The following is a 67,418-nucleotide window of genomic DNA, read 5'->3' as shown; positions in this document are numbered from 1 at the left end:
GTGGGCTGTCTCTTAGTTTTTTTGACTGTTTCCTTGGCTGTGCAGAAGCTCTTTATCCTGATAAAGTCCCATAAGTTCATTTTATCTTTTATTTCTCTTGCCTTTGGAGATGTGTCGTGAAAAAGGTTGCTCTGGCCGATGTCATAGAAGTTGTTGCCTATGTTCTCCTCTAGAATTTTGATGGATTCCTGTCTCACATTGAGGTCTTTCATCCATTTGGAGTTTATTTTTGTGTATGGTGTGAGAGAGTGGTCAAGTTTCATTCTTTTGCATGTAGCTGTCCAATTTTCCCAGCACCATTTATTGAAGAGACTGTCTTTTTTCCACCGGATGTTTTTTCCTGCTTTATCAAAGATTAGTTGCCCAAAGAGCCGAGGGTCCATTTCTGGGTTCTCTATTCTGTTCCATTGGTCTATGTGTCTGTTTTTGTGCCAGTACCATGCTGTCTTTGTGATCACAGCTTTGTAGTACAGCTCGAAATCTGGCATTGTGATGCCCCCAGCTTTGAATTTTTTGAGGAACCTGCATACTGTTTTCCACAGTGGCTGCACCAGTTTGCATTCCCTCCAACAGAGCACAAGGGTTCCTTTTCCTCCACATCCTTGCCAACACTTGTTTCTTGAATTATTTTAGCCATTCTGACAGGTATGAAGCGATATCTCCATGTGGCTTTGATTTGCATTTCATTGATGATGAGTGATATTGAGCATTTTTCATGTGTCTGCTGGCCAGATGTATGTCTTCTTTGGGTAAATGTCTGTTCATGTCNTCGATCCCATAACGCCAGGATCACGCCCTGAGCCGAAGGCAGATGCTCAACCGCTGTGCCACCCAGGCGCCCCTTTCTGCCCATTTTTAATTGGATTATTTGTTTTACTGGTGTTGTGTAAGTTCTTTATATATTTTGGATACTAACCCTTTATTGCATATGTCATTTGCAAATATCTTCTCCCATTCAATAGGTTGTCGATTGTTTCCTTCGTTGTGCAGAAGCTTTTTACTTTGATGTAGTCCCAACAGTTTTTTTTTGCTTTTGTTTCCTTTGCTTCAGGAGACGTATCTAGAAAAATGATGTTGTGGCCGATGTCAGAGAAATTACTGCCTGTGCTCTCTTCTAGGATTTTTATGGTTTCAGGTCTCACATTGAGGTCCTTAATCCATTTTATTTTTGTGTATGGTGTAAGCAAATGGTCTGGTTTCATTCTTTTGCATGTAAATGTCCAGTTTTCCAACCATTTGTTGAAGAGATTGTCTTTCTCCCATTGCATATTCCTGCCACCTTTGTCAAAGATTAATTGTGACTGGTCTTACCTTAAATTCATGACCATAATTCTTAGGCCCTTACCGCTGCCCAACATCATATTTTCCTAGTCATTTCCCTTTCCATTCTCCTAGATCAGAGCTCCACAAACTTTTTCTGTAAAGAGCCAGATAATAAGTATTTTAGGCTTTGCATGTCATGCAGTCTTTTTCACAACTAATCTACTCTGCCATTGTAGCAGAAAGTAGCCATAGGGAATATGTAAATGAGTTGAATTTGAATTTTATGTAATCTTTATGTGTCACAATATAGAATTCATCTTCATATTTTTCCCCTAGTATTTAAAAGTATAAAAATTATCCTTTGCTTGTAAGCTGTACAAAAACAGGATTTGGCCGCCAGCTGTAGTTTGCTGGGCCTTGTCCTACGTTATTTCATACCTTCTCTACTTCTCAAGTTTCTAACACTTCTTTCCCCATTCTCACTCTTAGATGATGATTTTGCTTTCAATTTCATTCATGAAATAATCGTAACACTTACCACCCCTACCATATCTACCCCTTATTGGAATCTATATGCATGTATTCAGCTTTCCCTTCTGTTACTGTGTTACGATAGCACAATACCTAACTACTGTATAATTTATCATGTTTGTTTATTGTCTTTCTCCCCCTCTAGAATCTTAGTTCCAAGAAGGTAGGGAGTTTTGTCTGTTCTATACACTGATATATATCCAGTACTGAGAACAGTGTTTAGCATGTAAGTATTCAGCAAATACTTGAATGAATGAACACTGGCTACCAGACCAGCAAGCAGTGTAGAGAATTTTTCTTCAGAGAAACTTACCTCTCCTTCCAAGAGAAAAGACTCACCTATTTTGATACTTGGAGATCTCTTTGAGGATACAAGTGGTAACTTAACAAACTTCTTTGAAAAAACACCCACAATAAGAAATCCCCATTTTATGGGATTGACTCAGTACTTAATATTGTATATATGATGTGTACATATATAAAACCAAAGTTTCACAAAATAATTCTCTTTTTGTATGTGATATATTCTGATATAATATTTCCCATTCTGTTCTGTCATTTGGGGCAGGTTGGAGGAGGACTGGTTGCAACTGACTTCATTTATTTCACAGACCACTAATGGGTTTGCAACCAGAATTTTGAAAAATACTGCAGGTGTCCTAATTACAAGCCCTGTCATGTACACAGAGCTTCCAATCAGCTCTCTTTCTTAGACCACACTCTTACATATGAATGGATAGCCAAGGATCTCCAGACATTTAAGAAAAGTTTCTAACACAAAAGACAGAAACAAGGACTGAAAAACTCAATGCAGACAATTCAAGAAATAAAACATTAGAAATATTCTCAGAGAAATAAGATATTGCATCCCCAGATGGAACAGAATGTTATATAAATGGTGGGGGGAAGGGTGGACAAGAAAGTACTCTAGTAAATGTAAGACAGGGTAATTAAAATGTAAAAATTCAAAAGAAGATTTGGAATATGGAAATCTTTCAGGAAAAAAGAAGTAGAAAAGAGAAGAAATGATAAATTATCCTAGGACAAAAACTGTGCAGCAGGCTTAGAGAACAACTAGTCTAGAATGAAGGACAATGAGAGACTCCTGGAGGGTTGTCTCCAGTTTAAAAAATAAACTGATAGGCTACCTGATGTGTTTGAGTGTATTGAGAGGAGAGTTTTGGATAAATTAATTATAGATAAACTTGAGTGCTAGCCATTTAAGAAAGCATGGAAAAAGAGGCAATGGCTAATTTCCATAAAAAACCCAAAATGTAATATTATGCTAATGGAATCAACTATGAATAATATGTACAGTCATAATATAATGAGGTTATTTACCTAAGGTGAAATAGATACATTAAAGGACAGAGAAATAATATATGTGCTTATGAGAGGGCATTAGAGTATATATGCATACTTTATTTCCTATAGGAAGAAGTAAAATAATAGGCCAAACTGAAAAATCAAGAACTAGGTATAAGCATTTTATCAATATGGAGATATATCCCAGAAGAGATAGCTAAAAGGTAAGAAAAAGGCTGTTCAATTTTTAAAAATATACTGTATTAGTAAAAATAAATACAAATAATGTATTTCATGTATTTGAAAATCTTAGTGATTAGAGAGGAGGGACTGTTTTCCTTAAGTGTTCCCTTACGACACTGGGAAACCAACAATACTGATTTAGCACTTCTCTGAAAGAAACTTTTAAAATTCTCCCTGCTTTGGTACTACACCTTGTGTTAATTTTAGGGACTCCAGTAACTTATCAGCAATAGGGGCACCCGCATCTCTAGGAATAGGCAATATTCTGGCCCTATACATTGTTGTTATCATGGTGGGGACCAGCAAGTGATGGGGCATGGCACATGTACATGGCTTTACAGGAAGTGGAAGACAGAAAATCTCACTAAAGGAGGTCAGGTAGGAGGAAGCATCCTGGCCAAACACATGGTAAAGGAGAAGGCTGTATAAGACATTCCTGGGTATGTTCAGAAATAACTGGAAGAAACTGTATGTGTGTGTCCTGCCATAACCACTAGAGGCATAATCCAAGGAAACCATCATCACTGATGCTGTGCATGACTCCATTTGTTCCGGACTGGCATACCCTGGGAAAGTGTTGATTAGATCAGGTAGGGTGGAGAAATAAAAAAGGGACATCCAGAAAGCTGTTTGATCACTGGAGGGCAAAGGGGGGTGAGGCGGCTGCAGACAGAGCTGGCAAAACCGTGGTCCCACATACATAAATTGTCACTTCTTCCTAACCTTCTAACTTCCACACTTAAATTCCCCACCAGGGAATTCTTCAGACCTCACAAAGAAGTGAGAGGGCCAGTCCAGGTGGGAGGGTGCCCCTGGACCTGTGTCACTCCTTAGAAAAAAATGAAGTAAGAACACCTGGTCAACAGGGAAGCAAGGGGGGGCGCCTGGGTGGCTCAGCTGTTAAATGTCTGCGTTTGGCTCAGGTCGTGATCCCAAGGTCCTAGGATCGAGCCCCTGCATCAGGCTCCCTGCTCGGCGGGAAGCCTGCATCTCCCTCTCACACTCCCCTTGCTTGTGTTCCCTCTCTTGCTGTCTCTCGCCATCAAATAAATAAAATCTTAAAAAAAAAAAAACCAAAAACCCAAACAAACAGGGAAGCAAGGAAAAGGGAGGGGAAGAGTGGGTACTAAGGGAAAAGACTGGGTGCTAAGTCCGTCTTGCCTGTAAAAAGAACTCTGATGTGGCCTAAAGGTCTGGAAGACCCCAGGTCAGAAATCTCTCTGCTCCTGCCTACTGTGGTGCCTCAGAACCCATTCCATCCATAGTTCTTTGGGCCCAGCATCGCCTTCTCATGGTCAGAAAGGAACCATGTAGGATTCAAGTAGGTACCTGGTTCTTTGACACAGACCCTAGGAGCCTCTCCCATTCATCTTTTCCCTTCTCTGGGTCCCCACACTGACTGGTTTTTATAATAACCCAGTTTCCAGGTACAAAGATAATAGGCAAGGCCCCTGCCCTCAAAAAGCTCACCATTTATGGGTGGAGGCTGGGAATATAGAGGCAGGAATGAAAACATAATTTTGCCATAATGGGGTTATGAAATATTTACACGAATACAGAAGGGAGTGCACTTAAGTCAGGTTAAGTCTTTCTAGCTTAGAAGACCCCTGACCTAAGGGGAAAGTGTTATTTAGGTGTGAACAGGGCAGAACAAGAGGAACTAACCTCTTTACTTGCTTCTTTTTTTAAAAACCTCTTTATTTCTATTGCATCACCTAAAATTACTTTCATTTTTTTGGTGGACATATACCTCCCCCAAAGCCTTAGCTCTAGCTGTGCCAGTTCCTCCCTGTCACTCGTCTCCTTACCCAAGCCTGAGTCTTCATTCAGTCTCCAGCCAGGCAACCATCTTTCAGTCATACTCCACTCATGGCAGCCACATTCTATATTCTAGGACAGTGATGCCTAATGTAAATATTACATTTTCTAGTAGCCACAGTTAAGTAAAAAGAAACAAGTGAAATTATTTTAATAATATATTTTATTTAAACAACTGTATCTGAAACATTTCAACCTTAAGATAAAAATATGGAGATATTTTGGGGTTTTTTGTACTAAGTCTTTGAAATCCAGTGTATATTTTACACTTGCTCAATTTCAAATGCTCAGTTACCAGGTGTGGCTAGTGGCTACTGTACTGGACAGTTTAACTCTAAAATTCTGCTTCCATGAGTGCACTCGGTACTTCTCCATTAAAAGGATAAGGCCCATCAGACAGAGGCATTACTATATATTTACTTTAAGCCTCTATACTCCCAATAAAGGCCCTAAAAACAATTTTGAAGAAAAGGCCAGTTTTAGCCAGAATGAGCACTCCCTTTAAATGCCAGACCTAGACAATTAACCCTAAATTGATCCTGAACTTGATTTTAGCAATCACAGATCCACAGTGCTTCAGTCAGACACATTTAACCCTAAGTGTCTCCAGGTTATTCTCTGGCCAGAACACCCACAACAAAGACTTGATATGTCACTAATGTGACAGTACCTTCACAGGGCAGCCCCTAGGGGCTTTGATGAAAGGTCATCTAGTCCTACCTCTCTGGTTCTGGTTGGGACTAGGCACCACTTGCCACTTGGGATTGAAAGGGGCTAAATATATTTGGCACATTATCAGACACCTGTGTTAGATTTTGGCATCAACAATAATCCCGTGGAAGGGCTACCTAACTGGCTCAGTCTTAGAGCATGCAACTCGAGATCTCAGGATCCCAAGTTCCAGCCCCGTGTTGGACGGGGAGCCTACATAAAAAAGGTAAAGGAAAAAGTCACACGGGAGAAAAATATTTTTTTAAAAATCCAATTAAAACATTTCACAAACTAGGAAAAGAACTACGTTTAAGTTTTATTTAAAGAAAAAAACATGGGTATTCCATGGGAGAATTTGAAACTCGCAGGTAAGAGTTCAATCTCACAGCGAACCAAGAGCCAGAGGCCCAAAAAAGGTAAGTGTATTGCCCAAGGTCATCCAGCAAATCTGTAGTGGTGAGCTCTGTATCCTTTCCACTATCCCGCTCCACACTATCTCCACTCACTAAAAAAAAATTTAATTGGAGACACTCTGCCATCTCCAGGGTTCTCCTAAATGACCTGCAGAGGATGACCTGCACTAGGAAGACCGGTCAGCGCTCCCCCAACTCTGACTGGGAGGCCAGTCGCCCTGGAGTAGGGTTGCAGCGCCGCAACGGCCCACCTTCTGGAGTCCTGGGCGGAGGAGGCTGCTAGGGCGGTTCTTCGGCCAACTCCACACCTTCCACCTCCGGCAGCCTGGCCCCGCCTGACGTGGCCCAGGTCCGGCAACAGGCTGGGCCTAGGCGGTCAGCCCCCCGCGGCAGGCAAGCGGGGGGACCCAAACAGAAGCCAGCCTGGAAAGCAGAGATCGTTAGAAACCCTGCGGGGAGCGGCGTCCGGGACGCGAGCGGGCGGCACGTTAGCACCCAAAGTGCCCGAGAGGACCCCACCCCCTGGCTGGGGGTAGGCTTGCGGCGACGGGATGGCTCGGCCACTCCACGCCCCCACCAGCCGCCCCCTCGAGCGATCCCAGGGCTTGGGCTCACCCAGCCTCAGGGGTCTGGCAACGAACGGCTCCGGCCTCGCAGGGGTCGCTGGAAGCTCCCGTCTGAGGTCCCCGGGGCGAGAGGACTTCCCACGGCACTGGCGGTCCACAGCCCCCGCTGCTTTTGCGCCCGGGACAGCCAGCTTCGCGCCTCAAAGCGCTGCCCGGCCGAGGCTGCCCCGCCCGAGGCGCCCCTTCGTTTTCCCCGCCGGCGTGTACGCCCAGCAGACGCGGCATCGCGCAGCCTCCGGGCCCTGCGCGCCGGGAAGCGTTTCCGGGGCGGATGCTTTTTGTAGCTGACCCGGCGCGGCCGGTGACGCCAAGGCCCAGACGGAAGTGCGGCCGGAGGAGCCGGAGCCGGATCCCGAGCCGGAGCCCCAGCCGGCAGCAGGTCTCGGGGGCTCCGGGCTGTGGGAACCGCCGCGCCTGGCAGCGATGGCGACCCTGTGGGGAGGCTTCCTTCGGCTCGGCTCCCTGCTTAGCCTGTCCTGCCTGGCGCTGTCGGTGCTGCTGCTCGTGCAGCTGTCAGACGCCGCCAAGGTGAGTCCGCCCAGCCTTCGCGCAGGACAGGAGCTCCTCCCTCCTCCGGCCTTGCGGAAACTGAGTCTGTCACCCTGCTCCCCGCCCCATTCCTCGCCCGGCCCTGCCGGCCCGACCCCTAGCTTCACAGCCCTTGCGACACCCCCAGCCGGCACGCTGCTGCCTCACAGCACTCCCGACACCAGTCCGACAGCCGCTTCCGCGCTCCCACCCGTAGTCCTGTCACTACTCCCCCTTTCCCGCCTGACACCCCGCCCGCGTCCCCAGCTCCACCTAGCCGTCACGGTGCCCGCAGCCCGGACGGCAGCTCCTCCACCCCTAGACATTTCCCTCCCCAGCCCGACAGCACCCACCTCACACTTTACAGCCTTTCCCGCTCTGAGAGCCTTTAACTTTCCACCCTTCAGCTCCTTAAGTCTCCCGCCGCCTTCCACCTGCCTCGCAGACCGCTCTCTTCCTGCCCCGCCCCCATTCCCTAAACCAAAGTTACGAGAAGCCCCCACCTCGCGGAAATCTTCGCGGTTAGGAGCTAACTCATTTCCACTTATCCCTGAACCGATTCCCTTCCCAGTGCAGGAACCTGCCTCTCCTGGCAGCCTTCCTTCCCAGGAGGACCTGGGAAGAGAGACAGAGTCTGGGGTGGGACAGTCTCACCAGCCTAATATTCTGACCTAACTCCCTCCAGGATCTCTTGGCCCCCCTTTTTTTTTTTTTTGCCTTCTTTCTTCCTGATAATTGAGTGGGGAAGGAAGGGTCCAAACTACAAGGGAGGTAAAGTTGTAGCCTTCTCCCGTGCGCCACTTCTTGGCTCTTCCAGCCTCCTCATGCTGCTCTTTAGTCCCCTTCATGCTGCTACCCTCCAGTCCTGCTCTGCCACCCTACACACTTCGGCTTCATCCTCGGTGAGCTAGCTCCTTACTGGAGAAAACGGAAAGAATTCACGTTAACGTGATGGGGAAACAGAATGAAATTTGCCTTTTTAAAAAATAGGAGTTTTAATCTAGAATATCTTTAAATACAGGGGATGGGAAAGACAGGTTAAATGCAGACAGATCAGGGGGTTTTGGTCGGGAGTTCTTTTTTAAATCTTTCCTACCTCCCACCAGAAATAGGGACAGCAGCAAGTCTCCTGTCTGTCCTCTGCATATCTCCTGTCATCACTTTAAGAGTGTATTGTAGTGATGTATTTATCTGTCAGTCTCCATTACTAGGGTGTGTCCTCATTACTGGCAGGAACCATGTCTTACACTTATCTGAATCCACTTCATTGAGCACAAGGTTCAGCACTGAGCAAATGCTAAGTGGTTGCTGAATGAATGCATTGTCAACAGCTCTGCCAGACATAGCACTACATATTGGAGCAGTGGGCCTTGTCCTTTGGGGACTAATGAGCCACTTGCCTTCTCAGATAAATTCCCCTTTGCTGATGAAACTTCTCCTATTCCCTGTACTCATATATTTAGTCCCCTCTTTTTCCACCTCTTGAAACTTGCTTTATCAGTAGTTATCCCCTCTGTCTACCAGTGATTAGAAGCAAAGTTTCCTGGGAAGAGTAGACCAAACTGATCTCAGCTAGACTCCAGCTACTTCCCTTGTGTACTTCCTTTCTAAATAAAGCTGAATGCCTCTAAAATTTCACCCCTGCTGTAGAGCTCTGGTCCACCCCTCTATATCAGTGCCATTCTACCAAAGGGTGGAAGGATGGTGGTTAGAAGAATTGTGACTTGTTTTGTGAGTAATTTTTAGTTTGATTCTTCCCCATCCTTCTGTAATCAGATTCTTATTTGCAGGCACAGCTATCTGTCTACTGTGTCGTTGTACTGGCACGTAGATGGTGATGACATTACCACAGTTTGACTGTCATGTGACCTATAGACGTGATTAATTACAGATCATGTACAGGTATTATTTCAAAATAATTTTATGTAATGTAAAATGGTTCGTTGGCATTACCAAAAAGAACCTGTGGCTTTTAAAACCTTCTGTCTCGCAAAATGACTAGTTTTAGAAAATTTGGCAGGGGATGCTTAGCAAAATGTATATGGTACAGTTTTAAAAATATTATTGCTAAACTGTTAACAGGCTATACTAAGTTTCCATTTTGGTTACAGAATTTCGAGGATGTCCGATGTAAATGTATCTGTCCTCCCTATAAAGATAATTCTGGGCATATTTATAATAAGAACATATCCCAAAAAGATTGGTAAGTATTCTAGATTACTGAATTACCTGTCAGATTTCTTTTTGTGGTTGTCACTGTTAGTCCAGAATGTTCATCCAATGTACTGTTTCCTTTTTAAATGCAGTTGACCCTTGAACAACGTAGGGCTTAGGTGTGCTGACCCCGGCACAGTCAAAAATTGCATATAACTTTTGACTCCCCCAAAACTTAACTGCTAATAGCCTACTGTTGACCAGAAGCTTTACCAATAAAACAGTTGATTAACGCATATTTTATATGTGTTCTATACTGTATTCTTACAATAAAGTAAACTAGAGAAAAGAAAATGTTATTAAGACAATCATAGGAAAGAGAAAATACATCTGCAGTACTGTGCTGTATCTGTTGAAAAAAATTTGCATACCAGTGGACCCATGCAGTTCAACCCATTGTTCAGGGGTCACCTGTATTTCTTTTTAAGTGTGTCAAATTCCACTTCTATTTGAAAAAGTGAGAATAAGGTCCTGAGTGCATGATGTAAACTTCAGGGAATATAGCCAAAAAACAAGCCCCAAGAGGGAGGATTTTATAAGGGACAGAGCTGAGTTTGTGGCACCTGAAGTGCCTGTAGACCTTCCTGTGCCCTCTTAAATTTTAGTCCTTCCCCTTGCTTTTCAGTGGAAGGTAAGCAAGCCTCATTTATCTGGGTTATCATTTTCACAACTTGTAGGTCTTGATGATATATTGCCACATGCAGGAGACTATGTTTAAAAGTGTCAAAAGGCTCAGGAAGGAATGGGAATGAGCCACGTACATCATCGCTTCCTGTGGGTGTGCTGTCGATCTAGGTGTATCAAGAGGTTGCTCCCTCAGCCCTCGGAGTATCAGGCAGGCTTGTGTGACTGGGATCTTGACTCACTAGCCACCAGCAGCCTTCTCTATTTATGGACCTTACAACTGATAGGTTTTCTGCATATAGCATAAAATGATTGGGAAGCAGTGGTTTTGTAGCAGGATGGATGGGCTCCTCATGGTATTGTGATGCGTTATGGTTTGTAAACGTGGTGGAATATTGCATAGGCATACAAGAAAAATAGCTCCAAATGCTAGGAAGTTTCACATGTACCCGATTTCACAGCTAAATAGTCAGCAAAACTTTGAAAGCAAAATTAAATTCATTTGGTTACAACATTTCAAGCTGACTTTGAAAAAGAAAAGGCAGGCTTTGAGCATGTTTCTTCCTCTTTCTTTCTTTCTTTCTTTCTTTCTTTCTTTCTTTCTTTCTTTCCTTCCTTCCTTCCTTCCTTCCTTCCATCCATCCATCTTTCTTTTCTTTTCTTTTTTTCCTTTCCTTTCCTTTCCTTTCCTTTCCTTTCCTTTCCTTTCCTTTCCTTTCCTTTCCTTTCCTTTCTTTCCTTTCCTTTCCTTTCTTTCGCGGGGGTGGGGGGCATGTTTCTTTTATTGATGCCATTGTCTCTTCTTCCCATAGTATACATTTAAGTTCAATCTGATATTCAATCTTGAAAACTCCTTTTTTTTTTTTAAAGATTTTATTTATTTATTTGACAGAGAGATAGCCAGCGAGAGAGGAAACACAAGCGGGGGAGTGGGAGAGGAAGAAGCAGGCTCCTAGCAGAGGAGCCTGATGGGGCTGGATCCCAGAACGCCGGGATCACGCCCTGAGCCAAAGGCAGACGCTTAACGACTGAGCCACCCAGGCGCCCCTCAATCTTGAAAACTTCTTATGAACTTCAGTGCTCCACTTTAAATTGTCTCATATTACAAAGTAATTTAGCTATATTCTTATAGATTTTATATCATCAAGTTACTTTTATGATACAAGAAAGCTCAAATAAGTTTTTAAGTTATTCTTATACATTTTCCAAAGACATTAAACACTTACAATTCATTTAATGTATTATCAGTAATAGAATGTGATGCCTATTATTTGAGTGGCAGGTGAACTCACTGTTCAAGTGTTTAGCACTGATCTTTTCACTGACTTTTTATAATTCCAGGTTCAGACAGAACCATATGCCATTCATTCTGGTTTTTGGTCAAAATGGGGAGCTTTGAAAAGAAACAGTTGAAAACAAGTCTTGTTTGTGATCTTTCTTCCCCCTCTCCCTTGCTTCCTTCCTGCAGCTCAGCCTTTTACTGGAGATAGGTTCTCAGCTGTTAACTGGTTTTAGAAGGGTAAGCAGGTTATGATTAATCAGGATGTTATGACTTTACAAAGCCTCCAATATTTGTTTGGTCCTAGATATAGTTTTACCGTCTGACTTCCATTTTGTCCCATTGTTAGCTTTAATTCTTTATTGACTTCCGCTGTCTGACTGAAGAAAAGTTTGAGGTCCTCTGGTTTGTTTGGGGTGTGATGTTAGCTGATAATATCCCTGTTTTGGCACTAGGGGGAGGTGTTGCCTCGTTCCCAGAGTGGTTGTGCTCTGTATCTGGGTTCTAGGTTTACAACTAGCCAGCCAGGACCAACCTTCCTCTCCCACCCTCCACAACTTTTGCACAGCACTCAGTATCTCCTTGTTATTAAACTGTATCTGTACTTAAAAAACAAACAAACAAACAAACCACTCAATCCTCAACACTTAGTTCCCCCAAGTAATTCCTAGGTTTTGTTATGAAGGCTTCTAAAGCTGAAATGGGAAACTAGGAGATAAGTCTTATTTTCCTGAGGTTCAGAGAGATACGGAGGAGCCAACCTAGGTGGTAGGAACCCAGGGTTCTAGTCCTTTTAGCTTCTAATCTACTCTGTGACCTTGTGCAGATGACCTCTGAAAGTGCTGGGCTGGGTGACCTCTGTGATTGAATGGGATTTAGCTTCCTCTGCTGTTTTATGCCTGCATCCAGCTGGATACATTCCTGGTTTTCTTATATGTTTGGAACAGATAACACAAATTTGTATGGTGTGAGTTGTGGGACCTTACCATACTACCAGTTGAGGCTTATTTTTTCATTAGTATCTTTGCTGAAATTAAATTACCTGTTAGGGATAACGGATTGAATTTTCATCATTTATGCCATTTGGAGTTTTCTCTCTTTATGACATGGCTCCGAAGGAATGGGGCACAAAAAAGTAGATTTTGCTGGACAAAGGGAAGGATGTAGCCTAGAGCATTGGGTACCTGCAAGAAAGATGGGTGGAATGAGACAGGATGCTATCATAGTTCTTCAGACAGCCAGAAGTATCTGAGGAAGAGATGACAAAAGAAAATTGCCCAGCAGTTGACAGGACAGGAGAGTTTTGCCTACTTTTGCTGAAGGTAAACAGAGTAGTAGGCTCTTAATAGTTGGGGAGAGTCATAATTTATTTCCTAGAATTGACAGATTTCTGGGGAAAGATTTTTTTGATGGAATTGCTTTTTTCATAAGCCATAAATAAGTGGCCTAGAAAATGGGAAAAAAGTAAAGAACATCTAACAACAAAAACATCTAGCCTTTTATTATTTTTTATATACTTCTTATGGGTAATCAGTTTTCATTTCAAATATTTTTGTTGTCCTAATCCTGTTTCTCCATATGTTTTCAATAGACTTTTGCTCATTAAGAAAAGTAGTTGTTTTTCTTTTTTCTTTTTTTTGAAAAGTAATTGTTTCTTACTGCACCTTTGAGAGCTCAGTTTCCAGAGTTTCAGAATTTCACCACTGTTCAGTGTGATCAGCCATTTATATACCACTCTGTGGCAGTTAAGTTTGATGTTAATTCAGAAAAGAGATAATCTCATATTTGAACAATGACCCAAGATACCTTAAATCATTTAAAGCAATTTTTTTCTTGGTAAATGGAAAAGTCTAAATATAACTTGATGTGCTAAGTAGTTTTTGATCCCATCTGAGATTTTTCAGGTGCATTTTTTTTTCGTCCTAACTCCTGAATGCTTTTATTTATTTTTTTTGTGCCATAATTTTTTTTTATTTTAATGTTTTTTTATTATTTTATGTTAGCCACCATACAGTACATCCCTGGGTTCCGATGTAAAGTTTGATGATTCATTAGTTGCATATAACACCCAGTGCACCATGCAACACGTGCCCTCCTTACTACCCATCACCAGTCTATCCCATTCCCCCACCCCCCTCCCCTCTGAGGCCCTCAGTTTGTTTCTCATAGTCCATAGTCTCTCATGCTTCATTCCCCCTTCTGATTACCCCCCCTTTCTTTATCCCTTTCTTCCCCTACCGATTTTCCTAGTTCTTATGTTCCATAGATGAGAGAAATCATATGATAATTGTCTTTCTCTGCTTGACTTATTTCATTTAGCATTATCTCCTCCAGTGCCATCCATGTTGCAGCAAATGTTGAGAATTCGTTCTTTCTGATAGCTGAGTAATATTCCATTGTATATATGGACCACAACTTCTTAATCCAGTCATCTGTTGAAGGGCATCTCGGCTCCTTCCATGATTTAGCTATTGTGGACAATGCAGCTATGAACATTGGGGTGCATATGGCCCTTCTCTTCACTACGTCTGTATCTTTGGGGTAAATACCCAGTAGTGCAATGGCTGGGTCATAAGGTAGTTCAATTTTTAACTTTTTAAGGGACCTCCACACTGTTTTCCAGAGTGGCTGTACCAACTTGCATTCCCACCAACAATGTAGGAGGGATCCCCTTTCTCCACATCCTCTCCAACAATTGTTGTTTCTTGCCTTGTCTATCTTTGCCATTCTAACTGGCGTAAGGTGGTATCTCAGTGTGGTTTTGATTTGAATTTCCCTGATGGCTAATGATTTTGAACATTTTTTCATGTGTCTGTTAGCCATTTGTATGTCTTCATTGGAAAAGTGTCTGTTCATATCTTCTGCCCATTTTATGATTTGTTTATTTGTTTCTCGTGTATTGAGTTTGAGAAGTTCTTTGTAGATCTTGGATACCAGTCTTTTATCCGTAGTGTCATTTGCAAATATCTTCTCCCATTCCGTGGGCTGCCTCTTAATTTTTCTGTTTCCTTGGCTGTGCAGAAGCTTTTTAACTTGATGAAGTCTGACAAGTTCATTTTTTATTTTGTTTCTCTTGCCTTTGGAGATGTGTCATGAAAAAGGTTGCTCTGGCCGATGTCATAGAAGTTGTTGCCTATGTTCTCCTCTAGAATTTTGATGGATTCCTGTCTCACATTGAGGTCTTTCATCCATTTGGAGTTTATTTTTGTGTATGGTGTGAGAGAGTGGTCAAGTTTCATTCTTTTGCATGTAGCTGTCCAATTTTCCCAGCACCATTTATTGAAGAGACTGTCTTTTTTCCACCGGATGTTTTTTCCTGCTTTATCAAAGATTAGTTGCCCAAAGAGCCGAGGGTCCATTTCTGGGTTCTCTATTCTGTTCCANATATAGATCCTTTACGTCTCTGGTTAAGTTAATTCCAAGGTAGCGTATGGTTTTTGGTGCTATTGTAAATGGGATGCATTCCCTAACTTCTCTTTCTTCAGTCTCGTTATTCGTGTATAGAAATGCAACTGATTTCTGGGCATTGATTTTGTATCCTGCCACCTTACTGAATTGTTCTATAACTTCTAATAGTTTGGGAGTGGATTCCTTTGGGTTTTCCATATAGAGTATCATGTCATCTGCAAAGAGAGACAGTTTGACTTCTTCTGCCGATTTGGATACCTTTTATCCCTTTATGTTGTCTGATTGCTGTTGCGAGGACTTCTAGTACTATGTTGAATAATAGTGGCGAGAGTGGGCATCCTTGTGTTTTCAGGTGCATTTTTAAACGTTAACAGCAGCACTTTTGAAAATAGCTACTATATATGTGTCTTTATGGTTCTTAAACTGTTAAATCTCACCAAATTGCTAATACTGAGAGAGCAAATGATTTCACTTCCCTCATTATTTGTTCCTTAAATTCTTAAGTTCAGTGATTATTCTGGATCTGAGGAAAGTTTTGATCAGTCTAAGTAGAAAATCCAGGTAGGCTGAAGCAATATTTTATCCTTGTTTTTTCAGTGATTGCCTTCACGTTGTGGATCCCATGCCCGTGCGCGGGCCCGACGTAGAAGCGTACTGTCTGCGCTGTGAGTGCAAATATGAGGAGAGAAGCTCTGTTACAATCAAGGTAAAAAAAAAATCATCTCTTCTGCTTCTGGAATCGTTTTTGATGGTATCTAGACAAGAAGAAAATTTTGGACATCTGAATTCTATTTCATTCACTCAACCCCTGTTCTTCCCTCCCTTCCCCACCATCCACTAACCCCTTCCTTCCTGTCCCCAGTACCAGCCCCAGAGGAGCCATGGGTCTGCTCTCTGCCTCACTGAGATGCTTTGTGGATTACTTAGGACACGTTACATAGGTGGGACAGTGTGAAATGGCACGAAAATGCCTGTGTGTAATTAGCATATCCTGAAAGATATCCCAGCTTTTCTGTGGGTCACATATGCCAGAAGTTAGTGAGAACACAGCATGACTAGGCCCTTTTCCTCCTGCCTTCCCAACCCTTAGGGGAAAAATGTATATATCGACTACTTTATTCTAGAAATACCACTTCTGGATTCTAAGATTTCCTTTCTTTGCTTCTTCTAGGAAACAGAACATAGATCACTCTGATCACCGTTTGGGCCTCTGATGAGTTCAGTTACTTTCCTACGGTGGCTTACAGTTCTCCCCAGTTTTCTTACGTGGAGCTTCCCATTCATTTCCCCTTAGAAAAGCCCTTATGGGGAATCTGGGGTGGTGAGCTGTAACAGTTACAAAGATTTCTGTAGGAGAGTTCCTGCTCCAGCAGGGTGCTGTCCTGTAGAGAAATCCTCACTGTACCTTTTTATTTTTCAGCTAAGTTTCTGATGTGTACTTTACAGACTCTAAAAGTCACTCATTGTAAGTGTACAATTGAATAAATTTTAGGAAATTTGAAACAATTTTTTTAAATTTAGTGTTAGAACATTCCATCACCCCAAAAAGATCCCTCGTGCCCATTTACAGTTAATCTCATTCCCACCCCTAGCCTTAGACAATCATTGTTCTGCTTTGTGTCTCTACAGATCTGAATATTTCATATAAATAGAGTCATACGGCATGTGGTCTTCTGTGACTAGTTTCTTTCAGTTAGCATGTTTTTGAGGGTTATCCATGTTGTAACACGTTATCAATATTTAATCCCTTTTTATTACTGAATATCATTTTATTATATGAATATAATCCATTTTCATTATCCATTCATCAGTTGATAAACATTTGGGTTACTTCCAGATTTTAACTATTATGAATAATGCTGTCATAAATATCCGTGCACATGTCTTTGTGTGGATATATGTTTTCCTGTCAGGTAGATTCCTTAGAGAGGTAAGTTTATTTTAACTTTTTAAGAAACTGATGGATTGTTTTCCAAAATGGTTGTCCCATTTTCCATTCCTACCTGCAATGTGTGAGGCTTCAGTTTTGCCACATCCTTGCTAACATTTGGTACAGTCTGTCTCTAATTATAGCCGTCCTAGAGGTGGGGGGAGAAGGGTGTCACACTGTACTTTTTGACAGCATACAGATTAAGAACTCAAGAAAACTCACTGGCCTGAAATGTATTTTTGTATATCTGAACTAATGTAAAAGAGTATTCTGTTGAAATTCATCTGAATTACATTTTTTGTTAGGGTTCCTTTAAGTTTTCTAAACACTGTGCTGCTGAATCTAGGACACTGTATTCAGGTGAAAAAAGAAAAGTGGTGTGTGAGCAGTGGTGACAAATGATTAGCAGTAGGTGAAAATGGAGTTTTGACGACTCATAATAAGATCCCAAAGACAAAATGCTTTCTTTTCTCTTTTTCTTTAAATAATATCTTGGTGACGAGTTAGTTTGTTTATGTTGGGATCTGGCTTGTATAGGAGCCTGTATGCTCAGCAGAAAAATCAGTATTCACTGTGGTGTCACTCTTATTACACAAAATTCTGATTTCTTGGCTTGAGTAGAGATGTAACTTAATTTCAACTTCCTTTAGGTTACCATTATAATTTATCTCTCCATTTTGGGCCTTCTACTTCTGTACATGGTGTACCTTACCCTGGTTGAGCCCATACTGAAGAGACGCCTGTTTGGACACTCACAATTGATACAGAGCGATGATGATGTTGGGGTAAGTACTTGGCACGCCCTCACTGTGCGTGGCCGGTCTCTGTCATCATCTCATATGAAGAGCAAGTGAAAAATAGTTGCATGTAGATGTCCATGTGCTGGAGCAGGTCCTCCGCTAGAGAAGCTAAGGACTGTTGTGATTTTAGTCCGTGTCTCTTCATGAGGAAATCGCTCTGGGTAGCCATCAATTTGGCGGTCTAAATTGATGATCCTTGGTGAGTGTGCTGTACAAGGCTTTGCCCTTTGGTATCAAGGGCACAATTCTCATTGCCTTTCCCTGTTTACACTGAGAAAACTTCTGAGATTCTGAGATAGACTTTTCCCCAAGCTCCTGCCTGAATACCATTCCTGTCAACATGACCAAATATATAGAAGGCAAAGAGGCTTTAGTGAAGGGAAGCATGAAGACAGTGTTCTTTTCTTAATGAAGTGCGGCTTGATAACCTGCCGATGTTTTATATTTCTTTTCTCCTCCCTCTTAAAAAATCTATGATCCTTAGAGAAAAATAAAATCATCATTCCAATTCCCTTCCTGTCTTAAAAAATGCATTTCTATTTATAACATATAGTTGGTATAATCAGCATATAAATTGTTTTGTGGTCCCCTTTTTGTATTAACATTACTTCATTCAGAAATGTCTGGTAATTAAAAAAAAAAAAAAAGTCTGGTAGTTGACATAGTCCACAACTTATTATTCAGTATAGCTTAGAGAATTATATTGTTTTGTCATTAATCTGTTCGGGCCTATTTTCAAATTTTCCACCATTTTATTATTCTATGTATAATTTTTTTAGAAATTACTTTTTATTTTGGATTACTTTATTGGCCTACGTTCCTTAAAACGGATAAAATTCAATAGAGTTTCAAGAACCAGTTCCAAAAGCTAAAGCCAGGGTGAACCCTTGCTAACTATAGTCAGAAGTCCTTTTATCCTGGAATGGCTTGTGGCCCTGTTGATAAAAGATGGGAAGAGGGAATCCTGACTGGATGGCTTGAATTATTACTACAAACAGAGCCTGCTTTTTGATCAATATGTTGTTATCATATGAATATCAATTATGAATACTCAACTTATTTGGGCAAGATTTCATTTATGTTTTGTCAAGAACTTTCATAGAAACACCTCTGTTTGCCTCTTTTTTCCTTGCTTCCTTATTAGTTCAACACATAATGGGTAACTTTTCTGTATCAGGTCCTCTGCTAGGTACTAGGACTAGAGAGATGAATAAAACAGAAACGGACATGTAAAAGAAATGACTAATTATAGTACATTTCCACCTCTTATTTTTAATTGTGTAAGAAATGCCTGTTCATTTTTTAAGAATTCCAGGAGGGGATTATTGATAGGCTGGGAGAAAGGCAAAGTAGAGAGATCTGATGTGGTCAAAAACTAGGCATATGGGGCCAGTGGGGAAAGAGAGCTAGAAGGACAGGTGGTTGTGTACCAGAAGCATTAGAGTGTCCAATACTGTTCCCATGTTACTTTTCATTCACATATGACAGATTTTTCTCAGCCTGAACGGCACTGACATTTTAGGTTGGATAAGTCTTTGTTGTGGGGGGTTTTCTGTTCATTGTAAGATATTTAGCAGTATCCCTGACCTCTACCCACTAGATGCTGGTAGCGCCTGGCATCCCAATCGTGGTAATCCGAAGTATCCACAGATATTGCCAAGTGTCCCTGGGGGACAAAATCACCCCCAGTTGAGAACTAACATGTGAAAATGTTATATATCAAAGGCCACATAAACTATTTCTTAATAGGCACATAGATAGAAAGTCTGACTTAAACTGTATCCTTTACAGTATTAAATATTTGGTTCCTGATTTTAGAAATAAACAATATTAGTGTAATACACATAGAACATAAAAGAACTGGATGCACAATTATGTAGATGAAAACATGTAGGAAAGGCATTTGATTAGTGGGGTCATGTGCTTAATAACCATTTTGTTCACCAGTGATTGATTCTGTGCATATATTAACTGAAAACATTATCTCTGAGAGTCCTGGCTGACTCTTGGATATCTGTTGATTTGATTCTGGGCAGAGAGAGGTTTTCTAAAGTCTAGCTGTGAATTTATGGTAACAACTATGTACAAAAAAGTTAAATTTAAATTCCTACAGTTGTTGCTTATCTTAACATGAGAATTATCTGCTTTTAAAAATGTTTTTGTTAAATTCTCAGTTACAGTCTTTCACTTTGTTTCATTTTTGTTCACTGTAGAGCATTTTAAATCAAGTGAGAGTTCGTACAAATAGTTAAGAAGCTCACTGCAAGTAGTCACAATATTTATCGTATCATATATCCATGACACATATTGCTATTATCAAAGCATTACATTAAAACATGTTTTGTGTTTATTGTAATTTTATCAGGTGTAAAAAGAACAAACATATGAAAAGGGTAAATCTCTGTTTGCATTCTTCTAGCATCCATGACCACGAACAGCTAGTTCATTCTTGTTCTGATAGGTGGAAAAGGGACCAAAAGGATTAACTGGTTTGTTTAGTCCTTTAAATGTGTTCCTTAGGAAAGTTTTTCTCCCCCTACCTTGAAGGGTAGATAACAGGACTATGAAATTGAGAACTGCTCTGCTGATAAAGTGCATCCTTCTCCCCAGTCTTGTTTATGTCAAAACAAACCAATGGTAATACTGTTTTATATACCAGTCCATTGAAGCACTGTATTCCCATCAGTCAGTTTAATCTACTTGAACAAAATCAGTGTGTCGAGATGATATGACACCAAGTCAAGGTGAGGTGAGCTAAGCCTTGTGTTCATTTGTTAGATGACCTCAGATCAGTTTATTTCCTTATGAGAAATCAAGTAATCCAACAACTTTAGACTTCCTCGTTCCTGACTTTTTTTCTTAAATCTTTGAAACATTTCGAACTTTATGGAATTGTTTTTATTATTTTCATTTGTAAGGTTAAAAATTTTAAAAAGGGGTCTTGCTGTCTGCCTCTCTTATAACAAGTTGTTACCTAAATTAAGCAAAAAGTTGAGGAAATTTCAGTAAAGAAGGCAGGGAAAGATTCCTTATAGAAAGCTGATGTCTTTGAAATGTAGACTTTGTGTCTAAGTGTCTTGCTGTAAAAAGAGACCGGGTGTTGCAGCTCCACGTAGTTAAAGCTATGTGTATCGGTATGTGGTTGTGTAGGGCTTTCTGTAGACGTGCTGCCCCCGCCTTGGATGTACAGTGGAGCTTTTGCAAACATGCACAGCAAAACAGTATTTCTTTCTTTGAGGCAAGGTTTAATGTATGAGGTACAACTTGTGACTTGGATCCTATGTTGGGACATTTAGAAGCTTTGCTAACACGGGGTTCAGGAAGAAGAGATCAAGGAAAGGGCAAACAAAAGCAATAAGTTAGCATTGAATGCTTTTTGTCATTTAGGCAGCTGTGTTTATATCTCATTCATAGATAGATTAGCGTGGTGGTTTCCTGTGTCATGACTACAAACATCAGTGGCATTGGTTTACTTTGACCAGGATAGGTTGGTTTTCTACACAGATACCTGGGTAACCCTTTAATAGCCTCTTTCTTAAGGCAGCAACTAACATGGAAGCCCCTGAGTGCTCAGCAGTGAAAGATTCAGGTGTTTATCTAATAAAAATGCTGAGCTAATAAATCCTTACTGTCCTTGGTAATAGAGGGTGATTGTAGCACTTGAGCTGTGTCTCTTCGTTACAGATTGGGGAGGGGGAAATGAAAAAGGATTTTGGAAACCAGTCCATTTAGTGTATGTGTTAAAGGTTCAGGGAAAGAGTAAAACCAGTCAAGATCCTGTCAGCTCCTTTCCCAAGGGTGAATGTGGCCCCAAACTGGCAAGTAACAATTCTAATATGACAGGAGTCAGGAAAGTAAAAGATAAGTCTTTCCCCTGCCAAATTAGCTATATAGTATTGAATACAGCAAGGAAAAGTTCTCTTTTCCATATCTGTAACATGTGGATATTAACACGAAAATAGATTTTCTTTCCCCTACTTGTCAGGGAAGGCTGGTCTTTAACATAAATGACCACTGTCTTTGTCTTGGTCTTTGCTTCTTATGGGAAATGTCTTTAGAAATGATGACTCATGGAAACATTTCACAAATACTTCCTCCTCACTCAAGCTACTAGAACCACCTGTTTCTGTAGTTCATCTTGCCCTTGGCACGTGAGTGCGTAGGACTTCTTGGCTCAAGAAATGGTGTTTGTAAAGTCCAGCTGCTCCCGTCTCTGTGGCTGGACGATTGCTGTTTCGTGTGTGTGCTGTACCCTGAGCGTGCCATCTGTGATGGTCTCCATTCCTGGACTTTCAGGATCACCAGCCTTTTGCAAACGCCCATGATGTGCTGGCCCGCTCCCGTAGTCGAGCCAATGTGCTGAATAAGGTAGAGTATGCCCAGCAGCGCTGGAAGCTTCAAGTGCAAGAGCAGCGGAAATCCGTCTTTGACCGTCATGTTGTCCTCAGCTAATTGGAAATCAAATCGAAGGTGATTAGAAAGAAATGAGGCAGACAACTGAAAAAAATTGACTGAGTTTTCCTGGGTTTTGTTTTAATACCCTATTGATTTCACCAACTGTTGCAGGGAAATTCAGAATTGGAAACAGAAATGTGCTTGGTATTTTCTTTTCTTGTTAACATATTAATACAGACATTTTTAAGAGCACACACCTCAAAGTCAGCCAATTAACCTTTTTCCTATTCGTGACTTTTACTAATAAAAATAAGTCTGCCTGTAAATTATCTTGAAGTCCTTTATCTGGAACAAGCACTCTCTTTTTCACCACACAGTTTTAACTTGGTTTTCAAGATAATTTTCAGGTGTTTTTTGGTTTTTTTTTTCTTTTTCTTTCTTTTTTTTTTTTTTCTTTCTGGCAGGGGAGGGGAGGGATGCGTGGGAAGTGGTTAACATAACTTTTCTCAAGTCACTTTACTAAACAAACTTTTGTAAATAGACTTAACATTCTATTTTGAAGTTTCATTTATATTTTGCAGTGTAGCCAGCCTCATCAAAGCCCCGACTTACCCATTTGAATTTTGCACTGACTATATTATCTAGGTATCTGGTTGGCCTGTGGCTGCACTTCATGGTAAAATGGATCTGAACTACCTGGTGGCTCTTCATAAAATGCAGATTTTCCTCATGTACTGTGATGTCTGATGCAATGCATCCTAGAACAAGCTAGCAATTTGCTAGTTTACTCTAATGACTAAACATAGTCTGGTGTGTGTGGTCTTTCTCATCTTCTAGTATCTTTAAGGATGAATCCTAAGAACTTGGACACTTGCAATAAAAGAATTTTCTTTTAACCTCAAGCGTCTCTGGATTGGTGACATACACACATTTGTCAACATTTCCGGTCAGGTGGAGAGGCAGCTGTTTGAGCTCTAGTGTGTACAGCTTTGAACTAAGACTGGAGTTCCTTTCTGGGTGCCTCCATCTGAAAGGTATAACAGTTATTGGATAACTGGCTTTTTTCCTCCTATGTCCTCTTTGGAATGTAACAATAAAAATAATTTTTAAAACACCAGTGTTTCTCTCCTCCTTCTTTTGCTGTATAATAAACTCGAAGATACAAAGACGTTTGGTGCCCTGTTATGAGACTACTGTTTTATAACAGTGTTTCATCATAAAATATTGGCACTAAATTATCTGTGTGCATGTATGTGTGGAGAAAAAGAGAGAAAAAAAAACATATGGTACTTAGATGGGGCTCTGAAAATATACAACTACTATTTTGACAAATTGAGAGATTAAAATTCATGAGGAGAAAAATAAAATGCATGAAGGAAATCTTGTTCAAAGAAATTCTTGGCAAAAATTATAATAAAATTACATTAAATTAGTAAGGTTGAGGTTTTAGGAATTTTTACAAGATAAAAGTAAGTTCAACTACAACCAAGTGGAATTTATCTCAGATATGCAAGGCTGATTGAATATTCAAAAATCAGTTAATGAAATCTATCACAGCAACAGGCTAAAGAAGAAAAACAACATGATCCTATTAATAGAAGCAGAAAAAGCATTTGACACAACCCAACACCCATTTATGATTTAAAAAAAAAACTCAGTAAACTAGGAATAGAGAAGAAATCCTTGAACTTTATAAAGAACATCTACAGAATCCTAAAGCTAACATCATACTTAATAGAAACAAGCTTTCGTGTCAAGATGAGGAGCAAGGCAAGGATACCCTCTCTCATCACTTCCTTTTCAACATCATACTGCAAATTTTAGCTAATGCAATAATAAGAAAAGGAAGTAAAAGGTATACAGACTGGGAAGGAAGAAATAAAACTCTTTGTTTACAGATGACATGATTGTCTATATAGAAAATCCAAAAGACAAAACAAAATCCTAAAACTCCTGTAACTAATAAGTGATTATACAAAGGTTGCAAGATGGAAGGTTAATATACATAGGTCAATTGCTTCCCTATATACTATCAATGAACAAGTGAAATTAAAAACACAATTCCTTTTACATTAGCACTCCCCAGAATTAAATAGGTATAAATCTAACAAAATATACATGAGGAAAACTACAAAAGTGATGAAAGAAATCAAAGAACTAAATAAATGGGGAGATATTTCATATCCATGGATAGGATGACTCAATATTAACAAGATATCAGTTCTTCCTAATGATCTATAGTTTCAACACAATCCCAGCCAAAATCTCAGCAAGTTATTTTGTGGCTATCAAAGACTGATTCTAAAGCTTATGTGAAGAGGTAAAAGACCCAGAAAAGCCAACACAATATTAATGGAAAAGAACAAAGTTGGAGGACTAACACTATTTGACTCCAAGACTTACTATAAAACTACGGTAATCAAGTCAGTGTCAATGTGGTATTGACCAAAGAATAGACAGATAAATAGAACAGAGCCCAGAAATAGACCCACAAAAATGTAGCCAACTGATCTTTGACAAAGGAACAAAGGCAATGCAATGGAGAAAAGCATTTTCTTTCTTTTTTAGATTTTATTTTATTTATTTGAGAGAGAGAGAGAGAACAAGCAGGGGGGAGAGGCAGAGGGAGAAGCAGACTCCCTGCTGAGCAAGGAGCCTGATGTGGGATTTGGTCCCAGGATCCTGGGATCATGACCTGAGCCAAAGGCAGACGCTTAACCGACTGAACCACCCAGATGTCCTGAGAAAAGCATTTTCAACATATGGTGCTGGAACAGCTATACATCCACATGCAAAAAAAAAAAAAAAAAAGACGCAGACCTTATACCCTTCAAAAAATTAACTCAAAATGGATCATAGACCTAAATGTAAAACACAAAACTAAAACTCCTAGAAGATAACAAAGGAGAAAATCTAGGTGATCTTTGGTTTGATGATAACTTTTTAGATATAAGACAAAAAAAAAAAAAACGAATCATGAAAGAAAGGAATAATGGTAAGTTGGAGTTCATTACAATTAAAAACTTGTACTCTGTGAAAGACAATATCAAAAAAATGAGAAGACAAGCCACAGACTGGGAGAAAATATTTGCAAAAGACATATCTGATAAAGTTCTATTATCCAAAATACACCAAGAACTCTTAAAACTCAACTGTAAGACAACCTGATTAAAAATGGGCCAAACACCTGAACAGACACCTCACCAAAGAAGATAGACAGATGGCAGATAAGCATATGAAAAGATATTCCACATGGTGTCCTTAGGGACATACAAACTAAAACAACAATGAGATACTATCACACACCTATCAGAAGGGCCAAAATGAGAACAGTGACACCACCAAATGCTGGTGAGGACGTGGAGCAACAGGAACTCTCATTCATTGCTGGTGCAAATGCAAAATGGTACAGCCACTTTGGAAAACAGTCTGGCAGTTTCTTAACAAAACTAAACGTGAACTTACTACATCACCCAGTAATCACACTCCTTGGTATTTACCTAAATAAGTTGAAATCTTATATCCACGCAAAAACCTGCACATAGATGGTTATAGCAGCTTTATCCATAACTGCCAAAACTTGGAAGCAACCAAGATGTCTTTCTGTAGGTGAATGAATAAATTGTGATGCATCCAGACAATGGAATATTATTCATCACTAAAAAGAAATGAGTTATCAAGCCAGAAAAATACATGAAGGAATTTTAAGTGTATATTACTAAGTGCAAGAAGCCAGTCTGAAAAGGCTACGTACTGTGTAATTCCAACTATATGACATTCTGGAAAAGGCAAAACTATGGAGGCAGTAAAAATAAATAAATAATCAGTGCGTACTGGGGGCAGGGAGAGATGAAAAGGTAGAGCACAGAGGCTTTTTAGAGTAGTAAAACCATTCTGTATGATACCATAATGGTGGATACGTGTCAGTACACATTTGTTGAAGCCCATAGAATGTACAACACCCAACAGTGAACCCTAAGGTAAATTATGGACTTTAATGATGCCTCAATATGGGTTCATCAATTGTAACAAATGTATTACTGGGGGCAGATGGTGATGGTGGGGGAGGACATGCATGTGTAGGGGAAAGGGTATATGGGATCTCTTTGTACTTTCTGCTTCATTTTTCTGTGCATCTAAAATTACTCAGAAAAGTCTAAATTGAGGAAAATAAATTTAAAGGTATTTTAATAAAATTTAGGTTCATATTGACCTTCCTGGTCATGGCCTTAATCTCTATTTAAAAGAATATTGATCAACATTATGAGACTATTACTCACAGATATTTTCCATAAATAATTTTGATAGAAAATCGTATAAACCAGATGAATGGGGAGGCATTCTTTTCACAAAAGAATTTGTTACAAGAGTCTAGTTTTGTAAGCAAACCTTTCCATTTAGTATTGTTATCTGTTGCCATATCTACATATTAGGTAGAAACAAATAGCTAAACCAGAACTAAGCAGTTCTGTTTAACTGTAAGCTACTTTGCATACAGTTCCTAAATGATCACCTATAAATCACGTTAAGTCTGACACAGCCCAAAATACAGCATCTTAGCAACAAAACAGGTAAGAGACTTTTCTTCAGAGTAGCCCGTGGGGGGAGAATAGGAACATGGCCTTGATAAATTTTATCAGCTGATTATTCTATTGTCTTAAACTACCAAATATGCCCACATGTTAAACGGGCCAGATTTTGCTGGTGATTAAATCATCTGGAAGAGTGGGAAGCATTTGGTTTGGAAATCAGGAGTCCTAGGTTCTGACCCCTGCTCTGCTGCCAGCTCTGTAAGCTTAGCCAACTCACAATGTATAAGGGGTTGGATAAGAGGGTTTCTAAGATTCCTTCCATCCCTAACATTCCATCAAGCAATTAATTATATGTGCAGTTTTAGCTTTGTGTTTTTTACACACTAGATATTTTTAATATCTTTGAAAAGTTGAAGTTCTTGTGCTCAGCAGCACTGCCAGAATCTTTTAGGATTTTATCATCAAGACCTCATCATTGGAATGCCTGGGTGGCTTGGTCAGTTAAGCGTCTGCCTTTGGCTCAGGTCAAGATCTCAGGACCCTGGGATCGAGTCCTGCATCGGGCTCCTTGCTTAACGGGGAGCCTGCTTCTCCCTCTGCCTGCTGCTGCCCCTGCTTGTGCTCTCCGCCCCCCCCCCGACAAATGAATAAAAAAAAAAAAATCTTAAGACCTCATCATTTATTTCCCAGAAGACAGGTATCTGAGATTTTCCCAAGATAGGTGCGTTCGTTAGCTGTGCGTATATCTGGAGCTGCAGAGCCCCAGCACCAACAGTGCGTGTTGCTTTCTTTTAAAGACTTGTGTTCGATTTCTATAAACACTTCCATCCTCCACTAGGCTTCCTATCTTGATCCTCTTTACCGCATTTTTGATTCTATCACTCTATTCTGTTGTGATTAAATTTTCTTTGAATAAAAGATGATCATATTTAAATGCTACTACACTGATTGGTGAACTTTTGGGAAATGCTCAATAAAAAAACTTCTCATCAGTGTGTCTACAGAGATGCTAAGCTTCTTTTTCCCAAGAATTATGCATTGTCTACTTAAAGCCTAGAAACTTTTAAGTACCTGTGGCATAGACAAATTACTCAGATTTCACCTGGGTCGGGGCTTAAGACGTTAAAATGATCTGTCAGGATAAAAACATACCTAAAGAATTCTTGTGTGTGACTGGCTTTGCTGACATCTGCTTTGCATTTTAATACTCTGCTGTGCCAGGACTGCCTTGTTAGCCGTAGGCAGCTGTAAGGCTCTGCTGTTCTCAGAAATGTAGAAATACAGGCTCCATACCCATTGTGCCATCATTTTGTAGCTTCTGCCATACATGTTCTTGATCTCTTACCCTCTGGAATTCCTGCCTTGGGAATTGCCTGACTCTTCTCTCAACAACTTTTTATTTGTGACAGAATCTTGGCTAGTTTTTAATTTTCCAGAGATTTTTGTTTTAAGTTAATTATTTTAGGCTATTTGGTCAGTAATTTGGAATCTTTAATTTCTTGTTCCTTTGTTTTGATTTTTATTTGTTTTTTTTAAAAAGATTTTATTTATTTATTTGAAAGAGAGAAGGCAAGAGCAGGGGGAGAGGGAGAAGCAGGGAGCCTGACACGGACTCCATCCCAGGACCCTGGAATCATGCGTGACCTGAGCTGAAGGCAGACGCTTAACTGATTGAGCCACCCAGGTGCCCCTACTTTGATTTTTAATTGCACCTTTCACATTTATCTCTTTCCCCACCCCATCCCCAACCCCCTATTAGGAAGAGCCTTCCCTGGTATTTATTGACTCCTTTCGAGGGTGTTCACCATGACTCCTTATAACACTCTCCACCTCCCACCCACCCCACCCCAACCCATCCCGCATCGCATGCTGCCCCTTCTGATCCCATAGTCATTTTTGTCTCTCAGCAGCCACACTAGATAGGACAGGCTTTTTCACGCTTGAAAGGAATACACTTCATCGCCCTTGAATTCTGGTGCTTAGAGGGTGCTCCATGCATTCCATGGCGCGGGCTGCAGGTTTTGCTATGCTCAGGTAGAGAAGCAAGTGACCATGTGGTCTGATCTTGCTCAGAAACAGGGCTGGGGGAGGAGAGTGGCCTCTTTTTCTCCACCCATGCCAAGCATAGAGGTCAAGCCCTCACTCTCAAAAATGTTGAAAAAACCACACCCTGAGGAATGAACAAGAAAGTCATATTTCCCTCGTTTCTGGAGGCTCACAGGCAGAGTTCATGTTGCTTTTCCATTTTAAGTATAGTCCTCTCTCAACAAATATGCTTTGCATACATCAATGTTTGATTTTCTAGTGTTAGGGAAAATATAAGCCAGGTTTTTCTGTAAAGTGTAATTTAGAAAGGACACTGCACAAATATTTATCTGTAAAGAAAGAGGAAAAGAACTAACGCCTGTACATTCATTTTATCCTCACAACCACCCTGCAGAATAGTTAACACCTCCGTTGATCCTAGGAAAAATGTGAAGCTCAGAAAGGTTAAGAAACTTGCCTAAGGACACACAGGAAGGAAGGGGCAAAGCCAAGATCGAAACTCAAGGGTGTTATAACTGAAAGAAGAGTGCCTTTTTCCTACAGCACTACCCTGCCTCCCAGTTAACTGGTTAAACTGCAATATCCCTGTTGTGGTTTTATTATTATAGTCAAAGGCAAAAAGTAATTGTGGCTTAATCAATGAGGTGCATGAAGACCTAATCAGAAAAAAGGACTGTCTTGGTGTGGGACCTCTCGGGGTGTCATGTTTTATCCGTATGTCCTGTGGGGAAAAAAAGACAAAACCTAAATACAGATGAACTTCATTCAATATATTTAAAGTTCTGTGTAAGTAAAACTATGTAAATTGACTATGAAGTTTGGGGAATTTCTTAAAGGTTCTTAAAGTGAATTTTTAAGAGCAAAAGATTCCTTTCTTATTTTTATTTTTGGTTCTGCCCCTGGCATATCAGGTATTATTTAAGAAGGCTATGCCCATGAGGCTTCATGATCATTAACTCCTTTGTAATGTTTCCAGCATGTATTTGAATATTGCGGTATTTCAGTGTTTCCCAAACTTCAGTTATTTGCATGCACTTTCATGGTCTTCATCATCGGTGTTCCACCTGTACTGTTATTCACTTACTATTTTTCTTTAAGTGACAATTTTTACTCAAGTAGATGTATTTTTTTAAAAGATTTTATTTATATTTGACAGAGAGAGAGATAGCCAGCAAGAGAGGGAACACAAGCAGGGGGAGTGGGAGAGGAAGAAGCAGGCTCATAGCGGAGGAGCCTGATGTGGGCTCGATCCCAGAACGCCGGGATCACGCCCTGAGCCGAAGGCAGACGCTTAACGACTGCGCCACCCAGGCGCCCCTCAAGTAGATGTATTTTTAAAAGAAATTTTATATCACTGCCCTCAGTGTGAAATCAGTATAACTCACAGTTAGTAGAAATTAACAGCAAACCATTATTAAATTCTAGCTATATTGTATCGTTTGTTGGAGACTTCCATCTGAGCAAGATCAGAAAGCATTCTAGGAGTGTGGAAGACACACTCTTACAAGACTAAAGCTGTATCTTTGTAATCACCAGAACTGAAAAGAGTTGAAAGGGGGTAACTTTCTCACAAAGTGAGTCAATGTTATTTAATGCTGTTTCTCTGTATCGCCAAAAGAATCCTCCTTCTTATTAGCCACAGAGTATTGTAACCCCATATCATTTTCAGAATGAGCTCAGAAATGATTCATCAAAGCAGAAAAGGCTTTAAAACATTGATCTCTGAGAAAGTGGATGATATCTACTCTCTTTCGATCTGGCCAAATTAATAAACTTGGTTATGCTTCCAGGCTAAAGAGGAAATGATGGACAATCGAAGCTTCTCTAATCTGCCAGAAAAACTGCCTGCCTTCTCGGATTCTGCCCACTTGCCACTGACCAGGTCCTTCTATCTGGACCCCATGGTCACTTTCCACCTGTACCCTGAGGCCCCGGTGCCGTCCCCTTACCCTGAAGACCTGCCATTGCTGCCCTTTCCCAGCGATTCCCTGATCATGGAGAATTATGGTGAACCCTGCCCCTTCTCCTTCCCAATGCCTTATCCAAATTATAGAAGGTGTGAATACTCCTATGGCCCGGCTTTCATCCGCAAAAGGAATGAGCGGGAAAGGCAGCGGGTAAAGTGTGTCAATGAAGGCTACGCCCAGCTCCGACATCATCTACCAGAGGAGTACTTGGAGAAGCGACTCAGCAAAGTGGAAACCCTCAGAGCTGCCATCAAGTATATTAATTACCTGCAGTCTCTTCTGTACCCTGATAAGGCTGAGACCAAGAATAACCCTGGGAAAGCTTCCTCCATAATGGCAGTCACCAGCTGCCACACTGACCCCATTTTTAGAATCATTTGACTCAGTGTTTCTGAAAAGAAACAAATAATTTCACAAAACGGTTTTATTACAGCATCATTCACTAGTTTTTCCTAAACGTAACTTCTGCACAGGGAGGTAACAGCTCCAATGTCCAGCTTTGCTGGGTGTTTCCAACCAGGGTTCGGGTGTACTAAATGTGATCTTATGGGGATTGAGAAGATGCATCTTAAGCTTTGGTGATTTCTTTCAAGAACTTTAGAGGAGCAGGGGTCCCCAGGATTCTCTATACCCCTCACCTTGCCCTTCTCACACACTTGGCCAGGGGCTCAGCTGAGAAGCCCTCACAAAAGTATTGTAAAGTCTGACCAATGAGTAGTCAATGCTTGTAACACCCTCTGCAAACACTTCGTGCTAAGAGATCACAATGAACCTCCCTTGGTCTGTCCAAGTCTGGTAGTTCTCATTATTATAATTTGGGGTTGACAGGAAATCTATACATCTATACCTTACCCATGTCGTGATGGGAGAGTGACCCAGGGTGGAGGCAAAGGTAGCTAACAAAATCTCATTGTCATTTGTAATTATTTTGGAGTCATCTTTTTCCTGTATGCAGAAGACTTCCTCAGGCAGCTCAGTCAAGGGGTTAAGAAGGCTCTGGAGTCTTGGAATCAAACTGCCTCAGTTTGAACTACGACTCTGCTCTCTCCTCTCCATGTCTCAGTTTTTCGTCCAGAGAATGAGAATAACAACAGCAACTATTCCCCCATATGTTCATCAGGAGAATTAACAATGCCTGACATACAAGTATTCATAACCATTATTATTATTATTAATCTTGTGCTGTCCATAGCATCACCATTCTACAGGTTCTCCTGGCCAGAAAATGTACAGGGGCCACACCTGTCCTTCACCTCTAGGAAGGACAGTCACTGCCCCATATCTTGGAGTCTGCCTTCAAAATGTCTCTATTTCCATTCCCATGACTGTGTCAGCTCTTCCTTCTCCCTTAACTCCCGGGTCCCATCCATCACCAAGCCCAGTCAGGACATCCCTCACCCTAGCACATTCATCTCCACTGTCATCTCTATGAAGTCTTCCCATTCCAGCCATTATGTGTTCCTTTATTTTGTACACATATTTCCTTGCAGTTCCTATCCTACTATCTTTACACACTGTATCACACACCTATCTCTTCAGTAGACAGGGACCAGTCTTATTCCTTCTATATTCCTAGCAACCAGCAAAGAGCCTCAAATCAGGTAGATGTTATGGGTAAATATTTGGTGTTACTATTTTCCTATTCCAATCCTGTCACGTCTTACCTGGGTCACTCTTAAGAGTCTCCTCCTGGCCTCCTGGGGTCTAGTCTTGACTGGCTACATTCTCACTCTGATGTTTTTTCTTAAAGCATTTCATGTCACTTCATTGCTCAAACCCCATGACGTCTTCCTTTTGACTACCATGTTGTTTACATTTATCTGCTTGGTTTTCAAAGCTCCCATCAATCTGGCCCCTTTCCAAATAGTCACACCTTGATTTTCTCATGATAGTCTGTTTTCTCCAAAAGAGAAAAGCAATCTTGTAAATGCATCTTTCTCTCTTAGCTCTTGCCTCCTACACTGGAATGTTCTCCTTTTTCCACCCATGATGGAAAGCCCACCCATCTTATTCAGATATCCTTCTCTCACTGCCAGAGACTCCATTGGTCTTTCTTGGACTCTAACTTTCTGCACCAAATAACTCTCACCCTCTACGTGTGACCCTCAGCAGCAGTCATCCTCCTGACATAACCGCAAAGTCAGGCTCTGGGAGGGCAGTCACCTTTGGTTGCAAGTAAGAGAAAAATCCAATCCAAATTTGTATGATCAGTACAAGTTCGCCGAACTGAAGCATCTGGCTCTAGCGCTGCCTTCAGGCAGGGCCCAACAATGTCACCGAGAACCTGTTTTGTTTCGGTCTATCATCCCTTTCTCTGGGAATAGCTTCAGTGTCCCCAAAAGGCAGTCAGAGGCTCCCAGAACCATGTACTTTCTCATTTATGTATAAGAGGAAAGAGAGAGTCTATACCCAGGACTCCCAACACACGTCCTGAGATTTATTCTCATTGGAGAGGCTGGGGAACACGCCTATGCTTACCCATCCCTGGAGCAGGACGTCCTGTCCCATGGATGTTCAAATGACAGCAGAGTTGAGACTTCTGTTCCCTTGGTCACCAGTGTCCACTCCCATCACCCCCAAGTGGTCGCCACATCTCTGCTCCTTTGCGGGGTCCTGTCTGTTACAGACAAACATGCCCACACCTCTGGTGGTTTTGCCTTAAACTACAGACAAATTCTATCCTAGAGTCCGTCAGCTAGTCAGTGGCTCACTGAACCCAGCCTCCTGTCTGCACAGGATGGAGGCAGATCGGTAGCCCTCAGTCTCTGTAGGGGCAGCCCCCTCCCTCACCAGACTCCCCTGGGATTCATGAGGGCTTCCCACCTGACTGTCTCTTCTAGCAGTGGGGAAGCCTGAGCTTCGGGGAATTGAGGCTTCGGCGTCCCTTCTCTCCAATACCCCTGTCCCTGTTTCCCCGGAGAAACCCTCTGCCCCCTTGCCCTGCCCATGCCTCCCAAGGCCCCTGCCACCTCTCTGCACATGCTCAGTACACTCAGTCCACAGGGTTCCTGCCGGCTTGCAGCCATGGCAACCTGCCTGGCAACCAGGAGTCAGTTGGGCTGAAGCCCTGAGCCCCAACTGTCAGAAGACTGAGGTGGAGGAATTTGGGGCTGTGGGTAAGTCCCCTTGGGGTTAGACCTGCAGACTTGGGCAGGGGCAGACCCTAACAGAGCTCTGGTGGGTGGAGTGTGATCTTGGGCCCGGGAGGGGGCGGGGCAGCTGTGCGTCTGAATGGGTCTGTGGAGGACATGACCCTGGGATCTCAGCTGGGGCTAGAGTTAGTTCTGGAGGTCACTGGATTAGGAAGGGAGTCTGTGGCTTAGATTAGGGGTCTGGGGTGCCTGGGTGGCACAGATGTTAAGCGTCTGCCTTTGGCTCAGGTCATGATCCCAGCGTCCTGGGATCGAGCCCCGCATTCGGCTCCCTGCTCCTCTGGGAGCCTGCTTCTTCCTCTCCCACTCCCCCTGCTGTGTTCCCTCTCTCGCTGGCTGTCTCTCTCTCTGTCAAACAAATAAATAAAATCTAAAAAAAAAAAAAAAAAAAAAAAAGATTAAGGGTCAGTTTGTCACCAGGGTTAGGCCAGCCATTCTTGTGAAGGGAAGTTCTCTTATATCCCTGGGAGTCCCTACAACTGGGGAGGGGGGAAAAAGGTATACTGAGCCACAGATCAGCCAGGTGCTTGCCATATATTATCTCCCGAGACACAACTGAAGCGCCGTGGTGATGTGAGCACGCAGCCAGAAGGCTGAGAAGGATTCAAAGCTGGGTCTCTTTAAAGTCACAGCACTTGCTCTTTCAACCCCTCCGCTGTCTCCTGAGCTGAGGTTCCCAGGGCAGGTGATTCAGAGAACCGCCTGGGCGGCTGTGGGAGCAGAGCTGAGCCCTGCATCGGCCAGGCATCCTCCTCTGGGCTGGGGGCTGCAACTCAGGGAGCAGTGGGGCTTGTTCTCACGTGACTTCTCCTCCGAAGGCCACAGAATCCTCCGCAAGGCCTGGGACGCCTTCCCCCAAATACTGCAGTGTGGCCACTACCCTGAAGTCCCCTTCCTGGACTGGCGATGCCTCCCTGGGAACTCTCCTTCCCCTGCCCCTTTGCCATCCAAGCACCCGGCTCACCCGGCACAACCCGCTCACCAGGTACTGGTCTCGGCCCCTCTGGCAGAAGTGGCCCATCTCGTTCCTCTCTGTTCTTGGCCCTCAATGGTGTACCGTGAGGGAGATAAGTTGCTTCCTGGGAAGGCTGAAAGGGTTCTTCACGGTGTGGGCCATGATTTGCTCATGGTGTTCCATCGCTCCTGCCTAAACTGTGCTCCTTGTAGTGCCTTGTAGCAAGGTGGCCGATGTCAGAGTTGGCACGTGTAGAGAAGGCAGTCAGCGTCACCAGTTAAAGAGCTTCTAGCTCGATTCTACCATCAATGACAAGACTAGCCCTGCACCACATGAGAAGTTAGGGCTTCTGCAGCCGACAGCCAAGGCGAGGTCTCTGGGCACGTCCTCAGATTCCTTCAATAACCCTCAGTGATCCTGGCCTTTCCCGAACCGAGTCCTTGGTGGGCTGTCTGAAGTGTGATTGCAGAAGGAAAGGAAGCTCAGCTCTCAAGCATACACAAGTGGTGTCAGTCCCAGGGACTCACTTGTGTCCGTGCCATTCAATTCCGTCTGCCCAGGTTAGGGACATGCCAGCTTGAACCCTTAAGAGCCCGCTTTCTGGATTCACCTATGTGACCGTCTTCATTCAAAGCCAGAGTTCAGCTTCCCTGCTTCCAGGGTTGTCCACAAAGTAAACAGTTTCTTCAGTAACCCAAACCCTCCGCCAACACTGCACCCCCGGTTCGGCCCTGTCCACAAACCTCTCCAGGAGTAGCTTCTCCTTTTTCCTGTTTGTCAGCCCCTTAGCCAGCTGCTCTGTGCTTCCCCTGCTCAAACACTTCCTCCTCTCTTCTGACCCCATAGCACCAAGCATCCTCCCCATGTTACTCCTTTGGTGCCATCCACATGTGCTTGCCTCATCCTGGATTCCCACACACTGCCTTTGGATTTACCTCCCCAGTGCTCTTTCCTGGTCCGCTGTTCAGTCTCAGAACCAGCATTAATTCACTTGAATATATCCAGGCTAATCTCATTTTAATGACCTTGAAGCAATTCTCAATCCCCAAATGATAGTTCCCTTCACTGTCCTCTCCTTCTGCCCATTCCAGCAGTTTTCCTTGTCTTACTGGAAGTCACAGATCAGCAGCCACTCAGATCTGTGAAATGGGGTTCTTGATGTTTTTAGGGCTAGGTCTTCTCCATTCCCTAATTCCATTTGCTTTTTCCCAGATATGCATCTTCCCACCCGTGTCCCCACATTGCTGACTCAGCATGGCAGGGGCCTGGCTGGCTGAGAAGAGTTGGAGCTGCTGCTGACACCTGGGTCCTGGCAAGAAGGGGACCAGATGGCTTTTATTACCGGGCTCAGATAAAGGGTGCTCCAGAGGCAAGTTCCTCACATCTCCCAGCGCACTCCTCGGGGCGGCCCTGTCATACCTGCTATGCCTCAGCTGTGTGTGCCCAGCAGGACGGTTTCTTGGATAAGTGCACACATTTCATGGCCAGGTTCTAGAAGGGAAATGTAATGGCGGTGAGTGTGTTAGTTTGCTAGGGCTGTGTAACAGGGTAGCACAAACAGGGTGACTTAAAGAACAGAAGTGTATTGTCTCTCAGTTCTGGGGACTGAACTGACAGGTGTTGGCATGTTGGTTGTTTTGAGGGTCGTGAAGGAGAATCTATCCTATGCGCCTTTCCTAACTAACTCCTGGTGGCTTGCTGACCGTCTTTGGTGCTCCTCAGCTTAGAGAAGTGTCACCCCAATCTTTGCCCCACCTTCACACGGTATCTCCCCTTGTGCATGTCTGTGTCCAAACTTCCCGTTTTTATAGGAACTTAGTCATTGGATTAAGCACCCACCCTACTCAGCCTGGTACGACTTTGTCTTAACTAATTATATCTGCAATGATCCTATTTCCAAAAAAGGTCACAACCTGAGGTACTAGGGGTTAGGACTGTATCAGATGCATTTGAGAGAGGGATAGAACTGAACTTGTGGCAGTGAAAAAAATTGACAGTAAAAAGTGCTCTGTTCAGGAAAATTCAGTGTGTTGAATGATGGGCACCAGCCTAAGGGGAAGAGAAACAAAACATGCCCACATGCATGTTTCTGCCCGAACACACGGAAGCCTGGTCCCCCACATGCCGGGAGCCAGGCCTGCGCTTTACTTCTGTGGCTGCTTCCTTCTTTGGGGTTTTTCTCTTCTTCTCAGAGTCAGACGTTGTGACTGTGGATTCATGGAGAGAAGACTAGTGTGAATTCCAAAAAAATGAATTATAGAATTTCCATTCAAAACTCATTTTGTCATTTTCAAGGAACTAATATGTGACTTCAAATGAAATATTAGCAGCGTTTTGCTCCAATAATAGGCTGTCTAGTGATTAAAGTAATTTTTAACCAGACTTTCTCTTTCAAATCATACAGAGTTCTCAAAATTTTAATTAGCTTAAAGACTTCTCCTGCCCTCTCTTTTACGATGTTCATTTGCTCAGCCAAACCTCTCCTCGTTGTAGTTCTGAAGGCTGCCCTCACCTTAGGCCACAGCTCACGCTGGGCCTGTGGATGAATACGTATCCCTGGTTGGTCTTGGACGCAGGGACAACACTTTTCAGAAGTGCTGGGAGGAGGGGGAGTGCACTGGAGAAAGATCCAAAGGACCCAGGTTATCCCTGGGAATCGCAGGCCAAATATATAGAGGAGCAAAGAAAAACAGGAAGAGGAGGAGAACGGGAAAGGAAGGGTGGAAAGTGATACACGAGAGTTGCCCAGGGCAAAAAGAGGTCGAGCGAAGAGCGTCCACACTGCAGCTTGTCGTCTTGGCCACAGTCAGCTCTAACAGCATCTGTCCCTGTCCCTTCTCTAGAGGGCCCACGGTCAGTTTTAACAGCATCTGTCCCTGTCCCTTCTCTAGAGGGCCCTCACTGTTTGTAAGGAAGGCCCTGGGCCTATTTGCAGGGCATTGCAGGGGACCACGGGGCTCCCTGTTACACTTCCGCACGCCAGATCGTGAGTGTTTTCTTTTCCACAGCTGGAGAGACGGGGAGCCCTGCTTGTGGAAGTTAAGGTTCCCCTCATCACAGACCCAAAGCTGCCAGCCCAGAGGCAGAACGTGGTCTTAGAAGATGATGTCATTCAGTTCTTGCCATCCACTGAATGCTCACTGCGACCTGGGGACAAGGTGCTTGCACCCTGGGAGGCAGACCGACGGCGGTATGGCCCTGGCACCGTTCTCTTGGCCCCGGAGGCAAGAGACCCCCAGAGAGGTAAGGGGAGCTGCTCTGACCTGGTGGTCCCCAGGGGGAGCCAGGCTGGTAGGAGAGAACAAAAGGTGTCTTAGAGGTGAGCTGAGGATCTTAGAGGTGAAGGAAGGAAAGAAGGAAGGAAGGAAGGAAGGAAGGAAGGAAGGAAGGAAGGAAGGAAGGAAGAAAGAAAGAAAAAGAAAGGAAGGAAGGAAGAAAGAAATCCTTACCCCCTCACTTGCAGCTTAATCCTGGGTGTGGCAACAGATACACGAATCATAGCTTTCGGATGATAAATTACTTTTCATCAGGGCAAAATAGCCTAAAACTATTATGTCCTTGTGGGTTCGCTAACCTGTTGTGTGATGGGGTTAAACTGGGGTCGCACCAGTACTCATGACTGGTCCCCCATCAAGTTATCCACAGACTGGGACAGTCCCCTTCTGCAGGGCCCAGCAGTCAGTATCATTGCGATTTCAAGAATGACAGGAGGAGGCTTCTCCTCTTCCCCCATGAAAATCGAGACCAGGAGGTACGTGCCAGTGCACCGGGAAGTGGCGGTAAATACGGAATGGGTGCAGGAATGTTCCCGGCAGGCTCTCCATGGAGAGGTGCACTGGAGGAGGTCAACGAGCAGGGAGCCACCCTGAGGTTTGCTTTGAGGGCTAGGAGAAACCTTGTCCCGTGATATAGAAGAGGCAATTGTAGGAAAATGTTGCTCTTTCTGTTACATAGCATCAAAAGAAGGAGAAATTACTGTTCACTTCTGGAATGGCAAGACAGCTACTGTGCCTCGAGGTGGGGTCAGGTGGGTGCCCCCTGCTGTCTGGAAGAAGGCTGTGGAGAGGCTGCACAAGCCTTTAATCAAGGAGCACCCCAGCCCCCTCCTTTGGGTCCCTTGCTGCTGTCTGCTGGGACCAGCCGCTGGACATGTCAGCACTGGGCTTTCTCTGGGCTCCGTTCCTGTGTCCTCCCTGCATCCCCCAGGCCTGCTGCCAACTGCTGGGCCAGGGCTGCCTCTGCTGTTGCCCCTTGGCTGGACCTACCTGGTGGCCTCTAGCCAGGGCCTCAGGGGTCACAGCCAAAGAACATCCAGAGGTGGAACTGAAGCCCACAGCACATTTGCCCCTAGAGGGTCCTAAAGAAGAGGGAGGAACAGTGCGAGCTCCCCTGGGGGTTTCTTCTTCCTCTTCCTCTTCTTCTGAAGAGGATTTGGAGAATGAGCTGCAGATGGGCCTCCCCCAGAGGCTGATGGTGGACAGCACAGTCAACACAGACCCCATCCTCCTTGAGAAGTCCGCGAGGAGGCAGGGTGGCCTCTGCCAGCCTGAGTGGAGGTATTGGAGGAGAAATGGGCCTGAGCCACATCCTGGGAAGCCAGGTAGGTATACCTTCTTTAAGGCAGGGCTGAGGGCCCTGTTCCCTTCCCTACCACGTGTCCCTTAGGAATCTCATGCACGGGTCCACTGTGCTGAGATTGGAAGTCACACTTGGGAGTGTGGCCATGTGGAAGAGGAGGCTGTGATAAAAGGGAAATAGTAGGTTTCCATTTGAGCAATAACACCCGGTAGGAGAGGATGGGCTGATCTTCGTGCAAAGGTTTGCATCCCTGTTTAACAGTAGTCTTTTCCTTCTTCACTAGTCTCTATGGACAGGGTGCTGCCATTGTCTGTTTTTGCCACCCTCCCCCACCCCCCCACCTTTTTTTCTTGGAACTCTCTGATTTTTCTCTAGCTGAATAGTCAGAATGCCTCCAGGTGCTGATTAGTGTCTTCAGGGCCCAGAGAGACACAACAACTGGTCTTTAAACATTCATTGGTCACCAGGCCCTACTCTCCAATGGTCCCCTTAGTAAATCCGAGTGGGTAGAAGCAGGGCACTGCATCATGTTGCTCACTCCTTATGAGAAGGGGAGGCAGTGTTCCTGTCAATCCACAGCCATCCCCATCTTCACCTTGAGCTGAGAACCATGTGACGCCCTTTCGGGTTTAGAAGCCGTGTATCACTGACATGCCTTATGTCTGTCTTATCTAGACTCCCAGCGGGGCCCAGAAAGAGCAGAAGCCCGTCAGCTGGCAGAGGGGGCTGGGATAAGCCCAGCCCTAGACTAGATTTCTGGGGCCCGGGGGTCACTAACTGAACACTGAGTGAACTAAATGAACATTCAGTCCCGGGCAGGGAGGCTGTGTGCTTAGAGTACCACTGCTAAGGGCTGAAAGATCTCCAGACACCACCCACATTGGGACCTGCTGTGGGTCCCTATTTGAAGCCACTGCCCTGTTTCCAGGACAGCTGAGGGACCTTGTAGCCACGAGGATTGCACTCTTGCCCCAGGGGAAAGAACTTCATTGGTCTTCAGTTCCAAAAAGTTGAGAAATTGTTTCTACGCTGAGAGACCTTCTTGGTGACTCCTGGACCCCTGGGCTTTGGGGGTGTGGGTGGGAATGGATATAAGTTGGCTGCTGTTGTACTCTCTAGGAGCGTTCTAGACCTTCCTTGGCTTTCCAGGTGTGGGATTTTCCTCTGCCCCAGGGAGAAAACTAGAGGAACAAGAAGCCAGCTATGTGCAGCTGAGCTCCTCCTCCCCTCTGACAGGAGACTTTGTATTGAAAATATAAAGCGGGGCAGGCTCTCGGGCTTCTGGAAGATGGGTCATGGATCTCACAGTGAGAGGCTGTGAGACGTGCTGGAAGAAGCTACTTGGAAACAACTGTTCCTCTCAGATGCATCCTCCCTCCAGGCAATACTATAAAGAAAATGGTGCCCAAGCCGATTTTATGCTAAATTCTCCATAGCTTCCACTGCCTCCTGCTTCAGCAGACTGGAGAAAGAAAAGCTGTACCTAGCCCATAGACAGGAGTCTGTAGGGAGCAACAGAGAAGCACCAGGCCCGGCCTCAGGGGGGCAACGCCAGTGGGGTAACCAGAGGGACTATGGTGGTCACACAGGATTTGGGCACCAGCTCTGTGTTCCCAGTGCTGTAGCTTTGCTCCCCAGCATTCCATCTAGACTGGTTCCAAACCTGGTTAAGTCCACACCTATTTTCCCTAAGCATACACTGCTTTGTTCTCCCTCCACTGACCAGCCACCCACACCAGAGCTTTCCTTTCCTCCCCCTACAGATTTCGTCTGCTTTTAGGGAAACGTGCTGCTGTGCTTCTCCTAAATGCTCAAATGCTGACATCTGACCGTCAGTCTTAGGCTCTGCCTCACGTGAATCCTCTGGTGTGGGTCCCTCTGCCCTCCACGCTTTCTGTTACTTTCAAGTTCCTGTTTGATCCCCTTCTAGAAAGGCCAGGCTGCTGGCTGCCCGCAGTTCCTTTGCTCTCCTCCTGAGCTTATGACGGAATCAGGATTCAATCCGTAGTTTAAAAGCCAGGAAGAGGATGGATTCCTGTAAAGTAGTCCCTCCTTTTCAGGTTGTTTTCTTACTCCCCAGGGAGTGACATCTCCCACTATTTTGTTAGCCTCACACCCAACCTCTTAACCCGCCCCCAGCTTACCACCTCTTCTTTGTGATCAGTGTGGTTTCTAAGCTCCTTTGACAGGTGGCAGTTGGCTACCTTTGCTGTTCTGGAAATTGTGTCTGATACCTTCTCCCACCTAATTCCAAATGTGGTTATCAGATATAACCTATCCAAAAAGCATAATGGCCAAAAATGACACAACCTTTATTTCACTTTAAAAATAGAGAGCAGTGGTAGGAGCTTCCAGTTAGATTCTGGGATCCTTCACATAGTTCTACTTCGGTCATCAGGACTAATCCCATGGTGGCACGTGCAACATAACTCATTGAATTTGGGGTTTAGGAACAAGACATGGAACCACCTGGAGAGAAAAGAGGGGCAACAAACAACAAAGGGGACAGAGTGTAGTGCCGGGGAATACGAAGGAGCTGGTCCTGGAAGCAAGTGGCGTGAAGCCACCAAAGACCCCGCCAGAAGACGGTGAACACAGAAAATGGAGTCAGGGAACAGCAACCCACCAGAGAGACCAGAATGCCCTCAGACTGAGAGCCCTGAGGAGCCAGGTAAAGCAGGCTGGTTGGGAAGGGGCTCCTAAGGACTCCTCACGTGGTTTTCATGCCCCTTTTGAGAATGAGAACTCCCACGCTCTCTTCTCAGGAAAATGCACACACCCACAATTTTGCATTCCACTTCCGAAGGCTTACAGAACCCACAGAGCTGATCACAGGCTTCTTACGGAGGCGAGGATCTCATTTAAGTGACACTTGACCCTATGGGCATGGGCATGGGTCTGCTTGACGAGGCCCTCCGTCCGTGGGAGTCTGTTCCTCACTAGGAATGCTAACACAGCCCTACTCAAAACTTGGTTCTCATCACATAAAACACTGGCGTTTGTCCTGAGGAAGGACCTGTCATGTTCAGAAAGAATGAGATGAACTATCAGGCAAAACCGAACTGGCCGACACAGCACTGCTGTGGGCCTGGCGTCTCTGAGGAGTTTAGGGCACATCATGGACTTTTTAAAATCAGTGACTTCTGATCTCTCAAATTACAGTCCGCATCAGACCCTCAGGACTTTTCCTCTTACAGGAAGCTAGAAGAGCAGTGGTGCTAACCACCTGAGGAGGCGCTAAGCGGCGGCCAAGCCCTCCGGCGGCGGGGGCAGAGCGTAGGTCACACGTGGCGGGCGCACAGCAGCCGCGTCCTCACGCACCACACTTCCCCGCACACGAGCGGCGCGAAGGCACCTGCGCTGAGGGGCCCAGGAGCCCGGCGGTCCGGCCAGAAGCACAGGGCGTGGTTGGCCTGCTCCGGGCAAACGCTTCCGCAGCCTCTCTGTCGCCTTCTCGTAAACCTACAGCTGCCCACGAGCGACACTGTCTCACCTCTCCGTGCCAATAAAAACGAACTCTCTTCATTTCCAAATCGCTCCCTTTATTATCACAATTCACCTTCACCTGGAAAGTAAGCAGTTAAAAACTATTCGGACAGCATTATTACATTATGACTTTCAGCAGAAAGTGGGGGTGGGGGCTTCTAGACGTTTAAGTTAAAATAGGCACTGAAGGAGACAAACTCCAGTTCCCAGGAAGGCTGACCCTCTACAGTCAGCCCTGAAAGCAGGATTACTGTGTAAATATGAAAAGAATCATACGGGGAAGACCAAATCCACACTCTGTCCCGAGTCGACTGCTACCACCTGAGTCCTGGTTAAGTCATTTGTACCCACAGTGACGGAATAGGTCCCTGGATATACTTCTATGTAGAGGTCCTTAGAGGTGTTCTCAGCCTGCAAGGAAAAACAGGTATTAGCTGTTGAGAGACTGCAGGTCACGACACCACCAGACCCCCTTGTGTGCCAGGGGCGCAGTGGGATGAAGCACCTGGCCGGGGGACCAAGGCCCTGCTTTCAAGGCTCGGCCTGGCCAGACAATAGGAATGTCACTTAGGGAAGTCTCGGCGTCTCCTTGTGCTTGTTTCCTTATTTCTAAAGCAGTGGTAATACCTCCGTCACAAGTAAGCATGTACGTGAAAACACCTGGCAAGTGCTAGAATGCTATATGGACAGGAAGGGTCCTGATCGTGGCAGAAAGAGAAGAATTAGGTAGAGGGAAAGGCGAATGATCATTGTCTTGGGGCTCAAAGGTAGCGGCACACAGATCAGCAGTAACGACAAGGCACCATGGAATAATGAGAATCTTTTTAACTGTGCTTTGTTTGCTAAATTCATGATGTGGAAGATGGAATCTTCTTTTCTCCAAAAGCTGAGCACACTATGAGTGGACTCCATTTCGTCATGCAGCAAGTCAGCTGGCTGGCCAAAGCCCCTCTTGGAGGACTGGTTCTCCTACAACGCGAAACACTGGAAGCTGGAGTTAGTGGAAAGCCTTGTGTTTAAAGCTGTGCTGAGCACAGACTGTCCTCCAAGGACAGACTTGACACACGGCTGGGAAGTGGGCGGAAGTGCAGGCACAGGAGGAGTCTCAGTTCAAATGGCAGAGTGCAAAGTTGCAAACCAGAAAAGAGCCTAAGAGCCGAAGCTGCTATCCCACAGTTGGGAACCCCCCTCCCCCCCACCCCACGTGCTTCCTCCATGCTCAGAAGGAGCCACAGGCAGCAGCTGTCATCTCTGCCACCACACCCAGGGGGGAGAACAACAAATTACTGGCCAGCAAACTCCACCGGGAGGAATAAGTGGTAATATTTACACTTTTATGAAACTTCCTCCCCGCCCTCCACCTTGCACAGAGTTAAAGCCAACTTTTTCCAAAGCTGCTTTATGTTCTATCCTTTCATGCCCAGTTATTGCAAATTTGGTCTTATCATTTAACTGATGTGAATGTAAATGACTACGCCACAACTATTTATTGGTCTTCAACTATGTTAGCATACAAAAGTCGATTTCAGAAAATACAGCTGTAACAGAATTGCAGAAAGCCAAGGATACTTCATTTGTCTGCATAAAAGGAAACACAGGCTGAGATTGGGATCCATGATTCCAATACCACAAATATCAGAAAGACTAGCATTAGCAAAATCCAGCAAGTATGGGAGGCGTTTTGACCTAACTTACATTTGTACTAGAAGTGGGACATTCTTAGTCGTTACGAACTCCAGTACATTCTGAGTGCTGGCCAGCACCGCACTGTGTACAAACAAAGATTAAACAAACGATTGCAGCAACATGCTGGAGTTCCTTTCCTCTGAATTCCAGACCTTCCAAGTTCCAAAAAATTCCCTGGGTTCATGAACTAATGAGTACTTCTTTATCCTAAAAATGAAAAACCCATCACTGTGTTTTTAACAGAGAAACACTTGTGGAAAATGAGGACAAATCCCTTCAAATGTTCTGGAACTCGATCTAACCAAATTTATATGTTTCAGAATTTCAGCAATGGTTTTCACTTTGTAAGCAGGAGGGTCAGGCCCCTCCTGCTGCTTGAACAGATGGTGGAATTCCAGCAGGACCCGGTGCCAGCCCAGCTGGCTGTAGGAACTGCGATGTGAATACTTCACATTCTTTCCAACCACAACTATGAGTTCAGACACAAAAAGTATCCCTTAAGCTTTAAGTGAAGGAAGGATACTGAGGAAAACACAATTTTACACTGAATCCAAATGGTGTATACTTTCCTCAAGAGTGGAACACCCCAACTTAAAAATACCATAGATCTGGTACAAAGGACCCTATAACTGGCCCAACTAGTTCATGGAATGGCACTGGTCGTGAAGCCCAGAACAACGAGGAGATCTGTACTCACACGCTGGGATGCCGCGAGAGCACACCCTGATGTGTGATAGAAGTCTCCAAGACCGAGGGAAGTGTCTTTTCTCTGAAGAGGCAAGCAGAAACCCTGATTGGTGCCTAGACTTCGACTTCTGGATTGTAAAGAGAACTTTCTCTTACTTTATTAGGAACTGATAATTGTTCTGTCGGTTTCTTCTAAGTTGTCTCCCAAGTTGCTAAGGCTTTTAGTGAATTCTGTGAGGTATTTGTAGTCAGATGTTTACTGTGATTACTTTTTATATTTCTATGGGCTTTGGAGTCAGACAGACCCGAATTTGCATCCTATCTCCTGCTTCACTGAAGAGGGCAAATTAAGTTCTCTAAGCCTCCGTTTCCTAGTCTACAACATGGGGATACTAGATTGGAGATTTAAAGTACACGAGTGACTGAGACTTAACAGGCTCTCAGAAAATAGAATTCTCTTCTGTGCTTCTCCCAGGAGTCCCAGGACTAGTGGGGAAAGCCAGAATTCCCTTTAGAGGCACCAACTTACATTTTATAGGAAGGAACGGGAGGGACAGGAATGACTCTTGCCCACATGTAACTCCCTTAGGGTCAGGCCAGAAAAGGGAACCCAGGTTTCGGGCTCTGGTGTTACTCCACACATCCCAGGCCAGGGAAACAGGAGGGGCCTTCCAGTGTGCATCCAGCCCTCACTCATACCCCTGGGGCCACTCTCCCATCCTTTCCCTAAACCCATAGGCCAGAGAAGTCAGGAATCCAACTTGTGGATTCGATTCTGAACTTATGTTTGCCATCTCTGAGTATAACTAGGGGGCGTTTAGAAAGAAAAAAAACAAAACAAAATAACAGGCCTATTCTCTTCAAAAACAACAATGAATTCCTAGTGCATCAGTTCAACAAGTGGAATCTTCCCCAGAACGTGTGGTAAAAGACAGGTAAGTCTGTAGTGACAGGCCTGTAATGGTTCATTACTAATACTAATAGTTTATTTTCTAATACTCTAGGAAAAGAATTCTGTTAAAAGAGGGGGAGGGGGAGCTGAGGGCACAGAGCGGACAGCTGAGGATACATACCTGGACATTCCCCCTGTCCCAGCACCAGTGCAGCTCCGACTTCCCTCTGTGATAACGAGAGACGTGGGCCGCCCCCCCTTCCTCCAGCACAGATGAATAGTATCTCTACAGAAGTAATGCGAAAGATGCTGGATAAGCAAACAGTCTTGTCAAATTTTCAAAAAAAAAACTCTACTACTTGGGGAAAGTATGGTTGAGGAGGAAAGCAACAGAGCGAAGGTGAACTACCTGCTCCCCCGATAGGCTCTGACGTCAGCACACCAATCTGAGCCCATGTGAACTGGCTGCAGAGGAGGAAACTGCATCTGGCATGACTTTGCTGCCATCTGCTGCCTTTGTAGGGCAAGAACTCTGGCCAACGACAGTTGGGCAGGACCATGCTCTCTGCCAGGTTAAATAATTTTCACGTCTTCGCCCCGATATCAAATACATGTGCCTTTCCATCTCCTCTCACAAGTTCTGATGAGCTGTTCTATGGTTATTGTCCAAGTCTCAGACAAGGACAAGGGAAGAGGGGTGCATCTCCTTGAGATTTAGAGATACGATAGGAAACGTAAACAAAAACTCAATAGCTAGGCAACCGTTCTCCCCATGTAGAGGGAAGGAAGAGGTCTCTAAGGAGAATAATCTAAAGGATGAGAAAGCAGTTACATTTTTCTTGTCTGCTTCCTTCCTCCCCTTCGAAATTAACCTTAGACTTGCCCCTGATTATGACTAATGATAAGGACATCACCAGTCTGCTTGTTTTGAACATAGTGTACGAACAGTGTTTAAGGCATGAGACCAAAAGAATGGGAAGCTGGGGAAAGCACTTCCAGACATAGGTCTAATAATGTATTTTTGGGGCTGCTTCAAAATTGTAAAGGCAAAGTCAGAACACTGTTCTTAATTTTATCTCCAGAAAGCCCGAGGGTTCTGAGACTCCATTCCAGAGTGGACACTTGAACTGAAGTATGGACTGAAAATCGAAATGAAGAACACACTAATTTGCTAAACCTCAGACCAAAGACCACTGTTGTTCCTTTTAGTGAACCATGAATCAAAATGTTTCAGTTGATCTCTTCACAGAAGAGCTGAAGTTATGGATTTTTCTAAAGCCATTTAACAGAATAACATAAAAATATTCTCTGGACCATATCTCATTGATTGGAATCCTGTTCTTGGAGTTATAGGTATTTTACAAAAGATGTAGAGAGATTAGAGACTTTTTGAAATCTTAGTATATGAAAATGAAAAACAGGACAGAAATAAGGTATTCTCTTCCTTCTCCCTTGTAGACCAGCACCCTTATAATTACAAAAGAATCACATCATGTTAAGGCTGAAAGAGGGGCGCCTGGGTGGCTCAGTCGTTAAGCATCTGCCTTCAGCTCAGGGCGTGATCCTGGTGTTCTAGGATCGAGCCCCACATCAGGCTCCTGCTGGGAGCCTGCTTCTTCCTCTCCCATTCCCCCTGCTTGTGTTCCCTCTCTTGCTGGCTGTCTCTGTCAAATAAACAAAATCTTAAAAAAAAAAAAAAGAAAAAAAAGGCTGAACAAGACCACAGAGTCAGCTGCAACTCCCAGACAATAGTGTACGTTCCATACAGGGGATTTCCCTGGATGCAGGCTGGCCTGCTTTCACCATTCCCTCAAAATACTTAAAGATGACCTTAGCATGTAGTTTTGAGAAGGGCTTTAAAACCTTTGTACACCCATTTCAATGAATGATACCAAAAATCTCATTTACGTCCCTCATGCTATAGTTTAGGACAATTTTCTGGTGTTCATCTCTTAGTGGAAACCAAAGAAACAGACTCTAAAGGCTGGAAGGTACTTTCAAGATCTTCACTTTATGACAGGGAAGGTAGGCTGAGTGGGACTAACTGGCCCAGGGCATTATAGCCAGTGAGGGGCAGAACATGGGTCTGATTCCCGGGAGGCTGCTCTTGCCAGTAAGCCATACCGCCTCTGATGAGGGCGCTGTGTCTGTTCCACGCGGCCACCTTTGTGGCGCACAAGTGATACAGACCCATAGGGACGTAATTAAAAACTACACTATCGGGGACTTGAAACTGAGGTTAAATTCTAGCGTAGGCATTTTGTTTCCGTTTTTTTTGTTTCAATACATTTTGAAAACCAGAAAGGCTCAGTTCCAGTTCAGAACGACCTTACTAATATTTTTTAACGTTAGGTCAGTTCAAAGCTTAAAAAATCCCTAATATCTGGACTTGATTGTCGGAACTCAGCAAACAAGCTTCCCCGCCCCCCACTAGTCTGAAAACAACAGGGAGGACAGAGAGCTTTTGTGGCTTGTTCACTGGTGTATCCTCAATAATACCCACAGAGTTAGACGTTCAGTAAGTATCTGCTGAATAAATTCTAACTTGGATTTATCACCTCCTTTAAATCCGTTTACAAGCTAACCATGAAGGCGGGGCATACTAAACGGGTAGTCTCCAGACTCTCCTTCAGTTCCACAAAGACCCACTTTGTGGTCCATCTGCAGGCGGATCGGGCATGCTTTGGCTTACACAACTTACCCCGCACTGACTTGAAGTATAGTCCATGAATTCTGCCATTGTTCTGAAAGAAGCACTAAGGGTTGGTTGTCTTTCTTCTCTCTATTTGAATAAACGGCAAATCACAGGTGAGATCTGGTATTCCCTACTGGAGAATGAAGTCAATTTGGGAATAGCATCTCTTTTACTTTTTGAAAAGCCTCTGCAAGTTTAAGTCTACAAGATCTTACTGAGAAAGAATTCCACTCTAAAAGGAATAAACAGCCACGCAGTTTATCCAGGACAAAGAAAGGTTAGCTAGCTTTCCTGTAATATCGGACGGTAGCATGTAAGAACTTTTCTAAAAAAGTCACCAACCAGGGCCGAGCACTAGCGGTACGTAAACTACCCAATAAGAAGAATCTGTCATGTCAAGAATTTTCAAAGGACTTTTCTGTTCACTGTCCCGTTACTTTACGGCTTCCGCCAAGGCTGATCAGGGGCGTGGGCTCGGCGCGCCCGGGTTGCCAGCAGGCCACCGGAGCGAACGAACGGGCAGGTCCCCCGGCACAGGAGCCCTCACCTCTCCCGGGAGAAGGCGCTGGGCGCCGGCTGCGGGCCGTCTTTCTCGGTGGGGCCGCTCCCGAGAAGTGAACCCCACGCCGCTTTTGGGAAGCTCCCGCGAATGCCAGTCCACCGCCCTCCTCTTGGCCCGCTCCAGCACTTCCTGACCCAGTCTAGCCGTGCGCTGCAGGGCACGTCGGTCCACCCCGTTCAGCGCCGCGGCCGCCAAACAGTTCTCCATGTCTCCCTGCGCGGCACATACACACAAACACCGGCGGGTTAGCGGGCCGCCGCGACCCTGCTCCAGCTGCGGGTCGGAGCCCTAGCCTCGACCTCCCCTGCGATCACCGCCCCCGGCTCTACCCCTAACGCGCTCTTCAGCCGGCGCCCGGCTGGAGGCGACCCGGTGCGCGAAGATGCCCTCCATTTCCGTCTCCCCCTCCCCTCGGCGGGGGGCCCTCACCGGCCCTCTTCTCTAAGCGCATGCGCTCAGCGTTGTGTGGCACAGAGAGAGAGCGCTAGGTCTGGAGCACGCGGCGCCGGCGCAGCAGGCCATTGGCGAGGGGCGGGGCTTGTGGCCCGCGCCGGCCACGCCTTCTTTCTGCGTCCGGGCCGCGGCCCCTGCGCGCCGGTTGCCGGGCTAACTGCCGGGCCCAGGGGCGGGGCCTGGCGGCGTGCGGGGCGTGGGGGCCGGAGCCTAGCCGGCGGCGGGGGTGGCCTGTCTGCTCCGTCCCAAGAGCCGCTGGGCTGTGGGCCTCACCCTTCCAGGTCGTCTCCAACGCCAAACATGGTGGACTCGGTGTGAAGTCGGGTGGTCTCCTGTTGGCCTAAGAAAGTAGGGGAACTAGACACCTGCCTCCAAGCGAGTCTTTCTGCCTGGTTTACATCTTGGGATGTCGCTGTTGTAAAAAACCCTTATGTTTGAGGAGATGAAGAGGCCAAACAGTGCAGCTGCCAAGGTGGCGCTTGGAGAAGAGTTTGGGCGGTCGGCTGTGGGCCGTGGGACGCCCTGGGCCAGATGGCGGCTGTTCAGGGCCAGAGGGGCGCCCGAGTTGTCTGTAGAGCCCCGCAATCCCCTCACGGCAGCTTCCTCACGTCCAGTGGGAAGTAGGGCCTCACAATTTTGGAAGCCTCTTCTGCGGGGGGGGGGGGGGTTTGAACCCACCTTTCCAGAATAGTTGCGGCGCTTTTAAGTAAGGAGCTGTGCGTCGTTAGCCTGCACTCCCGTCCTCCACGCCTCCGGGTTGATAGACCGTCGAGGCCGGTGACTCGGCCACACCACACTGCGCCGTGATGTTCAGGAAGAACCCCGCGAAGGGACACTGCTCAGTGGGGTCACTTTAAGGGACACAAGGAAATCTCCCGTGCTGAGCGGGTCTTCTCAGCAGATGGCTTGATCGGCGGTGCTGGGCTACCCCAGGGTACCGCTGCGACCTCCGTCTGCTCTGTTGCCTGCTCTCCTCTCACGGAAAGAAATCGAGTAAAAGCCTTCATTATCTTTGGGATATTTTTCATTGTAGTATAGAAGTGTTCTAAAACTTTTCCTTCAGTAATGTTTATGAAACGCCTCCTTAAGAACAGTGGTTAGGCGCACCGGGCCCCGAGTATCCAGTCTGGAGAGCTGAGTTTGAATTCCAACTCTGCCACTTTTCGCTGCGTGATTCTGGGCGAGCAAGTTAAACTTAGCTTCTTCGAACCTCACTTTTCCTCTTCTCGATACTAAGGGTTACCAAGAGTACCAATCTCCTGAACTGTGGGCTGCTTGAGACTGGGGGCCATATCTGTTTTGCTTGCTGAGGTTAAGTAAGGTGCATCTGTTATTTCATCTGTCACAGAAGGGGCTAAAAATAGCTATGAATGCAGTGAATTAGGAATAGGGTTGGACTCGGTGGATTTTGCTGTAAGGATTTTGTGAGAGAATTCCTCGAAAATGCTTAGCACAATGCCTTGCAAAGAGAAAGCGCTCCACAGATTTAGCTAGCATTTTAAGGCTTCAAGCGCTGTCCTAGGGCTTGTGGAGAATAGACAGTGAATCAGGCTAGAGCAGAACAAGAAAGAGAGAATGATGCACATAAAATCTGTAATGCTAGGAACCAAATATTAAGATTTTGTTCATAGTCTGTTGCTATAAGATTGATACGAAGTGTTATGAAGCTTAGAGGAGAAAGAAATATCGTTCAGTTGGGGGGATCAAGAAAAGCTTTTTAGAGGAGGCATTTGAGCAAAGTCTGGAAGTATGGCCCAGTAATTAATAAGAGAAGAGATATTTAAAGTACCTGTTAACTGCTTTTATAATGAATATGGTTGGGGGGTAAGACAGAGTTTGTTTTTCCTTTATTATTTATGTATTTCAAAATCCTGCCTCCATAATTTGGCTGCGACTGTGTAACTCTGAACAGATTATTTAACCGTTCTCTACCTCAGTTTTGTCATTGTTAAAATAGAATAATAGTATGTTCCTCATAAGGTTGGGGGGGTCAAATAAATTAATACAAATAAAGTGCTTTGAATAGTACTTAGCACATAGTAAATGCTCGATAAGTATTAGCTAATACTCTTATCTTAATCAGACTTCAGCTTGTCTCCCAGTATGTTCTCCCTTACCTGATACTACTTGCATACCTCATGTCACTTGGCTTTCTTCCCCAGGATTCTATTACTACCTCCCACCTCCAATTCCATTCCAGCTGAAGCATTACTTTCTTTTTGTCAAGTCAACTTTTTGAAATCTTCTGCTATTTCCAGGTGCAACCTCTGTTTCCATGGATTTTTTTTTTTTAATGTTGAGGTACTTATCTTAATCTGATTTAAATTATATGTAGTTATGGTTCATTTTCTCCCAACAGCTTATAAACTCCTTGAAGGTGGAAATTATTCCTAATTTGTCCCCAAATATCCAGGACTTGTTACGTAGTTTGTGTTCAGTAGACATTTGTTGAATTTACTGACTTAATTTTTTATCTAAATAGATCCCTGTTAGGCCAGATTAAAAAAAAACCTACCTACATAATTTAATGAATATAATGAATATTCAGTTGTAACTAATTTTCCCAGAATTTAACATTTAGAAATATATGAGAAAGAAGATGCTCAGAATGAAACTAAAGCCTAAAGACTGACATGAAATTAAATCTTTGCATTTATTTTTATATTTATAAATATATTTATACATGTCTTTCTTTATAATTTCAAGATTTGAACCGTAAACCACAGAGTGAGAGAATCCTTTTTCCCTTTTTTAAGATTTGTTGGAAATGATGATGAAACATGACCTACCGTCAGGCCCTTTGTGGATCAAACACAGCCCAAACCAGGTACTTCTTTAAATGGGTTTTGTTTTGTTTTGTTTGAGAGAGAGAGAGAGAGAGAGAGAGAGGGGAAGACCTGAGAGGGTCAGAGGGAGAAGGAAAGAAAATCTTAAGCAGGCTCCGCACTCAGCACAGAATCTGACGTGGGGCTCGATCTCATGACCCTGAGATCACGACCTGAGCCAAAATCAAGAGTCCAATGCTTAACTGACTGAACTACCCAGGCGCCTCTAAGCCAGGTACTTCTTAAAGCCACTGATGAGACTTGGAAATGGAACAGCAAATGGAGGGCATAGGATCAGGAATGTATCTGATCATCAATGGAAAACCGAACTATTGGTGTCAGTCTTCCATGATTTCTCTCTTCACAAGGGTAGATACATTACAGAGAACACACAGACCTTGTCTCGGTTATATTTTGGGGAATAGATGGGTTGGAGGACATCTTTTTTCCTGAAATCTGAGGAAAGAGATTGGTGCTGTATTTGGGACTTCTTGAGGAAAAAAAAAAGAAGTCTAGTGAAGAGCAAGTGTAAATTATGTTTCTCCACATGAAGAGGGCAAAAAAGGGTTAAAAACCTATGATGTAAAAGTGGGTATCATGCCAGAGTTAGACAATGATTTATACTGTACATACCAGAGAATGTATAAATCATTTTATTTGACAGGTGGTATTTTTATTTCTTCAGCAGACTTAGGGAGCTTTAGAATCATTACAGCTTTGTAAAGTAGTATTATAGACTGAGTCATTAGATCATTCATTTTGCCTGATTACATCAACTCATTGGGTTTTTGGGGAATGAAAGAAACTCATTATCAAAATTGTCATCTTGATTATATAGATTAAAGAAAATGGATCAAAGTTCTAAGAATTAGCTTTCACAACCTGTTAAAAAATTGGAAGTTAAAAAATTGATTGCAGGGCAGGAATGATTAGGGAAAAGTTTTGTCATTTTAAAAAAACTATCAGAGATTAAAGGAATGGTAATTTTGGTAGATATAAATAGTTGGAATCCATGTGGAGTTTTTAAAAAACGACTTTATTGAATTGAAGTATAATTTATGTTACATTATATTCACCTGTTTTAAGTGTACAATTTAATAAATTTTAATAAGTATAGAATTTTGCAAATATCATCACAATCCAGTTTTGGAACATTTTCATTAACTGAAAAAGATTCCTGTGCCTACCATATGCAGTTAGTCTCAGCTCCCACCTCTAGACCCAGGCAACCACTATTCGGCTTTGCTCGCTGTTTCTATAAATTTGCCTTTTCTAGGCAGTTCAGATAAATGAATCATACAGTACATGACCTTTTTGTCTGGTTTTCACTTCGTGTAATGTTTTTCAGCCTCATCCGTATTGTAGCAGGTATCAGTAATTCACTCCTGTGTATGACTGAATAATATTCCATTATATGAATATACTACGTTTTGTTTATCCATTCACTAGTTGATAGCCCTTTTAATTGTTTCCACTTGGGGGCTATTATGGATAATGCTATGATGAGAGATTCCAAAGTGGCTGTACCATTTTACATTTCCATAAGTGAGGTACGAAGGTTCCAGTTTTTCCACATCCTCCTCAATACTTATTGTTTATCATTTGATTATAGTCATTCTAGAGGGTATGAAGTACTATCTCATTGTGATTTTAATTTGCATTTCCTTAATGACTATTGATATTGAGCACATTTTCTTATAGTTATCAGCCATTCCTATTTCTTCTTTTGTGAAATGTCTATTCAAATCTTTTGCCCATTTTTAAATCGGCTTGTTTTTTTATTACCGAGTTATAAGGGTTCTTGTTCTGACCAAGAATTCTTTATCAGCTGTGTGATATGTAAGTATTTTCTCCCAGTCTGTGTCATGTCTTTCATTTTCTTAATGGTGTTTATTGAAACACAAACATCTTGTTGATGAAGTCCATTTTCCAATTTTTTTCTTTTATGGATTGAGCTTTTGGTTGCTAGGAAATCTTTGCCTAACCCAAGGTTGCGTAAGAGGTTTGCCAAATGATCTGTGTACAGACTTGGGAACACAACATCAAGTCTGCTACGACTTTTATTTTCTGTTGTGTGCAAGGCCTCGCATTCTGGCAATGCATACCTAGGACCCGTGTATACCTTCCAGACCACCCAGGATACATGCATGAGAGTTTATCAAGGTCCACTATGACTAGCTTGTTCCCTGGATCTCATTGTTAAATTGCTGGCTGGTCTGTTGCTTGCCCCAACCAATACTGCAGTCTCAGCCAGCTGTAACGTTGAGTTTTCCCGATTGTTTACCACTCGTTTTCTAAGGTCACTTATTTCTGACAATACCCTGGGCACCAAATCAAGTCATTGCCTCCAGCAGCAGAACCGCTCGTTTTCATGGCTTGTTCTGCTTTTACAGAGCTACCGTGTTAGCGTTGGGGTCAGGACTAGGGAATGGGAATAGTCTCTGATGTCCCAGATGCCCACTTTCCTCACAGAGGTTCAGCAGTTCTATTGTTTACTTATAAAATAAATGCTTTTCAATCCATTTTGTACCTCTGGTCAGTTTCCGCCCCCCCCCCCCAATTGCTGAAATGCTTTTTTTTTTTTTTTAAAGGATTGTATTAATTTATTTGACAGAGATAGAGAGAGCCAGAGAGAGAGGGAGCACAAGCAGGGGGAGTGGGAGAGGAAAAAGCAGGCTTCCAGTGGAGGAGCCTGATGTGGGGCTCGATCCCAGAACACCGGGATCACACCCTGAGCCGAAGGCAGTTGCTTAACGACTGAGCCAACCCAGGCGCCCCTGAAATGCTTATTTGACAATTTTGTATAGTTTTATTGTTGATTTGGACAGATGATTTGGCAACCTCCTTACTCCATCATTCTGTAATTGTCCCTATGTAGAGTTTTAATGTCCTAAAAACTGACACAATATATCCTTAAAAACCTGCTGCATTTTTAAAAGTTAATATTTAGATCTTACTATTCCCTTCCAATGTTATATCTTTCCTAGCCTTTTATTTTTTTTATTTTTATTTTTTAAAGATTTTATTTATTTATTTGACAGAGATAGAGACAGCCAGCGAGAGAGGGAACACAAGCAGGGGGAGTGGGAGAGGAAGAAGCAGGCTCACAGCAGAGGAGCCTGACGTGGGGCTTGATCCCACAACGCCAGGATCACGCCCTGAGCCGAAGGCAGACGCTTAACCGCTGTGCCACCCAGGCGCCCCTTTCCTAGCCTTTTAAAATGTAATTCTTGACTCTCATAAGTTTACTTTTATATATTCTTTTAGGATGAAATTTATTATTTCTATCAGTATTCCTTTATTTGTTCAGTGGTCATGTATTAAGTCTTTGTTCTATATTGATGTTGGAATGTATTTCCATTTCAGGAAGCTCTCACGAGTCAAGTAGGAAGCCAAATTTCCAGGGTTAGAATTGTAACAGTTTTAGAGTAAACTTTACTTATATGCCCTGGCCTGTAGTAAGTTTACCTAATTATAATTATAGGTATATCTCATTTTAAGAAATAATAGAAATACATTTAAAAATTTAAGAGATAATAGGCTGATTGTATTATTTAAAATATGCTGTTTACACTCAAATATTTGTATTCTTCAGTTTTGAGACTTTTTTTTCAGTTATACACTATCCTCTTCACATTGTGGAGAGATCGTAAAATGGTCTACACACAAAGTTTCTGTATTTTTTTTCCCCTATGAGACCCAATAGTAACTAAGGCAAAGATGTCCTATTTGGGTGGGAGGGAGCAGGTTGGGGGGGATATTGGAAGTTATGCCTGGTGGCTGTAAAATGTGAAGAAGGACCCCAAAGTTGAGGTGGCTCACGTTGTTATCTGAAGTTACCTGATTATAGGACGAGGTGTGGCAGGTAGAGAGGTATGTCACCTTTCGTATTTGTTCCTTGGGCCAGGGAAATTTTACTCTATTGTGGACGGGGCAAGATTGGGCATAAGGTGAGTGGGGCAGAGGATGCTTTCAGTATGAGAAAGGAGGAAAAGAAGATCAGTGGTTGAGATTGTAGCCAAATAGAGCAAGCAGGCTTGTGGAGGGAGGAGGCACAAAAGGGCTGACTAGGCTTGACACGAGGCAGAGGTCTCTCCAGCTAATAGTAGGTGTCCTGAGTCAACAGCTAGATCCCCATCATCCTTTTTGCAGTTTAAGAAGGTAAAAGGTGAGGTCAAGGGATGATTTTAGTAAATACACTAGTTGGATTTGGGGATCCATTATCTGATGCATAGAATGGACAGAGGGAAATGTACTAGAAAATGTTTCACACTAATTGGTTTTAGATGGGGTCCTCTGACTAATGTAATCTTTGACTTAATTTTTATACTAACATCTCATTTTATAAGTCCTAGCTTGGTCTCAGTGCTAGCACTTAGAAAATGAGATGTTAAAATGAAAAGGTAATGGATGTGAAATAATTTTGAAAAACACTTTGCTATATAAATGCAAGAAAACATCATTGTATAATGTTAAAATATTAAGAGCTACTGCTTTATTTTATTTTTTAAGATTTTATTTATTTATTCATGAGAGACAGAGCGAGAGAGAGAGGCAGATGCAGAGGGAGAAGCAGGCTCCCCAAGGAGCAGGGAGCCCAATGCGGGACTTGATCCCAGGCGGCGGGAAGAGCTACTGCTAAATGAAAATTTCTCATGTGATAAAGCTTCACCAAAATCATAATGAAAATTAATGGAAAGATAAGGTTCAATTTCACAAATTTCCACAAGTACATATTGAGTCTGTGCTTGCTGAACAGTGAGGCTCATGTATGTTCAAAGTGAAGGACAGAGGTACCACAATTTAAAAATCCTTTTCTGCTTATTGTGTTTATGATGCTACTTTAAACTCAGTACATTTGCTCTGTAAGAATCTAAAGGAGAAGATCTTTCCCAAAAAAGATGATGGTGTGTTTATCTAGGCCCTCCAAAAGCATTTCCTGCAAGGCAGTGGACATGTAGCCTTGGCACAATTTCAGAAAACTATTTGCTTCTGTTTACCCTTCCAGATACAGCATCTCCTAGGAATTGATATGAGGAATCTCCTTTAACTCTTTTAAATTTTAGAAGCATACTTTATATGACTTCAGAGTCTACTCTTTATATTAGCACAATGAAAATTCTTGTCTTTAAATTCTTTTTTAAAAAAAGCCTCTGTTTTAGTAATTCACTAGCAGAGACATCAAAGCCTTAAAGTGAGTTGACCCAGTGTAATTAGAGTATTCCTTTCCCATAAGATTAATCATGGGATAATTGTTAACATTTTCAAAATCCTTCCTCATTAAGAAACAGAACCCACTACTGAGTTTCTTCTGAAGAGTATGCTCTACTTAATTTACTTATATTTTTCTTTTTCTTTTCATATACCATTTCAGAAATATTTTGGGACATGAAGTAGATATTACATTTAAAAAATATAGTTGGGACACCTGGGTGGCTCAGTTGGTTAAGCGTCTGCCTTCAGCTCAGGTCATGATCCCAGGGTACTGGGATCAAGCCCCGCATCAGGCTCCCTACTATGCAGCTCCCTCTTTCTCTGCCCCTCCCCCTGCTTGTAGTCTCTCTCTCTCTGCGTCAAATAAGTAAATAAAATCTTTAAAAAAAATAAATTACTCAAAATTTTTATTTCTTTTAAGGAGTAAATTTGTTTTTAATACTTTTAAATGTTTTTAATACTTATTATATAGTTAGGAACACAGGAGCATATTATAACTTCATTGCGATCCCAGAATGCATGTTATTTCAATTAAGTATAAATGTATCCTTGAGGGAATATGATGGCAAATGTGTTAATTTAAAGATGAGAAATTTGAGATACAGAAAGATATAATAACTTGAGGTACCTACTGCAGTTAAATGTGAGCAAATTTAGGTCCTCTTGTTCTGATCCAAGATCAGAATAAGGCCATGGATCAGAACAAGATAACTTCTGAATGGCAAGGATTAGAGCAAGCAACACATCAGAGACAGGGTATAGCAGACTGGCATGCAAACACCAATGGGATGGATAGATAGGGGATGATAAGCACATATCCAGAGTTTGGAGTCTCAAATTCAAGGTCTGCCATTAGAACTTGTCCTCTTGATACTCTGGACAACATTGGTCTCTCATTTCCCACCCTCCCTTTCTCTCTGTAATTTACAAGTTTTCAGATGTAGTTGGAAGACATGGCCTTGCTTTTACACTACTGATAATGAAGGCTTATGTGCTGAGATGAATGGCTCCCTGCATTAAGAGAATCAAGAGTCAACAGAGTCCAGAGAGTTCTGTCTTAGAGGCTGGAATTATAAGGGCAAAGTGATTCGGCAAAGCTAGGGTCACCACTGGTACCACACACAAAGAATTATCTTGGTCTTGTGAATTGGTGACATTGATCCCTTCCATGACTTCTTATCTCTGTCTTGAAACCATGTTGATTCCCCAGACTGCCTGGCCCAGTAACAATCTGATTATTGACCAATGGCCTCAGCCCAATCCTTTGAATCTACACCACCTTAATTTTTAGGACTTCCAGCTATGTATTCCAGAGGAAGTAAAGAATAGGAAATCCAGAGTTGGGTGAAACAAGCAGGATGACTGAGATGATTCTGTTAGTCAGGAAACTAATATTACTGTCCTCTCAGAAACAGAGCTCATCCTCACCCCCACCGCACTGCCTGTTCTGGAGTAGGTCCGTAACAAGTATTGGTTGAAAGTTGAATTATTGCAGGGGCCTGTAAGTGACGAAAGTAACTTAATGGGAGAATGAGTAACTCCTGACATAGGCACGGAGCCTGAATGCAGCTTTCAGATGTGAGAAAGATGAAACTGTTCTGCTATATAGAGATGTCCTAGAAATAAACTAAGGCACAAAGAAGTTATTGACATACCCAAGGCTATAGAGCCATCTAGGGCAGCATTAGAAATTAACCGAGTGTCTTCGTTCTTAGATTTATGCTGTGCACGCTAAACAAATGGTTTGTAAAGATTCAAAACAGTGCTTAGGCCAGCAAAAAAAATTTTTTTTAATTAATATAAAGTTTGAGTAAGTGAAATTTTGAAGATGATGGAATCTAATTGATAACTTCCTTACTCTTTAACCTGTAGGTAATCTCTCTTTTAAAAGTGTTCATTATAATAGTGATTATGCAGAGAAGAAGCCTGTGATGAAAATGTGGTATAAAATTGTGTTCTTTGTTCAGCAAGTTAAAACAAGCTGGTCTGTAAGCAATTATTATCTTCATCAAAATTCCTAGCTCTAATGTTTTGGCTTCATTGGCCCAGCACGTATGCCTTCTCAAACAATTGGATGGATTTAAAACACTTATGAGATGTTTGTGCTTATATCTTAACATAGCATCAGTTCAACAGGAAAAAGAAAAAAAATGTAAGATTTGGCATTAGGGCATAGTTTTAAAAAGAAAATCAAACCAAAACTAAAGTAAACAAAAAGCCCATAACAGCGCTTAAATCCCTGTATACGAATGGACATTCTTTATTCAGCCTTGTAATGCCCTCAGGTAGCTGTGCAGTAGATAGTGTTCAGGGGAATCTTTCTGTCCCTTACTCTTCAGTCACTTAACATTTCTGGAAAAAATTACCAGAGAGTTGGCTACCCCTTACTAACATTTTTATATGGGTGATATATTTTAAAGAAATCTCTTTTTTGCCTTTTTTGTTTTATTTTTGGTTATTCCAAGCAACAACAACAACAACAAGTATATTCTGTATTCTAAGGAAACTGTTCAGGTGCCTGCTTGGGTAAGCAGATGATTTAAAAGTGAATTCGCTTTTTAAATTCATAATTTGCATATTTGTACGTGACTATGAAGAATGTGCCTTTGGATAAGATTGGGAATGTTTAGTTAAGAAATAATCATCTTTTAAGATTAAAAATATCCACAGGTGGGGCGCCTGGGTGGCTCAGTCATTAAGCGTCTGCCTTCGGCTCAGGGCGTGATCCCAGCATTCTGGGATCAAGCCCCACATCAGGCTTCTCCGCTGGGAGCCTGCTTCTTCCTCTCCCATTCCCCCTGCTTGTGTTCCGTCTCTTGCTGGCTGTCTCTCTCTGTCAAATAAATAAAAAAAATCTTTAAAAAAAAATATCCACAGGTGCATTTTTAAGTTTATGTAATTTTTTTCTAGTGGGTTAGGTTTCTGGTTACATTCTTTACTTAGCTAATGATTACATAGTCAAATATTTATACTATATATTCTTTTGAAATTACTGTAGGGGCGCCTGGGTGGTTCAGTGGGATAAGCATCCAATTCTTGGTTTCAGCTGAGGTCAGGATCTCAGGAATGAGCCCTGAGTAGGGCTCTGTGCTCAGTGGGGAGTCTACTATTCTTTCTCCCATCCCCTCTGCCCCACCACCCCACCCCCTCTGCCCCTCTGCATTCATGCACTCACTCTCCCTCTCTAAAATGAATAAAATCTTTTTTAAAAACCCAGAAATTACTGTAATGTGACAGCTATTTATTGGGTAACTGCCATTTACTAGATGTTGAAGATGGATACACCTTCAAGAGGTGCACATTCTAGCAGAATCAACAGATTGGGTTATGGTGAGCAATACTTGTGAACAGGTGTTATGGGCTATGAACTGTGCCTTGGGTGTAAAGAGAGGGCGTAATTCATTCTGCCTAGGGGTAAGAGAAGGCTTTACTGAAGAGGTGACCTTCTAATTGGGCCTATCAAAAGTGTTAACTTTCTTGACATTTCTGGGGAATGGCAAGTTATTTATGAGATTTGAGCATAGACTGCCTGAAGCCAGTGATAAGATGTAGAGTTTGATAGAAGAGTTAGAAGGAAAAATTTGCAAAATTTCTCATCAGGTAGAAGAAAAAGACAATGAGATGAACAATTAAGAGATCAATTTAGGAGGTCCAACATATGTATAGGAGTCCTAGAAAGAGAAATTAGAAAAAATTAGGGGAGGAAATTTATAAAAATAAATAAGAAATTTATTGGGACTAAATAAAGCATATGAGCCTCCAGTTTAAAAGGGCCTACTAGGTGCCTTAGAACAGTGTTTGGAAAAGTAGCTATACCTGGGCACATCATCATGAAGTTTCAGGTAAACAAAAGATCCTACGAGCTTCCAGAGACCAAAAAAAAAAAAAAAANAGAACAAAAAAAAAAAAAAAAAAAAACCATTATATTTCCCAGCTGCACTATTAGAAAGCATGTGTCTACTGGAGCAATGCCTTCTAAAATCTGCCTGGGTGGCTCAGTTGGTTGAGCGTCCAACTCTTGGTTTCAGCTCAGGTCATGATCTCAGGGTCATGTGGTCAAGCCCCAAGGGGGGCTCTGTGCTTAGTGCAGAGTCTGTTTGAGATTCTCTCCTTCTCCCTCCTCCTTTCCCCCCCCCTGCCAGCACACTTATGTGCCCCTTCTCTCTCTCAAATAAGTATCTTTAAAAAAAAAAACCATAAAAAAAGGTAAAATCTGAATCAAAAATATTTTTTACTTAGAATTCTTTACCCAGCTAAACTATCAGTCCAGTGGGAGAATAGTTTGAAATCATTTTCAGTCTTGCAAAGTATCAATTTTTTTTTTGCCTCCTATACACCCCTTTTCAGAAAACTGTTGGAGTAGGTACTTACAAAAGGGATAAAAAAAAAAAGGGGCACTTGGGTGGCTTAGTCGGTAAAGTGTCCAACTCTTGATCTCAGCTCAGGTCTTGATCTCAGAGTTGTGAGTTCAAGCCCCACATTGGGCTCCATGCTGGGTATGGAGCCTACCTGAAAAAAAGGGGTAGAAGAAGAAAGAGGAAGACATGAGACACAGGAAACAGAAGATCCAACATAGGAGAAGTTATTCTTCAAAATAAAGAGGTGGGAAGTATAGGAGAGGACATAGGGGAATGTTGAGGGAGTCACACCTTTGCTTTTTCAGCAGTGAAGGCAAGTTGCCTGCTGACAGTAATTAGAAGTTTTGAAAATATACAGACTTGGAACAGTTGCTGTGGAAAGCAAAAAAGAATCTAAGGGGAGCCTGGGTGGCTCAGTCGTTAAGCGTCTGCCTTTGGCTCAGGGCGTGATCCTGGTGTTCTGGGATTGAGCCCCACATCAGGCTCCTCCGCTGGGAGCCTGCTTCTTCCTCTCCCACTCCCCCTGCTTGTGTTCCCTCTCTCGCTGGCTATCTCTCTCTCTGTCAAATAAATAAAATCTTAAAAAAAAAAAAAGAACCTAAATGTAAGAATAAGTAAAAAGGATAGTTGAGCAGTAGTCCTTATTGGTAGGAGGTTTTTAGTGAAGTCTGTCCATTTCTTTTACACCTTTCAGTAGGGTTTCAGAAATGGTAAATGTACTTTTTGTCATTCAACTTCAATGCTGTTTATCAGAGATCATTTTTTCTTGAGATGCTCTGAAGATTTGTTTTTGCAAAACTGAATTTTGTTTGTCAAAAATCTATTTCTTCACAGTATCAGTATCTGCATGCTAGGGGCACCTGGGTGGCTCAGTTGATTAAGTGTCTGCCTTCAGCTTAGGTCATGATCTCAGGGTCCTGGGATTGAGCCCCCTGTTGGGCTCCCTGCTCTGTGGGGAGTTTGCTTCTCCCTCTTCTGCTGTCTCTCCCCCTGGCTCATGCTCTCTCTCTCTCAAATAAATAAGTAAAATCTTAAAAAAAAAAAAAGAATCTGTATGCTGGAAAGCTGAGGCTCTTAATAAATCACACACACACACACACACACACACACACACACACGAAGTTTAGAGTGACAGCTTCCAATGTATCTGTAACCCAGATTTTTTGACCCTTAAATCTTGGCTCTTTAGTCTTGATGACTTGAAAGTTGCTGATGAGTTGGATACCCAGTGAGGAGGAAGGAACTGAAGACAGAATGGAATGCTAGTTTATCCTGCAAAAAAAGAAGAGGAAAGAAAGGAGAATAAGATAGATGTGAGTGCTGGGAAGAGCTTGGCCTTCCAGTCCTTTGACTCTAACGTGTCAGCCATGTTTCCTAGCCTATCAGAGATGCTGGGGTAGGCTACCACTTAGCAATAGAGTAGACGCATACAAACTGTCACCCCCCACTTACTGATGTTTAGATTTTCAGAGTCGTAACTATGACTATACAAATGTTAATGTGAGTAACCTTTTCATAACTGACTGTTTTAACAGAAACCCCCTAAGCATTTATCATTCCATTTGTCAAGAAAGTAGTTATTCTATTATACTGTTTATTTGAATCCACTAAGCATGTAACATTGGTCATCTCTGAACTAGTAGACATCTTCCCCTTGACTCCAACCTGTAGTCCAGAATCTCCCATAGAACATTTTTCAATTATAAATGTCTAGACCCTACCTCTGGAGATTCTGAATCAGAATGGAGTACAGCATTGAATTTTTATAAACTCCTCAGATGATTTTTTCCCCTGAGAACATGTCTTTTATTCTTTATAGAAATATAAAGGAATTGGAAGATGACTACAGTTCTCAGGCAATTTCTGATGAGCACCAAGGCTGAAGACTATCTTCGTTTCTAACTTACTCTGTGCACTGCCTCCGGAATTATTTTCCTCAAATGCACATCATGTTACTCTTTTCCTCAAAAACATTGCCCTCAGAATAAGATTCAAATTTCTTAATATTGCTTTCCTGCCCTTCCTCGATCTGATCCTGTCGGAGTAGGTTTAGCTTTTGCTGCAGTGACAACCCCCTGGCTTAAGACAATAGAAGTCTATTTCTTATTCCTACAACATGTCCAGCATGGGTCAATAGGGAGCCACTGGTTTATTCAGTGACCCATTCTGCCCCATTATCTCACATGGCTTTGGAGCTTTGTGGCTGAAGGAGATAGACATGCACATCTCTTATTCTTTTTTTTTTTTTTTTCTTTTTAAGATAGGCTCCACATCCAACCTGGGGCTTGAACTCACAACCCCACGAGCAGGAGTTGCATGCTGTACTGACTGAACCAGTCAGGTGCCCCTCTCACTCATTCTTAAGTACTTTGACCTGGAAGTGACATGTGTCATTTCTGCTCACAGCCTATGGCCCTGCCTAACTGCAGGATGAGTAAAACATAAACTTCTGGAGACTAGGAAGAATATAAGTAAGCATTTGTTGTATCTACCACAGACCCATATCTACGTATTTTTTTAAAATTTGAGGAGGACTTCGTACAACTTCATAAAAATTAACCATTTAAAAATGTACAGTTCAGTGGCATTAATTACATTCACGATGTAATGCAACCATCACTTCTGTCTAGTTCCAAAACATTTTCATCACCTCCGAAGGAGACACCGTACCCATTTTCCCTCCCTCCATCCCCTGGAAACCACTAATCTTCTTTTTGTCTCTATAGATTTACCTATTTTGGATAGTACATATTAATGGATCATATAATATGTGACATTTTGTGTCTGGCTTCTTTCACTTGTATAATGTTTTCCAAGTTCATCCGTATTGTAGGATGTATCAGTATTTCATTCCTTTTTGAGGCCAAATAATATTTCATTACATAAATGTACTACATTTTGTCTATCAGTTTGTCTGTTGATGGACACTTGGGTTGTTTCTACCTTTTGATTATTGTGAATAGTGCTGTGGAAGTTCATGTACAAAATTATTTATTTGGACACCTGTTTTCCGTCCTTGCAGTGTATACCTAGGACCGGAATTGTGGGGTCATACAGTAATTCTATGTTGAACTTTTTGAGGAACCGCCAAACTGTTTTCCACCCAATTTGCCTTCTTAGCCTTTGTTCCTCTAGTTACATAGGAGCAGTCATTGTTCTTAAAGTTAGCATTTCATAGCTCAGGCAAGTCCTTTGGTTTTGATTTATCTCCCCTCATTTTCTGTTTGTCGAAATAGAAATTCTAACAGTTATTTAAGGTCCTCCCATCAGTTCTTGGTAAGAAACTCTACTACTTCTGCAAATGCCTGTATTTCCTCCTCTTTCTCTCTTTTACACCACATGTTTTATTCTGACTAGTTGCTTATTCATACCTTCCTCAGTAGATTGTAGATATGCTTATATGATTTACTTTTTTTCCACATGATGTCAAAAACAGTTTTTTGCAGATGTTTAATACGTGTTGAGCCACAGCCTTTTTTTTTTTTTCTCATTTGCTACGGGTTCACTTTTTTGGAAGTAATATGGAAAATGACTGGAAGGTGTCACATTCTCACAATTCTTTTTTTTTTTTTTTGTTTTTGTTTTTTTAAAGATTTTATTTATTTATTTGACAGAGATAGAGACAGCCAGGGAGAGAGGGAACACAAGCAGGGGGAGTGGGAGAGGAAGAAGCAGGCTCACAGCGGAGGAGCCTGATGTGGGGCTCGATCCCGTAACGCCGGGATCACGCCCTGAGCCGAAGGCAGACGCTTAACCGCTGTGCCACCCAGGCGCCCCATATTCTCACAATTCTTATCTCAAGGATGCTTTTTGGGCAAAATTCAGTGAACTTAGTGACAAAAGTAAATCATTCTTTTTTTTTTTTTAAGATTTTATTTATTTATTTGAGAGAGAGAGAGGGAACACAAGCAGGGGAGCGGGAGAGGGAGAAGCAGACTCCCCGCTGAGCAGGGAGCCCAATGTGGGGCTCGAGTCCGGGACTCTGGGATCATGACCTAAGCCGAAGACAGACGCTTAACCAACTGAGCCACCCAGGAGCCCCAAAGGTAAATCATTCTTTAATCTAGGGATATCTGATTAGATCTAAAACCGATACCATTGGAACAAAGATCAAGAACTAGTGTTTCAAATCAGTAAACTTTTAGACTTTAATTTCTCCCAATCAAATATTATCTTCAAGCCACCGAGAGAAGGAAAAAGGACCATTCAGCAAGAGATACAAGTGAGGAGACCTTCTAGCCTTTTGAGCCTTTTCTTGTTTCCAGTCCATCTGAAGAGCAGCCAGGATCTCATCTTATTCTTTTTTTTTTTTTTAAAGATTTTATTTATTTATTTGACAGAGAGACAGTCAGCAAGAAAGGGAACACTAGCAGGCTTCCAGCAGAGGAGCCTGATGTGGGACTCGATCCCAGAACGCCAGGATCACGCTTAACGACTGCGCCACCCAGGTGCCCCACATCTTATTCTTTATTCTCTCCCAGGTCCAGCCTGCCCAGTATCATCAGTCATGCTATCCTAATATTTGCTTTAAATAATAAGTAGCCAGTATTTGGACTAAAACCCCAAACGGCATTACAGAGCAAAAAATAAATGGACCTAGGTCAGATTGAACCTTTTTGCAAGCTGATTATAGGAAAAGAAACTTGATTTTATCTATTACATCTCTCATGCACTTAGGAAGGGAGGAGTGAAAGGCACTGCATGGTATTTAGGCAAGGAAACAAATTCTACTCCGAACAAGGGGGTAAGTAAAACAGTTTCAGTTAGCCATTTAATACGTTAACTTTTTTTTTTTTAATTGAGAGAGAGAGAGAGCCCCAGTGCAGTGGGGCTTGATCTCACAACCCTGAGATCATGACCTGAGCTGATAAGAGTCAGATGCTTAATGGACTGAGCCATCCTGGTGCCCCCCCCTTTTTATTAATTTTTTTTTGAGAGGGAGAGAGAAAAAGAGAATAACAAACTAATAATTTGTTTGTAGCTTTATGTTAAAATCCCAATTATAACACTTAAGAAAGTAATAATCACTGAAATCCAAGTGAGATTTACCATCTTGACAAAAATAATGTTTATCTTAAAACATATAGTTCTTAAGACCTTTATTAATAACCTTGTAATTTATGTTAATTATTCCTATCAGGAATACTAAGTTACTTTTCCCCCTTTAAATTCTATGTAGGTATAGATAAAATCTTTCTTTTATTGCAAAAGGAAAATTTCAGGTTGTGAAAGAAAATGTCTA

General features: G+C 42.9%; 4 protein-coding genes across 8 annotated transcripts; 3 read left to right on the top strand and 1 right to left on the bottom strand.

The window, feature by feature from the left end:
• Positions 1-7,212: 7,212 nt before the first annotated feature.
• On the top strand, positions 7,213-23,202 carry TMEM9B (TMEM9 domain family member B). 2 transcript variants are annotated; one of them, XM_002916150.4, is made up of 5 exons: positions 7,213-7,438; positions 9,550-9,641; positions 15,561-15,669; positions 17,544-17,678; positions 21,990-23,202. In XM_002916150.4, exons 1-5 carry the CDS (start codon positions 7,334-7,336, stop codon positions 22,143-22,145), a joined length of 597 nt encoding a protein of 198 aa, XP_002916196.1. In that variant the 5' UTR covers positions 7,213-7,333; the 3' UTR covers positions 22,146-23,202. The 2 variants fall into 2 exon arrangements, with proteins under 2 accessions (XP_002916196.1, XP_011219212.1); XM_011220910.3 differs by lacking the exon at positions 9,550-9,641 and having other exon boundaries at positions 7,235-7,438.
• Positions 23,203-30,463: 7,261 nt separating this feature from the next.
• Positions 30,464-31,381, top strand: ASCL3 (achaete-scute family bHLH transcription factor 3). Its single transcript, XM_002916151.4, has one exon. It carries the CDS (start codon positions 30,469-30,471, stop codon positions 31,012-31,014), a length of 546 nt encoding a protein of 181 aa, XP_002916197.1. The 5' UTR covers positions 30,464-30,468; the 3' UTR covers positions 31,015-31,381.
• Positions 31,382-31,764: 383 nt separating this feature from the next.
• On the top strand, positions 31,765-42,650 carry C8H11orf16 (chromosome 8 C11orf16 homolog). Its single transcript, XM_034667624.1, is given in 10 exon segments — positions 31,765-31,779; positions 34,604-34,689; positions 34,691-34,740; positions 34,743-34,770; positions 35,953-36,109; positions 37,749-37,983; positions 38,695-38,911; positions 38,913-39,340; positions 41,769-41,989; positions 42,516-42,650. Coding segments are annotated over 10 exon segments (1,470 nt in total). The 3' UTR covers positions 42,549-42,650.
• On the bottom strand, positions 41,610-49,867 carry AKIP1 (A-kinase interacting protein 1). Of its 4 annotated transcripts, none has more exons than XM_034666527.1 (6): positions 49,756-49,867; positions 49,312-49,539; positions 48,771-48,851; positions 46,251-46,355; positions 45,188-45,259; positions 41,610-43,215 (listed from the first exon to the last, which is right to left on the bottom strand). In XM_034666527.1, the coding sequence occupies exons 2-6, from the start codon at positions 49,531-49,533 to the stop codon at positions 43,075-43,077; spliced, it is 621 nt and encodes a 206-aa protein (XP_034522418.1). In that variant the 5' UTR covers positions 49,534-49,539; positions 49,756-49,867; the 3' UTR covers positions 41,610-43,074. The 4 variants fall into 4 exon arrangements, with proteins under 4 accessions (XP_034522418.1, XP_034522419.1, XP_019651890.1 ...); XM_034666528.1 differs by having other exon boundaries at positions 49,656-49,787; XM_019796332.2 differs by lacking the exon at positions 49,756-49,867 and adding an exon at positions 44,500-44,571 and having other exon boundaries at positions 43,077-43,215; positions 49,312-49,749.
• Positions 49,868-67,418: the final 17,551 nt, after the last annotated feature.

Source organism: Ailuropoda melanoleuca, chromosome 8 (assembly GCF_002007445.2).
Source record: "Ailuropoda melanoleuca isolate Jingjing chromosome 8, ASM200744v2, whole genome shotgun sequence".
NCBI lineage: Eukaryota > Metazoa > Chordata > Mammalia > Carnivora > Ursidae > Ailuropoda > Ailuropoda melanoleuca.
Note: the sequence above shows the minus strand (reverse complement) of the source record. Positions and strands in the feature narration are given on the sequence as shown.

Bases quoted from the DNA above. Each gene is read 5' to 3' on its own strand.
- AKIP1 (XM_034666527.1), bottom strand. From the start codon at position 49,533: ATGGAGAACTGTTTGGCGGCCGCGGCGCTGAACGGGGTGGACCGACGT. The intron at 45,260-46,250 runs GTATGTATCCTC...TTGCCTCTTCAG, and splicing joins GGGACAGGGGGAATGTCCAG to AGAAAAGACACTTCCCTCGG. The intron at 43,216-45,187 runs GTGAGTACAGAT...TTTTCCTTGCAG, and splicing joins CTCTCGCGGCATCCCAGCGT to GCTGAGAACACCTCTAAGGA.
- TMEM9B (XM_002916150.4), top strand. From the start codon at position 7,334: ATGGCGACCCTGTGGGGAGGCTTCCTTCGGCTCGGCTCCCTGCTTAGC. The intron at 9,642-15,560 runs GTAAGTATTCTA...TTGTTTTTTCAG, and splicing joins AACATATCCCAAAAAGATTG to TGATTGCCTTCACGTTGTGG. The intron at 17,679-21,989 runs GTAAGTACTTGG...CTGGACTTTCAG, and splicing joins AGAGCGATGATGATGTTGGG to GATCACCAGCCTTTTGCAAA.
- ASCL3 (XM_002916151.4), top strand. From the start codon at position 30,469: ATGATGGACAATCGAAGCTTCTCTAATCTGCCAGAAAAACTGCCTGCC.